Source organism: Pempheris klunzingeri, chromosome 6 (assembly GCF_042242105.1).
Source record: "Pempheris klunzingeri isolate RE-2024b chromosome 6, fPemKlu1.hap1, whole genome shotgun sequence".
In the NCBI taxonomy this organism is placed as follows: Eukaryota; Metazoa; Chordata; class Actinopteri; order Acropomatiformes; family Pempheridae; genus Pempheris; species Pempheris klunzingeri.
The window spans coordinates 20,625,463-20,697,206 of record NC_092017.1 but is presented as its reverse complement, the minus strand read 5'-3'; the positions used below and the strand labels follow the sequence as shown (position 1 = coordinate 20,697,206).

General features: G+C 40.7%; 4 protein-coding genes across 4 annotated transcripts in view; 2 read left to right on the top strand and 2 right to left on the bottom strand.

Annotated features, from left to right (window-relative positions):
* The window catches only part of plvapb (plasmalemma vesicle associated protein b), a 6,879-nt gene extending 4,096 nt beyond the window's left edge, over positions 1 to 2,783 (top strand). Inside the window, exons 6-9 of the mRNA XM_070832379.1 lie at positions 778 to 927; positions 1,179 to 1,292; positions 1,717 to 1,824; positions 2,437 to 2,783. Coding sequence (XP_070688480.1) covers positions 778 to 927; positions 1,179 to 1,292; positions 1,717 to 1,824; positions 2,437 to 2,445 — 381 coding nt within the window. The 3' untranslated portion in view covers positions 2,446 to 2,783. The remainder of the gene's footprint in view (positions 1 to 777; positions 928 to 1,178; positions 1,293 to 1,716; positions 1,825 to 2,436) is intronic.
* Positions 2,784 to 6,316: 3,533 nt separating this feature from the next.
* Positions 6,317 to 24,518, bottom strand: gtpbp3 (GTP binding protein 3, mitochondrial). The gene is made up of 11 exons (XM_070832234.1): positions 24,394 to 24,518; positions 22,123 to 22,394; positions 21,591 to 21,677; positions 20,661 to 20,743; positions 19,893 to 20,012; positions 15,074 to 15,146; positions 14,055 to 14,198; positions 11,791 to 11,956; positions 8,718 to 8,848; positions 8,116 to 8,302; positions 6,317 to 7,457 (listed from the first exon to the last, which is right to left on the bottom strand). Exons 1-11 carry the CDS (start codon positions 24,516 to 24,518, stop codon positions 7,226 to 7,228), a joined length of 1,620 nt encoding a protein of 539 aa, XP_070688335.1. The 3' UTR covers positions 6,317 to 7,225.
* A 1,421-nt stretch (positions 24,519 to 25,939) lies between these two features.
* On the top strand, positions 25,940 to 63,755 carry ano8b (anoctamin 8b). The gene is made up of 19 exons (XM_070832811.1): positions 25,940 to 26,268; positions 45,647 to 45,757; positions 46,858 to 46,990; positions 50,837 to 50,975; positions 51,073 to 51,169; positions 51,448 to 51,564; positions 51,736 to 51,863; positions 51,975 to 52,136; positions 52,236 to 52,388; positions 52,599 to 52,725; positions 52,940 to 52,995; positions 53,090 to 53,164; positions 55,900 to 56,147; positions 56,558 to 56,717; positions 56,877 to 57,281; positions 57,838 to 58,029; positions 58,348 to 58,479; positions 59,285 to 59,395; positions 59,854 to 63,755. The coding sequence occupies exons 1-19, from the start codon at positions 26,103 to 26,105 to the stop codon at positions 60,595 to 60,597; spliced, it is 3,456 nt and encodes a 1,151-aa protein (XP_070688912.1). The 5' UTR covers positions 25,940 to 26,102; the 3' UTR covers positions 60,598 to 63,755.
* Positions 63,756 to 63,934: 179 nt separating this feature from the next.
* On the bottom strand, positions 63,935 to 67,572 carry dda1 (DET1 and DDB1 associated 1). Its single transcript, XM_070832008.1, has 5 exons — positions 67,250 to 67,572; positions 66,550 to 66,630; positions 66,287 to 66,338; positions 66,095 to 66,156; positions 63,935 to 65,955 (listed from the first exon to the last, which is right to left on the bottom strand). Exons 1-5 carry the CDS (start codon positions 67,256 to 67,258, stop codon positions 65,851 to 65,853), a joined length of 309 nt encoding a protein of 102 aa, XP_070688109.1. The 5' UTR covers positions 67,259 to 67,572; the 3' UTR covers positions 63,935 to 65,850.
* Between the last annotated feature and the right edge of the window lie 4,172 nt (positions 67,573 to 71,744).

Sequence of the window (71,744 nt, the reverse complement as noted above, 5' to 3'; positions counted from 1 at the left end):
ATTGATCCCCCAAACAGGAAAATGTGATTCTGCTCTCCTCGTGTTTGTAAATTGGGTGGACAAAATATTAGAAACACCTCTCAATATAATGTAGCCCAGTTCAACCCCACTGCAAACTACAACCTCAGTAATAAACACATTAAATCCATATCTTCTTTATTACATTATTACCTAATTCTAACAGTAGAATTTATGGCTAAATTGCAGTATTGGATAGCATTACATTTTGCAGGTGTAGGCCTACCTAATAAAGTGGCCACTGTGTTTATTTATTTCTTGTTACCAAAAAGTTGCAGTAGATAATGGCTTAAAGTTTCTTTAATGAATCTTAATGTATAGAGTAATTTTGCTATGCTCAAATTTTAGTGGGAAACTTTTCTACACATTGTCTTTAAATGTTTAAAATTAACTTCTGATGGGGTCGAGCCCTCAGGGAGACATTCAGGACAGATGTAATTCCTGTGTCAGCTGAACAACACATACTCTATTGTGCTGTTGACATTAACAAATGCTCACATTGATACATAGAAATAGACACACGGTAAAGAAAAACTGGTGCGATTATGTAAAGGCACCATCTGGAAACACATTTGGTTGCAGTCGAGTTAATGACACATTCTTCACCCACGGCCCATGATCTGAGTGACTCCCTCTACCTTTTTCTGCCACCTCTACAAAAGCAAATATTACATGTAAGCGAAAAACAAAAACAACACAGCATTAGATGAGAAGTATACCACATTTATTCAGTAAATACATTTTATTTTCCTCTTCCAGGTGGCTGAGATCCAGGCCCTGTCCAGTCGTCTGGAGGTGCAAAACTCACATTTGACCTCTAATCTGCAGCAGTGTGAAAGCACTCGCAGTGAGGCAGCCGTCGCGGCCGCCAAGCAGCTACAGCTCACGCAAAAGACCCATGATGACCAGGTAGCTCATATTTGTGTACTGATGTGGGTGTGTGGGCGGGTTGGTGGGAATGGGGAACCAAGGGAGAGATCCACAGAACGAGCTGATTTACCTCAGTGTCTGGTTATAAAACTAACATTGTGGAATTTACTGTTTATGATAATCTGCTCCTGTTTTGCCTGTTTTTTGAAACAAGAATCTAAATTATAAGAGAAAAAGAAACATTTTTACAACGTTTTCCATTTGAAATAAAATGTTTATATTTTCTTCAGATGGAGAAATTACTGATCGAGCAGAACCGGCTGAGAGAACAGAAGAAGCTGCAGGAAGAAAGTTTGTCTCTGAAAGACAGAGAGCTTCAGAGCCTCCGAAGGCTCAATGACAAGGTAAAATAAATACAGTAGACCAGCTATTTACTCTGTACTGGCATTGAAAGAAAATTAGGGAAGAAACTGTGCATACACTCACAAAGCCAAAGTGTATTTGGCTTTCTGAGTGTATACACATACTGACATCCACCCCACACTTTTAAATGAGATTTACTCCTCTGATAATACGGACAGCAGTGCAGAGGTAAGGTGGCGCTTGTGGACTCAGCAGAAAAGAGGAATCTGAGGGCAGCAGCAACAGGAAGGATGGACAGGCGAGATAACAAAAGAAAACCATTTTTTAGGAGTCAGAAGTTCACAAAACGCCCCATTTCAAATTCCAGAGTTATTAGTGTACTGTGTAGGTGGAGAAAAGGCTGCACAAATGTGATATCTGTGTGCAATGTTAAATAATGCTGAAATAATCTTGTTTGTTTTCCAGTCTGGTGTTACCAAAGCTGTCGGCCCAGACTCGGTCCCACAGCAGTTCGGACAGACTCAGACTAAGTGGCGTTCCTTTGAAGCACCTGGCATCAGCAAAACTCCTACGGTAAATTCTATATTAGAATAAATACCATGATCAGATTACTATTCATACAAAATGTAATTACAGTGTTGTGTTTTTTTGTTGAGAGATCAGGTTTAGGATCAATAAGATCAATGAGCAAAAAACCCTCAATCTTTCATATTTTATATAATTCTTTGCTGCTCTTCATTATGTAACAGTGCTGAAACAAGACAGAGTCTGGAACCATTGTAGTGGCTCTGTGAGGCTGTATGGTATAATGTGCAGCTGAGGATGATGGAAATGGCAGTTTTGCTGGTATTTGGTCATTTGTTTTGACCTGATGAAGGCATTAAATAAAAAATGGAGCATGAATGAGCGGAGAATGAATGTGTGTGTGCCAACTTTCAGGGAAAGCCATCCAATATTTTGAATCTCATGGTGCTAGAGGAAAGTCAGTGGGGTTCATCCTCTGAGGAACATTAATGTCTGCACCAAAGTTATGGAAATCAATGTAAAAGATCTGGAGCCAGATCGCTAGCACGACTAAAAATGACCCAAAAAAAAAGCAGAGAAACTTAAGCTCCCTTCTGCTTGATCACCTAATTTCTGTCATTGATATTCAATCTTAATAATCATCAATGTTTTGTCTTCCAGGTGAGATGAAATGACTAAGTGAAGCCACAGTGATCAACATTTTGCCTCTAAAGAATTTCCAAAGGACATGTATATATTCCTCATACAACACAGCCTGTAAATAGTCCATATCAATGATATATTTACTATTATTGCTCTGTGCATGCTTTGTTTAGCTCTTCTTCAAATAAAGGATTCATATGTTTTACTTGATTGAGATCAAACATTTACTGTGAAAAGCTTAGGTGTCTACCCAGATAACTGTAAACATTTCCATGACACTGGTGTAAATATTTTCTATTGTGTGTCACTCACTTTGTGTCTTTGTGTCTAAAATTAAATAACCAAAAACGGACTCACCCCTTAAACGCCTTGTCGTCCGTCTCCTTTGTGTCTCTGGTATTAAAAATACGTCAAAAGCTCAGAGAGGACTTCGGCCGGCAACTGCTCACTTGACTGCTATAAACAGAATACGCTTAAAATAGGCACATTTATGTTTCCTAGTGATTCACACGTGTGAATTTCTACCACAGCCGGTATTTTGGTGGTATTTGCTGGTATTTGGTCATAAACAAAGTATTTGTTTTGACCTGATGAAGGCATTAAATAAAAAATGGAGCATGAATGAGCGGAGAATGAATGTGTGTGTGCCAACTTTCAGGGAAAGCCATCCAATATTTTGAATCCCATGGTGCTAGAGGAAAGTCAGTGGGGTGCATCCTCTGAGGAACATTAATGTCTGCACCAAAGTTATGGAAATCAATGTAAAAGATCTGGAGCCAGATCGCTAGCATGACTAAAAATGACCCCCCCAAAAAAGCAGAGAAACTTAAGCTTCCTTCTGCTTGATCACCTAATTTCTGTCATTGATATTCAATCTTAATAATCATCAATGTTTTGTCTTCCAGGTGAGATGAAATGACTAAGTGAAGCCACAGTGATCAACATTTTGCCTCTAAAGAATTTCCAAAGGACATGTATATATTCCTCATACAACACAGCCTGTAAATAGTCCATATCAATGATATATTTACTATTATTGCTCTGTGCATGCTTTGTTTAGCTCTTCTTCAAATAAAGGATTCATATGTTTTACTTGATTGAGTTCAAACATTTACTGTGAAAAGCTTAGGTGTCTACCCAGATAACTGTAAACATTTCCATGACACTGGTGTAAATATTTTCTATTGTGTGTCACTCACTTTGTGTCTTTGTGTCTAAAATTAAATAACCAAAAACGGACTCACCCCTTAAACGCCTTGTCGTCCGTCTCCTTTGTGTCTCTGGTATTAAAAATACGTCAAAAGCTCAGAGAGGACTTCGGCCGGCAACTGCTCACTTGACTGCTATAAACAGAATACGCTTAAAATAGGCACATTTATGTTTCCTAGTGATTCACACGTGTGAATTTCTACCACAGCCCGGATGTCAATACATACACCGACCAGGTCATAAACACATCATCACATTTGTAAAGTCATGAGCAGTCCTAAACACTGAATGTCAGAAATAAAAGGAGAAATTTGGCATGAATTAGAATGAAAGTAGTAGTTTTATGGCTAAAGGTTGAGATAGGTTGTCTATTAATGGCCATTTTTATGGTGCATTTTACAAGCCCAGTACTGTAGCTGTTTTATGAACTCCAGCTCTACTACTTCCTTTTCCTTTCATAAGTACACAGTGATGAGCACATACAGTACTGTTGATGGAAAAAGACTGAACTGAACTTTTTTATGGTTGTTATGGATTCAGTTTGATGCAGAAGAAAAGACAAATAAATCGAAGTACTCTTATCTAAGAAGATGCATAACTATTGAAATGCTTTTATCGTCTGTCTGGATCACCGCCTCCTTGACACTATGTGTATACTGCATAATTTATTTAAAAGAAAACAGAAGATCCTTTAAAATATATTGTCCAGTTATAACATTACATTTAAAAATACTGTCTGAGTATGCAGATCTTAGGAGTTTAGAATAGAGAAATATATCTTTTTGAACATAAAATAATGGAATTAGCTTGTAAATTACAATGAATTGGTCATATTTTCCTCATTTCTTCTTTATAAAAGGGATTTATCCAGTATATACAAATATACTCACTACCACACTCATCATAACTAACAAGTCGAAATTTCAAACCAAATGCCTTTCTTATACTAATTTCGACCATTTCGCCTCTCTTCAGTTGCTAAACATTCATTGTATTACAATGACTAGATTTCTATGCCAATATATCAGGTGGCTTTTTATCTTTATTTTCTGTGTTACTTTATTGCGACCACGAATTTGACTGATTTAATTTGAACGTTTCTTACACAAAATTTGATTAGAATGGATTATAGCGTATGCTTTTTCAGCTCAAAAAAGCCTGAGTTTGGGCTTTTTTTTTTGGCAAATTGCAGCAGATATGGAAAGATCACATTCATTTAGACAAAACAAATATTTGAGATTCCTTCCACGTTGCATAAGAAAACCCATGAAGAGAAACTCCCAGGCTCACTGCACTGATGGATGTGAGCTTTACAGGTGAGTCTGCCTCCTGTCCGCAGGAAATCCTTTGTTTAACATGGAGTGTTTTCGAGCCCACGTATAGACCCGAACGCACACACACACCCTGACTTTAAGTTAAACGTGTACGGGGTGGAACTGTCTGTACTGGACCTGGCTGCGTCAACATCACATCTCAGGACAGCCATTAATCAAACCCACAGGAAACTGCCAGACAGAAAGCTAAAAGTACCGCTCATTAGTCAGCTGTGAAAGAAATCATGGCACCACAGTTAGTTAAGTCATGCTCCAAAATTAAGAAAAGGGTGGCACGAGAGATGAGCATTAATCTGTGTATTGTATCTTTTAAATTTTGTCCATTTGATTCATTTACTTGCGTACAAATTGATCATTATTATGATCAAACCATTGCATTTCCTGGGAATCCATCCCATATTTGATGGGATATTTAATTCAAATCACAAATGTGAACCTAACAGTGGCACTACAGGAAACGTCAGAACATCTCCACAGGATAACACACACAGGCATAACTTCAAAGACAAACCAGGCTCCATAATTTACTGCCTCTAATCTGTATGACAGCGAGTCCTGCTTTTAGCTTAAACTCTTCCCGTGTTGTAATTAATCAGGGAGAACATGAAAGAGGACAAAAAGGCTGACAGAGCGGTGTGGAAAGAGGAAAGGTCAGGTAGGAGAGACAGAGTGGAGAGAGACAAAGAGGCGGAGAAACAGGCAGTCATACTGGTGTACAGCAGGACACATGTCGTCAGAGACTGGGAGAGAAGAAACCAACTGGGGAAGACGGGTGAGGAGTTCAACAAGGAAACATAAATATTTGATCGAGGCCAGATTGACAGGGGAACAAAGGGCACAGACAGCATAGCCGCGAACAAACGTCCCTTTCCCACAGAGCAGAGGGGCGAGCTGGGTTACTCTGACCTTCTTTACATACTCTGGGTCTGTTGTGTTGTGCTTTATGGTGGGAGCTGGATGACAAATGTAGTTTACAGTGGAATTAATCACAACCTATACAGTACTGTGCGTACTTGTGTGCATCAATGTGACAACAGCCACAGCAAGAAATCAGACCTCATCAATTCAATCTTCGTGAGAACAGGTAATATTTTATATTAGGGAAAAAAAACCTTCATATTACTGTAATGAATGTATTATTATTTATTTATTTTCTTTATTTATTTATTTAACAGGGACGGTACACATTAATGAACATTTCTGTAAATGTGCCAGTATTAGCGTAAGGAAGCTATAAATTATGACCACGTGAATGCAAAATGTGACACGATGAAGGTGCATGGAATCATGTGCCTTAAAACATGATTACAGTAAGAAGCTGTTGTATCTTCAAACATGTAATTATATGTACACATCTATTGCACCATGTAATTTAAAGCTGCACTAATCAATATTTTCAATACTGGCAAATCAAATGACTATGTGTAATATGAGATGGGTTGCTTCTAGTGCAGCTTTACCGCTGCAGCTTATTTTATTGTCTTTCAGTCAATGGACCACAGCTTTACCATTTTGGCTTATTTTCTATGCTGTCTGATTTCTCTCTATGCTGTCTGTGCAGCACCAACAGTGGACGGATGAAGTGTGTGACCAGCCGGGAAACATTCAGTATTTCCACATTAAGCAGCTAAAGGGCCAAATATCTCCTTCAAGAGCTGGTAGAGACGAAATTGATCAAAAATCATTACTGACACACAGTGCTAACACGATGCTGCGGACATAGACAACTAACAAATTTGTCATAACGATTATAAGTTGGCAACATGTTAATGTCGTGCTTACAGCCTGTTGCAATAAAAAATTATTCTTCATTGTCCTGCAGTGCATGTAAACACCCAAACTCCATGACCTTGCATGAGTACACAACAGGCTTAATTTAAGATCTTGGCTGTTATGTGGAGAGACCCAAGGGCCCAATATTCACCTATCAAAGGCTTTCAGAAGAGTTACAACTCAAGAATTGCCAAACACTTGTCCAGCATATGGGGCCTCTGAGGCACCTGTCATCACACTAAAACTATTTTAGTCTGTTATAGAAAGCACAAACATTCCAGTGTCTCGGGAGCAGATTGATCCTGCAGCCAAGAACATGAATTTCATTTTTTTTTACTCTTGCTGTGCCTCGAAGTTTGGCGCAGCGCCGAGGCTGTGTCCTTTTTGTCCCGTTTTCTTTACTGATACTCTGGGACTAAACAAGAACACAGCCTTCCTCTCTGAACAGGCTGATATTACATGGTTTCATGTTTTCGCTGCCACTCATCTGACTACTTTCCAATGCAGAAGTCTTTGAAGATGATATCCAGGATCTCCTCTGCTCCGACCCGTCCAGTGATCCGGCCCATGCTGGTGAGCGCCAACCGGACACCCTCAGCTGCCAGAGCGAGGTCTGTGTTGCGGTATAGCTGGTACTGAGCCAGAGCTGCAAAACACTGCTGCAGGTGGGCCCTGTGGCGGGCCTGGGTCAGGGTGGGGGCACCAGACAGAGGGTCGCCACACCTAGAGAGGAAGTGGGAGAACAAAATGAACAAGAAAAGTCAAACAGTCATTATTTTGTGCTCTATTTAGCAATTTTTTTTGGTTTAGGAAGGGTGAAAACCAGAACCCCCCTGAAAACGTTACATAAGAGTGAAAATCAGAGTTTAAAAGATCCATTTGCAGCACAAACGGTTTATTTCGTTTGTCTAATTTATCCTTTTGCTTTATTTATTTTTGTGTTATTTTAGGGTTGGATTTTAAGATTTCTGACAGGTGACTCTTGATAGTATTTGGTATAAATTAGTTAAAACTGAAAGCACTGAGCCTTAAAAATATACAGTGCAAAAACAACTGTGAGGCAGATAAAAATAAAAATGACTTGGATATGAATTTTTATGTTCTTTAAGTAGAATATCATGTTATATATATTTTTCATATGTTCTAATGCCACACATTTCATTGCAGACTTACCAAGAGCACGATAGGACATATGCAATTTTAGGTTGCATTAAGACACTTTTGGAAACCTGTCATGATAACAAGTTCATATTTATCCGTGCTGATGTAAATTTTAATTTGTGTAAATACATCACAGGCCCCCCCCACAGGCAATATTTAAATACAAATAGACATGCAGTTTTAGTTCTGGCACAACAAAACATAAATTGAAGCAACTCACAGGGTCTTGACACAGCTGTGCAGCACTGTGAGGAAGTCCTGCAGCCCTTCACGACTGTGACAAGACATCAGACAAACAGGAGGGAGTCCAGGGACCAATCTCAGCTCCCCGTCCAGCTTCTGCCTCTGCTCCTGAGGCAACAGGTCACTTTTATTCAACACCAGGAGAAACCTGTCTGCAGGAAATGCTGTGGTAAAACAAGGAAGGGAGAAAAACGTTGATCAATACCAATGACTAAACTATTACTCTCTCAGGCATGGAGAATTTCTGTTTAATTACTCCTGATGCCTTAAAACTCTCTGTCTAGCTCTCTTCCTGGGGCAAGTAACCTTAAATTTCAAATTTTAAAGTTTAATAATGCAGGATGGAGCTGTAAGTTAACAACTGCTGCTAAAATAAATTGCGTTCTCGAGCAAAAAAACAAACGATACCACCTAAAAAAAGATGACTTGTAAAACAGATTTTTGCAACTCACAGTTCAATTTTACCGATGCCTGTATGTTTAACATGCATGTCTATTTACTTTATTACATTTGAAGTGCCTTTAAGGCATCACTGACAGCTCAGGTGATGCAGGAGCAGACGAGGCCTTGACATCGTACCTGTCTCTGGCTGCTCCTGTGTGGGCAGGACACCTCTGAGGTGTCCCTGAAGGAAGGCTGCCGCTTGCTGTGCATCAGAGGGGAAATGAGTGCAGTCCACAACCACCAGAGTCAGATCTGCCTGCTCCACTCTGGGGAAAAAGTCACAGCCTCAACTTTTGATCTGGAACTATCAATATGATCACAACAGCATTTTGTCAAGGAACACTTTATTTGGTGAACAAAGTAAATATTATAGCTGCAAAAGATCATACTTGATCATGGAGCAGCAGGTTTTTCTCCAGCAAGACACCTCAGCAGAGGCCTGGCTCGTTGTTATTTTGCTTAAGGAAACATTACGGTATGCCACAAACACCGAGAATAATATCTAGCATTACTATTATTATCATTATTATTATTAACATCCACCTTCATTGTATCTTATTTAAATAATGCACTCCTACACCTTGGTCCCACTGTGAGGTAGCAGCAACAGCGGATGCTTGTACTTAACGCATCCTTCCTGTAGTGACCCAGGTCATGAGCTTCTGACCTGCTCCCTGAACAGAAAGTTCCCTATTGAACACAAACTGCCCACCCTTCCTATAGAGCCACCAGGTCGCCCAAATAACTTAAACAAACAGTGAAGGAATTATAGAATCCTTGCACTGAAAATGGTGCTTTGGCCAGAGTCAAATCTTCATCTGGGTTCTTCATCAGATTTTCCTGCACTATGAGTCACGAAACAATCAAGACAGTCATGATCTTGTAAATACAGTTTTTTGATGAAATACAATTTCAAAAGTATTCTCTCTGAGTGAAAAGGTGTAGTGAGTCCATTTAATTCTTCTACCTCTTCTACCCCTTATTGTACATGCAGATTTAAAGAAATAGTTCACATTATTTAAAGTAGGGCTGTATGAGTTACGCATCCATAGTTAGTGTATAACTTAGAGTAGATGGCGATCAGCATGGCCCCAGTTAGGAGGAGCAGGAAGGAGTCTCAACACAGATGCTAAGCTGCTGTGAACGGGGGCAGCAGAAAAATGTATTTTAGCCACCTATCAAAAAAGCCCACCAAAAAAAGAAAAGTCAATAATCACTTTAGGTGTAACGCAATATTTATAATATTTTCATAGTTTCACTGCTTCACATCGTCATCACACAGCCCTTTCTGACGGGGAACTGAGGCCATTCTCTTGTTCGCTGGAAAGCCACCACACAAAAACACCAATTTTACTTTGCAGAACACAGGAGTTTGCTGCGTTACTGCTGCTTCAATCAATGAACTAACACGTTAGTTTGGATTCAAACCAATTGCTTAAAACATCAAAGGCACACAATAACACAAACAGCCTAAGCAATAGAGGCAGCAGGAGGATACCAACTCCTGTGTTCTGCAAGGTAAAATCACTGTTTCTGCTTTGAAATGAGTACAGAGAAAAACAGAATGGCTTTAGTTCCCCATTGAAAGAGCTGTCTGATGGCAATATAAAGCAGTAAAATATGCTAAACGCAGTGTACACTTCAACTGATGTTGATTTTTTAAGGTGGGCTTTTATTTCTGAGCATCTGTGCCAGGACTCGTGGCTGCTTCTCAGGGGCATCCTGACTGCAGTCTACTGTTAGTGATACACTGACTATGGATAAGTACCTCATACAGCCCCATTTCAAATAATCCAAACACCTGTTGTGTTAGATGCTTTATCCTCCTGCCAAAAACACAAGTTGTTGGGGAAACAACATGATGATATTTATCCCCTTTGGCGTGAATGTTATAACATTATATTTTATACTGAATATTTGCTGAAATCTTCGAGTTCTGTAGATTTAAGTCTTTCAGTCAACTGTTGGGTGTGTCAGCAACACACAGAGATGTTTTTCTTTTTGGATCAGAATCAGAATCAGCTTTTTTCACCCACTATGTGAACACATGTAAAGAATATGTCTCCGGTGTTTCCAATGGTTTCATGTACTTACACAGAAAGAGACACATAGGAAGAAGAAGACAACAAAGCTGAACAAAGGAAACAAACTTCAGTGTAAACATTTAACTGCTTTGTCCAAATGTAATATAAAGGTACATGTAAATATATGGACAAGTATATATGTAAAAAGCAACTATGACAAAAGACGTGAAGCAAACAGCAGTGCAGTGATGCAGAATACAAAAATGCTGGACTAAATATGGGATGATTATGTACAGGGTCCATTATGTACATGAGTTAGATGGATATGAAAGGGTATGGGTGTATACAGTATGTACAGTGTGTTTAGATTTGTATTTAGCAGTAATAATATGTTTACTAAACTGTGTATTTTATACTTCAGAATAAATAAGTACAGTGGAAGAAGATCTGTTGTATTTCTACTATAATACAACAGGAAAACTTTACTTTCACCTTTAATAATCAATGTTGGGATGTGTTGTTAGGCCACACAACACAAATTAAAGGGATTAAACATGTCATCTTATGCCTGTGTATACAGACTGAGATATTATTATGTGCATGTGCCACCGTGTCCATTCTTGTTGTTGTCTGTTTGCATGTTTGTATATGATAAAGCGCTGATGACGAGTGCTACAAGTGCTGCTTTTTTTCCTTGGTGTAAACAGCGGAAGCAGCTGTCAGCGAATGGCCATATATGTCCACTCTCATCACCAAACATGAAGAATGTCTTAATGGTAAATACTCTACAATGAGGGAAAGGGGCTCTTCATTACGCAATCTCCTGAGAGTGTTTGTCCCATGTATTTATAACTGTCTCAGCAATAATATAAACTCTGAATGTTGCACAGACATTACAAAAATATAGCATGATGCACAGGGGAAAAGCAGTGAGTTATTTCTTCCTTTCTTTGTTTTCAAGAATATATTCCATTGGTCCCTTGGCTAATTTGTTCTGTGTTATGTTATGCACATGTGAGCAGTCGCTGAAGCAGCAATCTACATGTACTTCTACACATGTTCTCTATATGTGCTACTATCCTGCAGCTGGTGACAAATACCAGCGTTAATATCTGAAGATCTTAGGTCTGCCAAAAAAAAAAATTTAAAAGCTAAATTACGCTTTTAGACTACTAAACTACTACCTTTCCCGAGCTCGGCGGATCCCCTCTCTCTCCACCAAGTCAGGACTGTCCCTCAGGCCGGCTGTGTCGCTCAAAAGGACAGGGAAACCACCGATGTCCAGTGCCGTCTCTACTACATCCCTGGTAGTGCCAGCAATGGGAGACACAATGGCTGCTGGTCTCTGGCCTGGACATAAAAAGGTTAAACGATAATATAGGCAATAATAGAGAAAGAGTTCACATTTATAATTTGAAACTCTAAATACAAGGCAACAAGATGTTATTAATGTCACCAGGCTAATAAACCCTTCTCTGTCAGTGGCCCCTGAACTTCTATCCACCAGGGCCTGCAATGAATTTGCCTCCTTGATAACGCCTCCTCCACTGACAAAATAAAAAAAAAAAAAATTAGTCAGTGCCTTCATATCAGGTACTGGATATGCGTTGTCCCTGTGTCCACTTAAAATCAATTTAAATACCATGACAGAATTTTATCTTAACAGCCACAAAAACCTGGAGTGGATAATACAAGATCTGAAATCCTCCTCCTGCCTTGATATTCTGCTTTTTCAGGCTTTTTCCAAGAATGCTTCAAACTGCATGGCCTCAGATCATCTCCAAATTAGAAACACATATCTCACTCTTAAACAAAAACAATCTAGACATCTCACTCTGGACAGTTATTGGCCGATATAAAAGTAAAAGTAAAAATGTTGAAAAAGCTGTATTTCAGAATCTCAACCACACCATCGCTCTGAGACGGCTCCTGTTGAGGTCTTCAGTGACACCCGCTTCAACATAAAATTTCTTAGTATTACTAGATCTCAGCGCTGCGCTCGACATGGTGAACCACAACATATTACTACTGGAAAAGAGGGCTGGGACTATCTGACACAGTATTAAACTGGTTTGAATCCTGCTTGAAGGACAGGAACTTCGTTGTGTATGAACCATCAGCCATGAACCATCCATATAAACCATCCATGACCATGAGTATATGTTTAAATCTGCTGCATTTAATAAGTGCTTCTATGTTACAAATAAACACTGAAAGTTACTGAGTGGTAAAATAAATGCATTCAGTTTTTCTTCAGCATTCCTCTCTCGCCTTATTTGGAACAACAGTTTTTATATTCTTCGTAATTCTCCATTATAACGACCCGTTCCTCTTTACTGAAGTAGGCAGCACACAATCGATTGCGGCTGTTTTTTTCTTTTTTCTTTCTCCAGCCTTTCTTGATAAAAACATTCAGCGATTTTGGGTTGAACACGAGTGAAATGACACGTCAAACGCCCCTTTTTCTGAGAACGTGCACAGAGCCTGAAGCATGGTTAGCGGAGACGGTTGATAACCACCTTCTTAATACCTGTTATTTCTGGTTGAGTGTTTAGGAAAACTCTGCACCTACCAAGTGTCTGCACAGTCCAAACACAATAGAAGATATTTAGGTAAACTCTGTGGTCCGACCATCCCCGTGTAACCCACGTGAAATAACGCTGCCAGCGCGTTATAACTTATCTGTGCTGACTGGGTGTGAGCCCAGGCCACGGGGAAGAGTAATTAGAACTGGAAACGATAACAGGATCCAATCTGAAGTTTGATGAATACTTCTATTATTCTGATAGGAAGCTGTGAGGAGACCTTGCCAAGCCCCCTCTTTGGGTAGTTTATATAAAGTGATTCTAAATGATCTGAGGATGCAATACTTTAAGCAAACACAACCCTACTGCAGAAGACATTATTATAATAATAGGTAACAGATTGGATAAATTTCTTTGACCTTCTTGTGTATCACATGATCCTGTAACAGGAAAACAAAATACAAAAAAACAAAACTCGGAAACAGCAGTTTCATTCAACGCTTAGGTGCTAAGAAAAGTGGAAATTTGATCATCTACAGTTCCATGGCAACTGGGAAAACTCCATCTGCTGAGGAAGAGATATTGCTGACAGCTGCGTTGGCTACAGTTTTTGAATATTTCGGTAGATTCTAGAAAGTTTATAGATTTGTCTCCCACAAAATCCCTTTTTTTTTGTCAAGGAAACATTTCTCTGACTTTCAGTGCAAACACAGCATTTGAATCTTAATGAATGATACACGTTTCACAAAGTTTTGTAAGTCTATGCTGCTTACAGAATGACAGATGTTGCCATCTTCCCCTCCCAAAACATGGCTGACAGCAGTATGATTCAACAGTAATGTCTGTATTTAGAGGAGAGTAAATCATACTTTAATCTTAATCCCTTGATGAAGTGTGTGTGTTTGCTTTCTTGGTTCACTCACAGAGTGTATTAAGGAGACTGCTTTTTCCTGCATTGGTGGCTCCGGCGATGACCACCTGGACTCCGCTACGCAGCCGCTCGCCCCTCCTCTCATCCTTTAGGTGTCGCTCCATCTCTGCTTGCAGATTACGCACTGATCTGTCCACTGAAGGGGGGTGGGGGGAATAAGGACAGAGGAGGGCGCAGGATGTGATGAAGGTTTTGAGTTCAACTTCACTTTCATGGCCTTGTAAAAGGAATTTCTGTCCTTTGAAGGAAAACGGTCTGGACACTCTTTCGTCTGGATGAAAAATAGGTCATGGACTTGTCTCTTTCCGCATGTGACCAAAGCGGAAAAATGCTTTTGACAATACAATGCATCAATAATACGTCACTCCTCTCAAGGCGAAAAAATTAAAGTTCTTGGGATTCTTGATTGAGTCAAGCACATTAATCCATCCAATCTGAAATGACTTGACATAGAATATAAGAAAATTTCACATTTCACATCAAACATGTCATTTGCAGTGTGTCTGCAGGTGGTAATGGAAGGCATTTATAACACGTTTTCTATTTTTGGGAATGACTCCATTATTGTTTGCCACTCTGAGGCGTGAGCCCACATTCCGTGCCACCAAAACAAACAATAGTTCCCAGGCTTTATTGTGTCGAAACACGACATCTAAGGCTTCGGAGGAGCTCTGTCAGTGCCAGACAGCAGGCGACAGACTCAGGGGGATATCCCTAGCACACTCACAAAAAACATACACACATACGCAGCCTCACATACACTGTGAGTTTGGAAAACCTGGGCACAGAGAGAGCAGTTGGACTTCACGGTGCTGCTGACAGCACTATTCCTGTAAGTGACATGGCAGGTTGGCTTTGAAGGCTGGCCGAATGCCTCTACTGTCCCCTTGGCCTTCTCTCCACACTTCCTAAAGGAAATCGTCTTTTGAGCAGTTTAATGTCTAAAGCTTCTCCCAAGGGATCACTGTTCTGTTATTTTCCTCCAGCGCAGAGGACAAAGTGAATACTCACCTTGGTTTAAGACCCCGTCCTCAATGAGCTCATCCTCACTGAAGTCTATGAAGGCCTCAACATGAGCCAGACACTGTGTGACACATAATGCAGAGAAGGGAGAAGGGAAGAAGCTGAAATCAGTATGCAGAATACAGAGACATCAGACCACTTCATTTACACCTTCGATCCCCTGATAACATCAAGATGCATAGGTTTAGTGTTCTCAAAAATTAAACTAATAATTTTTCTATTTATACTGTAAATTTTCATTGCGTGACAGGTCAGCAACCAGCTGCCAGCACAGACAATAGTGACAGTAAGCAGGCAGCGAATGTACAATATATCATGTTGGTGACGCAGCTGCTTACGTCAATATAGTACTGTGATACCTGTGTACAATACAGTACATTTATCAAAAGGAAAAAAAAGTGTCTCCACAATTCTTCCATTAATAAACAAACAAGTAAAAATACCCACACTTTCAGTCAGAATGAAAACAAATTCACATTTCTAAGCAGAAAATAGTGAAAAAAAGCCAATCGAGGCCGTCAAGTCGCTCATTTTGAAAAGATTTCACAATGATCATATTTAATGATTTCAAGTTTATCAAAACCGTTGACAAGTTGGCCTATCTTCTCCACAGATAGGCCAACTAAATTACATCTCAGGGAATGATTTTGTTTCTTAACAGTGTTCACCCAGAAATTTATACAGTGATTAAAGATCCGTATCTTGACTGACATTGTGGAACATAAACACAACAGTAGTATGCAGTGCCTTGGATAAGTGTTCACCCCCTTTGAACTTTTCTACATTTTGCAGAGTTACAACCTGCAGTTCAAATTAATTTAATTGGGCTTTTTACCATTTGATTAACACAACACGCATCATGCTTTCAAGCTGCAAAATACTTTTTGCTGTGAAGCAAACAATAATCAGGACAAAAAAAGCAGACATCTGACAGTCTTTCGGGGCATGTCTCTACTAGCTTTGCACATCAGACTACATTTTTTGCCCCCTCTTCTCAGTAAAATGACTCAAGCTCACTCAGATGGGTTGGAGACCATCTGTGAGGAGCAATTTAAGTCTCACTACAGATTCTGAATTGGATTGAGGTCTGGGCTTTGACTGGGTCATTTTAAGACATTAATAATCTTTGCCTTAAAGCACTGCAGTGTAGCTCTGGCTGCATTTTTGGATCAGTGTCTTGCTGGAAGGTGAACCTCCACCCTAATCTCAAGTCTCTTGCAGACTGAAACTGGTTCTGTTCAAGAACTGTCCTGTATTTGGCTCCAACCATTTTGTCCTCAATCCTGACCAGTTTCCCAGCACAGCACCTGCTGATGAAAATCATCCCCACAGCATGATGCTTTCACCACCGTGTTTCACTGAGGGAGCGGTGTGCAGTGTTGGGTTTCTGCCACACAAAATATTTTGCACCACAGCCTAAAAACGCACGCTTGCAGAGTCTCTCAGATGGCTTGTGACAAACTCTAAATAGAATCTTCCATAAAGGTCAGATTGGTCAGATATTTTCTAGATTTTCAATTTTTCTAATAATAGCTTTAATGTTTGTTGCTGTCTGAGGCCTTCATTGAATAGGTGTGTTTAGATTGAGATTAATTTCCACATATGTGGACTAATAATGTGACCTCTAAAGGCCATTGGCTGCACCTGATCTTAGTGAGGGGTTGCACAGGGCCCTTCCCTGTGCAACCCCTCACTAAGATCAGGTGCTTATGAATACATGCACTCAGCACTTTTAAAATAATTTTATAATAATTATAAGAATAAAATAATTGCCCCACTACCACAATTATGCTATCAAGACCATTTGGTGATGGTCCTTTACTTATAGACCCAATTAAATGCATTTTAATTTGTAAGATGACAAATATGTGGAAAATTTCAAAAGGGGTTCAATACTTGCAAGGCACTGTAGCTGCACAAAAACAGGAAGCTTCACATTCCCATCCTTAAATCAATTCACAAAAGTGGGAAGCCAACGGTTAAAAAAAAACTGCATTGTTTGGGCATTGAATGAGGGTTTGATAAACTGGATTCCCAGAGATGAATAATACCAGAGACCAAAATAAAGGCATGTTTGACTTTCTTCTAGGAACTGTCCTAAGAAACGTGTAGACAAGCAGCTTAACAGACTTTCTCATGGGAGAACACCTGGGGTGGCTGGTCAGATCTGTTGCCAAAGAGCTGGAAGATCACTCGTCTATACTCTGCTGAAATAGTTCACAGTGGAGGATGGTTTGGCCCCCGTCCATTGAGTTGAAATGTTCATATGCGGTCAGTGACCTGCTGCTTTTTAGACAGTTGACAAGTGGTGCGGGACAACCATATGTAGAGGTGAAAATTACAAATCACCTTCATAATCCAGGCAGTAGTTAGTAATGTTGCTTCACAGCAACAAAGTTAAACGTTCAAATCTTTGAAAGTGGCTAGTTTGATTCCTCCCACAGTCCAAAGACATGCAGGTTAGGTTAACTGGTGACTCTAAATTGCCCGTAGGTGTGAATGTGAGTGTCAGCTGGAAGCTGTATAGACAATGGATGGACTTTCCTAATTCAAACCACTTTGTTGTTTTGTTTCCTAATCTAACAGATTGCATCCATGTTCAAATGTACTTCAGTACGGGGCATCCTGGTAGCCAAAGGTCCGTATAACATAACAGCAACCGATGATGCATGGCATGCCCTCATTTCTTGTCTCCACACTAATTGCTACCAAATTAAGGCAAAAAACCCACTTTAAAAAAAATCTTGAAATTCACGTGTTTCATTCTTCCTGTACTCCAGTTTCTCTTTCGGGCCCTTGTTCATAAATACAGTCTGCGCTACAGGATACTGTAGAGATAAGCAAAACAATACTGCTGCACAGAATAAATCAATGTCTTTATTGTGCGCCTGTCTTAAGTGACAGACATACAGCAGCTCTGCTTTCTATAATTCATCTTCAATAAATCCCAAACAATAGCGAGCCAGATGTTCTGAGATAGTGAAAACATTGAGTGGGTGTTGGAAAAACAACACACTCTGGTAGAGAGGGTGCTTTTATAAAACTTCTCAGAAAGTCTTAGAGATGAGCTCTTGAATTAGTGGCTTTCCTATGTAAAGTCCAAATTAGCAGCTCAACAATGCCTCTGAGCAGCAGTGACTTAAGTCTGGTGCTAAACTGCGCAGGATTACACTCCACACATGTTTGTATTAACAAAGCTTTTCAAGACGGAGTCACCGACCTGATCCCTTCAGCCACTCCAGTCATCACATAATACTAACAACGGCATATGAACTCATATTAGTCTGCAATGCTACAAGGTGACTTTTTCCTGTCTAATATATACGATACAAAAATATAAAGTACTTTTTCCTCTGCAGTACATTTTGGCAAATTCATCTTTATTTGACCAGTCAACTCAAACAACAGCGATCAGTTAGGAGGTTGACTAACTATACATCTCTGTATCTCAAACACCATTTTTGCTTGTTAGTGTTGACCTGAAATCAGACTTAATTTGCTGTGTTCTTCAGCGTGAATAGAGATTTGATCTTTGAGTAGATAAATGGTTCTGTGAAGATATTATAGTTGTGTAAAAACTTGCTTATATCTGCAGGGAAATATGTTAGTTACTGGAAAGGTTCTATTATATTATATTATATTATCATCTCAACTAGTTTAAATTGTTAGGTTGGTCGAATAGTGTGGCAAACTTCACATTATATTTAAAGTTTATAACATTTTACGCAAACATCCATCATTCATTCAAGATTCAAGATGTTTATTATCATATGTACAGAAAACCAGACCGTTACACTGTACAATGAAATTCTTACTTTACAGGCACCCCTTTCGCCAAACAAATACAATCTAGTAAACTATAACAATACAAACTAAGCAAGTTATAACAATCTAAAATTTATACATGCAAAAATAACAATGATTTATTAATGTATTTTTTGAACTCCAGGATGAGTTTCCCTTCCATGAAGTGAAATTAAATCCAGTTATTATTCCATTCAATCTGCATTGTTCTCTATTTTTTCAGTTATTTTCAAATCCTGGTTCCAAGATGAATATTTACATGTGCTGTACAGATTGGTATTTGGATTCTCAATATTGAACGGAAACACATGTACTACACGTACTACAGCAACATGAAAACAGGAAGCCTCGGATTCCCATTAGTTAATCCATCAACAGTGTGTAGCAAAAGCAGCTGTAGCAGACACGAAAACAGAAAGCATTGCTTGGGTGCGAAACTGCTGTGGTCTGACCTACAGCACAGTACAGACAGGCTCCTTCCAAAACACTGTTTTCTCAGAAATGTCGGACATGAACATGAACAAAGTCTCTTCGGGGAGAACTCCAAGAGTTCGGCTTGTTTCTGCTGTCAGCATGGCTCAGAATTAGACAGAACATTGTTTTTTTTTCTCTTTCTAAAAAGGTCCCCTGTCCACCTGTCACCTCAAAGGCCAGGTCTAAAGGTATACAGATACAGATACAGATACAGAGATGTACAGTCAAACAACTAATCTAACCATTTTTGGATTTGACTGATCAAATAAAGATGACTTCAACTAAATGATTACAGTGAAGAGGAAAAAGTGCTCCATATTTTTGTATTATATATATAATAGGCAGGATAAAGTAACGTTGTAGCATTACAGACGAAAAAGTAAGTGTTGTGTGACTGATTTCAGACTAGACCAGGTAACACATACACCTTTAAGCCCAGAGCTCGAGTCCAGATGGAAACTCCTGTGTGTACGATTACAGATGAAACCGCTGTCTACACCACTGGCATCTGCACCACTGGTCGACTTACCCGTTTCAGCCTGTGGCTCCAGTCTTGATAAAGGTGCCCCAGCTCTCCTGACATCTGCCGGAGAGCCTGTCTCCTCTGAGCCTCTGTCTCAGCGTGGATCAGATCCCCGAGCCCCTCCACCTTCAAGCAGGATTATAATAGTTAAGTCTGACATGTTTTTTTAGTGGAATATTTATATTTACATATCTATTTAGTGCACTAATGTTTTCATTCTGACTAACTGTATGCCTTAAAACATTTCCTCCCATTATGTGTATGGTGTGTTATCTAAAGAATGGATTATAAGCAAGACATATTATATAAGTATGTCTTAATGTGTGCATGATGTACAGTTTACTGCTACAGCTACTATTCATGTTCTTGGTGCAGCAGCTACAATATGAAATCCAAGACATACTGTTTTCAGCTATTAAAGCTATTCCAAAGTTAAAGCTATTCTTGCTCCCTTGGTGGGACTTAAAGAGGCATTTCAATCGTTTCCAGTGCACTGATTAATACATTGTGTACTATATACTAATAAAATCTACTCTGAGTCAAAGATTGAGGCTGCATGATTGGCTATTTAAAAAAAAAAAAAAAACCCATCTACAGAAGCCCAGTAGCTTTGTTCATGCATAAACGCTCAAAGGGTAAAATATATAAAAAGGAGAAATTTTCACTGTTGACATTTCATGAACCCTGTTAATTTCTAACCATTTTTGTTCCATTTGATTTTCAGATCTGCAAAGATCTGTCTCAGTGAGCTTCTACATGCTCTTCTTGACCCACCTCTGTTAAACCCAATTTCCCTGCTTGAAAGGCTCTCCGCGTGAACTCTCCAGCTTCTGCAGGCCTCATGCCAGGCACGCTTCCTGAGAGACACACAAACACACACACACACACACACACACACACACACACAGCATACAAACAAGAAGTAATGCGTGTAGCAGGAGACGGGCATGCATCATGCGCACATGTGCACAACACACACAAAAACAGGATCACACGTAGGGTCGTCGTGCAAATCAGGGTTCACTTGGAGTGAAAACAGGCACAACCGTGCAGGTTAAAGAGGTGACGTTTTCATTGTTTTCACAACCATATTTCAAAGTTCAGACAACAGTGAGCACAACATCATTTGGAGGTCATGATCAGTTAACTGGAACAAAATATTCTATTTTACATTTTACTAGCTGGTTATCAGCATGCCAACATTGTCACAACCTTCCATTTAGTTTTAAAAATTAAGAATTATTCAGCCGTATACAGCACTGTAATGTTTTCCTATCTAACAATTCCTGATTAGTGATTATCTTACATTGACTGCTAACAAGTGTTCATTAACACTTTTGATTTGTACAATACTGCCCCCTGGAAGGCTAATAGGAGAACTGCGGGACAATATTACATGTCCGTCACAGTAGGATTGCCATGCTTGCCAAGGCGCATATTATGAATGTCTTAGAAATGAGAGAGCGTACGTCAGTTTTTCCTTTTAAGCCACAGTGATGGACAGCTGCATGACTCCACCAGTTACGGTGTTTAGAATACTTATGCAGGCTTAAAGCTTGGAAAGTCAAAACTTTGAAGGCACACAGACTCTAAACACCCTGCAATGTGACACTGTATCACATGACACTGTATGCTCCTGTTTTATTATTATATTGCTTGGTTGTTTAACACTGTATCATATTCATAATGACATCTGGATCTTACCTAGAGCCTGTAAGACAGCATTAATGACTGCAGGGCCGCCGTGGACGTGGAACTCCACACTGTCCTCTCCTGTGAAACTGTGAGGAGCTGATTACATGAACACATGAGACGAGACGGTCTTTAGTCATTTAAATGTCCACACAAATGTTTTGGAAGTGGAAGATGCAGATATAACATCTGATAATCACACGACTCAATACTGTGATGAGATAAAAAAAACACATCAGCTCTAGTGTGTAAGTTAGTGATTCTAAAAGGCAGTGAGAGACCAGAGCTGAGACTTAATATCAATATTAACTAAGTTTCTTGAGAAAGGTGATGTTCAACATTCATGTTTTCCTCTGACACATAAATATCTGATAGGAAATAAATTCTATTTAGCATTGGCATCATCTTAAGTTATACTGTATAACTTGTCATTTGTTGATAAAAACATATGGCAGGAGAACAGAAGCGTCCCATGGTGGTTAAAACAAGAATACATAAAATGCAAAGAAGAAATTAAATGTGTGTGTGGACCAAAGGAACAAACCTGGGAACCAGAGGACAAGGCCACGGTCCAGCACTTCCTTGGACTGGGGGTCTGTGATGCTGCGTAACAGGGCGGTGCGTGGAGGAGGCAGGCTGCGTGTGAGCCCAGCCATACACCTGAGAGCCGTGGCTGAGGCTGAACCGCTGACTCGTACCACAGCCACCCCACACCTGCCATGGCCTGATGATAATGCAAAGATGGTCTCAGCATCAGCCAGTCCAAATGGGACTCCATCACAAGTGGACAGGAGTCTGCAGGGTGGAGCTCCTCTGCTGGAGATAAATCAATGGTAAAACACACTGTAACACCTGATCACCTATATAGTGAACTAATTAAGACTAATATGGAGGGATTTTTAAGTCTACACAGAGATGCTATACGCTGTATTATGTAGAAACAAGCCAGTATATTCTCCAGCCCCAAACATTACAAAATAAAACATTGCCAGACAAGTCAAGAGCATAACTTATAATATCAAAAAATGATTTGTTAAATAATCAAAATGGAAACTACAGAGTTGAAAAGTAAAATTAGATAATCAAATATAAATAGAACAGTAAAATAAAGTGTTAATGTATTAAATCAACTGATAGAGGAAAGATATAATATATTACTGTTACAACTAAAAGTATTATCTTATTGATGTATGTATTCAGATATGTTTTCGACTCATCTGATAAGCTTTTATATTTCTTTTGTTGGTTTGGTGGCTCAATTGCATATAGTGTAACATAACAGTAAATCTTTTTTAAAACAGTTGAAATAAGAAAAAAGAACGCTATGTTGAATTTTGGTACAAACCTTGTCTTTAGTGTGTGGACAGCAGCTCTCCTTATCCCATGATAAATGGATGGCAGCATAATTACATTAATACTAATACTAAACGTTTCATGTATCCTTGCTGTTTCTCGTGTGGCTGTCACAGCAAAACATGCTCTGTCCTTGACAAAATGTGTCGGAGTAACGCGTACCTGTAAGGTTAGCTGTTAGATGGAGACAGTTTATCACCCATAACCGTTAACATATCCTGTGAAGGATTAATGAACAAACTCTTGATGTTTGTTCTCCAACTATCGTTTAATTTACCACGATGAACCGGTTGTTCCTTTCCTTGACTGTGATTGGTCGACGTCTTTTACGACAGCGTCAGGTTCTAGAATTCCATTTGTCCGGAGCCTGTCAATCTGAGACAAGTCCCGCCTACTGTGCGCCAACAAACTTGGTCCGTGTAGCAACAGTTAGCTCCTCATTAAATTGACGGTCCTACCGCTATCTATCTATCTATTTATCTTATTATAGCTGAAACGATCATCACTTTAACACTCTTTGTAGTCAAAATGCCACAGAAATGTATTTCTAATAAAACTACATTAGCTACCTATCTGCTCCCTCTTACTCTTAATGGGTAAATATAGAATTATTTAAGGAGCAACTCTCACCAGTATGAATGCTGTCTGATTGAATTACCTCATCCTGAATATACATTCATTAAGAACACAACCAAAACGTGTGTGTATACATTACTGTAATATGAGGAGTTGCTTGTTGAATCCACTGAACAATTTTAATTGACTTCATTTTCTTTTTTATTATTTGATTAATTGACCCAGCATTATTGTAAAATATGCATTTCAGTTTTTATTATCACCGTTACTTTATTGTTATTAATTGATGTACATCATGTACCTAAGTGCTTATGTATATATGTATGTATGTATGTATGTGTGTGTATGTGTGTGTGTGTGTGTGACAGATCATGGAAAGTGACTCTCTTTGCAGAAACGTAGATGATAGTTGTGGTGATTTCTGCCAAGAAGACACTAAAAAGTAACAGGTAAATCAATCTGGATTAAAGAATGAGTATTTGGGGGCAAAAAAGGCTCCAAATGGCAAAAACAATTGTGCATCTTCGAAGAAACAACTGTCAGCAGTTTATTCTCATAAAGTGCTTACTTTTTGGTTTGATTTGGTTTTGTTAGTGAAGTTCATTTTCAGTAAACACTCAGAGGTGTTTCTGATATTCTGTCCACCCCATACAGATTGAATATTAGGAAACACCTCTCAGTTTAACAACAATTTAACAGAACCACAGACTCTAAAACTGTTGAGTAGGGATGAGTTTTTGTGTCTTATAGAAGAACAGTAGGTGGTCTGGTCTGTAGTCCTTCATGGCCTACATGCATCATGTATATCACAGAATATAAACACGCAGTAAAGGCTACATGTGCACTGGTGTGTGTGTGTGTGTGTGTGTGTGTGTATGTACCTTACTGCAGCTCCTTGCAGCTGTCAGCCCAGAGGGTGGTGAGTAAGCACAATTTCTGCTTGAAGACGAGGTTCTTCAGAGCTGTGAGCCACACGAGGGGAGGGTTGCCTGCCCGCCTGCCTGCCAGCATGGCTGTACAGTGAAACAAGGCATCCAGGAGGGCTGGCCAAGGAGATGGATTGTGTACACACCAAAAGAGGCATGGCCTGGGGCCCAGGGAGCAATCTTTAACCTGGGATTTCAATAATTTATAGGCTGCTCTGTGCGCTCATAAAGCATGGCAGCTGCCACCTCACAGCTGTTGAGCACCATCAATATACAAACATCTTTGTCTCCTATGACTAAAAAGACTGTTAATCAGACCATGGATCTGATTACAGATCTCTTTGTTAAACAAATTACCCCCACCCTCCTTACACACATTCACACATTCACACACACACACACACACACACACACACACTTCACACACAGTTTAGCAACTCCTCCACTGGTTGCAAACCTGCAATGCCAGTAGAGGATCAGCTGACTGAGTCTGCACCATTAGTGTTTGCTTTGAAGGATGTGTTTGGGTGTAGGCTTGCTTCTGCATAGGTCGACTATTGTTTGCACATTTTAAAAGACATAAGACAACTTTTAACAGACCATGAAAACACAACAATCTTTGTAAAGTAGGCTCATAGTATTGTGCTTATAGTTTGTTGCAGTAGATGATATAGTGATGAAATGCAGCAGCACATTTTACAGCTGTGTGTGCTGTAGAGTGTCCGGTGCAGAGAGAGAGGGATGTTACCTCTAGACCTGAGTGTCACTAAAAATTTAATCTATGAAGATATTTTTTGCATTGATAAATAAGTCATGGACTATTTAATCTTCCAGGACAGGGTAGTGCATCCAGACAGACACAGGAGCAATAGTCTACCTGCCGGACTGCAGACACCACCTGTCTGAGAGGCCTGCTGCTGAAAAGGATTATTTTGATGAAATCAGAGGTGGGTACATGAATCTCCAAGAGAATGCGAGAGCTGACTGCATTTTGGTGATCACACAGATAATGTCATCAATGTAAGCCATGCCCTTTGTTTGTCTGGGGTTTGCCTTGATGTAGCCAAGCAGATTCTATTTCTGGCATCAATTTGAAGCCTGGCTGCTGGCAGGGGTCACTGTAGGGCGATAAATATAAATTTCTCCTGGAAGAAGGCGAGGCCGCACGGACATGCATGTGTGAAAAATCATCATATTTGTTCTTCAGATATTTCTTTATGGTTTTAAACATTTAAAGGTGGGCTGTACATGAATAATTGTAGTAGTAGTTTCCAAACTTGACTTCATATTAACATTTCTGGAGACAATCTGGGACAGTAGGCCCACTCATAAAATCATCTGACCACTATAGTGAATTGTTTTAAGGTGTGTGTGTGTCACCCAGCTCCCCCCCCTCCCGCCTCTCGCGCCCTCCCTCTCTTTGTCCCTCCTCTGTAGTCGTCGGAGGAGCGCTCTCCGTCTATCCGCGCATCCTGCTCCAGAGTCACCACCAGGATGATCCTCCGCTGCACCGACACGGACAACCTTCACTTCACTTTCACACTCATTTAACCCTTCACTCCGACCCCCACGCTTCACCCATGCTTTGCCCTCCTCCTGAGATGCGATACCACTGCACAATTTCCCGGAGAATATCTTCATCTTCCGTCGCTCCTCGCTGATAGAGAGCATGCCCGACGCGGGGACTGGCGCTGCAGTCGCGGCGGCCGCCAGCGGCGCGACCACCGCCGGCGACGGCACCGAGAGCTCCCGGCACCGACACCGAGCGCAGCAGGGAGACGCGGAGAGGCCGGAGCCGGGCGCTGCCCCGCCTCAAGCCTCCTCCGGGGTGCTGGGTGAGTCGAGCGTGGCTCTTTCGTGCCTCTTTCGCTTTGTACGATGCGGTTTTAGGGAGCGTTTGGTGGAAGAGAGGACAGGTGATGTTGGGAAACCAGACGAGCACCGCGTCAAACACCTCGCCGCGCCGTTCTTTTGTCTCCACGAGGGCGTCCCAAAATTACCAGCTGGGTGGACCACAGGCCTATAAATAATGGCTTTGAGTTGTATTGCATGTTCGTATTGCAGTGGCAATAGGAAAAATTAGCCTATTGATATTATATTTTCTATTTAGAATAATGGCCACATTTTGCCACAGCCTTGTGTCTGGTTTTGACCTTTTTTTTGTCGGTTATTGTATATTAGCCTCCTTCTTATCAACACAAGCATATCTCCACAGTATTCCTATTAAATATATTTGTTGTAATTGCTTCTGAATTTTCCCCTCAACATCATCCTCATCGGCTGCTAGTAGGCTATGATTGGCTGCTAGTTGTTTATATGAAATGGACTCAGTTGTGTGTCTGCACATCTTTCCTCCAGGTGACCAAATGTGCATCATCCAGGGATTTCTAAACTATTTTCGGCTGACTAGACTACTACAGACTGCTGCTGTCTATTTCCACGTTATTGCCTCAGCATCAGTTTCCATGCTATTTGATAGGGCAGGTGCATGTTTTGTCATTTTAATGAGGGTTAAGCCATAAAGGCTGCCCTGTCACAATAATATTCCCACTGTTTTTCTTGCATTGTTATGTGTGCTGTGTTTATTACCAGGTGCTGTGTAAAATTTATAGTATTTACCTTTTTTATGCAGGTTAAGCAGAACCAACATGCTTTCTGTTTACACTCCATGACAGTGATAGTGGATTTGAATAGGCCATGTCATAATTTGGGAGAATTGCTTGTGAGGCTATTTTTGGAACAGACCACAATATTAGCCTGGGTAGAGAGCCTCAGCTGCCGAGCCAGGGTTGTTTTCCTGTGTGTGGGGTGCAGAGACAGCCACTGTGCTCACTGCGAGGACTGCTGCAGAGTGATGCAGTGGAGCAGTGGGCTGTCAGCGGATGAGCGCTCCTTTCCACACTCGGTAGAGGTAACCTGAGCAGGTTGCAGCTGACTGGAGGAGCCTGATGTCATCCGGTCGAGAGGGTGGCACCCAGAGGCTCTTTGAATAGGTTACAGGAGGGTCAGCAAAGTGAAGATTTGTTCATTTTTTACAGTAGTACAGCAGTACTGGCGGGAAAGAGAAGGAAGACGAAACCTGTAAAGTTTAGAGAGAGATGGCAAACATCCACACACGTAAGAGTTTACTGGTGCCAAACATTTAATAAATGGGGTCAGTGGTCTAAAATATGTAGGGTTGAGTATTGAAACTCAATTCTTTTTTTGAGTATTGAGTTTTCGGTGTTGCTGGCCGAAAAGTATCTGTAGCATCAAGTATTCAAGACTGTCAAGTAGTGAAAGCTGCATTGTACTCCTGATTAGTTTCGTAATCTTATTTCTTTAATCTTTGATAAGATACTTCCTGACATTGAATCAGAAATTTGTCATATTTATTCAGGCACTTATCTTATGGCTGCATATGTTTAGATATTTAACATTAGAAAACGTTGGCTTCTTTTGTTAGAGTAGCAAAAGGGTTTGTTGAAAAATATTCTTTGGATTTCTTAATGTATCTACAAGGTATTGCTTGTGTACCAGTGCTAGAGACTAAGGTATTGGATCAGCATTGTAGTCTTTTAGAGTTTCAGCAGATACCCAGCCTTACAGAAATGTTTGTTGACATAAATAGGCTTGAGATACTGGGTTTTAGCCCACCACAAAGTTGGGGAGTATTAAGTCTATAAGACAGGGAAGGAATTCCCCCTGAAAAATCAAGGCACACTGCTTTGTTGATGAAAACAGTTAAAAAACCTTTGTTATAGTGGCTCCACGATTACAAACAGGACCAATGCACACAGACTGCACACAAGTGAAGTGAATAGTGAAAGTGCAATATTTACAGCGATATCCAGCTTCCCTTGTTACGCCTGCAAACATTCAACGAATAAATATGATGTCACGGATAACAGTAATGAACACATGTCGACGTAAAGGTTTTCTCTATCGCATTTGTATTATTATATCGTATTTGTGGACAGAATTTGCCTCCACATGCAGCAGCATCAAGACCACCTGCTCTGTGTTAAATTGCCGTCAAATCCAAGTAGCCCCTCATGTCTGTTTTTTGTTTCTTTTGGAGAATATTATGTCTGACAGGGAATGCATAAGCTACAGCCTCAGGGGTTTTAAAATGTCTAAACTGATACTCAAGACCACTTGCATACCAGACAATAAACATCGCAGTTTGTCGTTAAAGTATCGAAGGTAGGACTTGAGAAATGTTAAATGCTGTGACTCTCCTGTCTTCTTCAAACATCTTGCCCCTTTGCTTGCGTGGGTCATGACAGAGAGGGATTGGGTTTGAGGACTTCAGTGGAATTACCATGATATCACATAACCGCTCTCACACGTGTCTGTGTCAGTCAGCTGTAGCACAGCAGCAAGTCGGGGTGATTTCTCCAGTTGAGATTTCAGTTACGGCCAGGACGGATTTTCCTCGCTGGAGGCTCGGATGCTCGATTGTCTCCGTTCCTCCACCACATTTTCCTAATCCCTCCACAGTAGACTGGAATGACTTTGATCCTCTCAGCCGTCTTCCTTTGTAGCTCCGACACTCACCAGCCCGCATTTCAAAGATTAATTAAGCGCCCATCATTAGAAAAAAGCAACGTAAAAGTCTCACCAATTAGTTTGTGCTCCCTCTGAGGCCAGTGTTGATAAGATTCTGTGTTATGGAAATCAGGTCATGAAATATGTGCTTTCCTAATCAGCCAGCACAGTGGTTTAGGATGTAGGACATTTGTTATATGATATACAGTGAGATTAATTCTCACTGTGGTAAAAGATATGATGTCTCGCCATGCTTACAACATACTGAAACTCTTGTGTGATTTCAACTTCTGTTGTACTCAAATGACCTTTTTACTTTTATTCTGTACAGTGAGTGTTTTTCGTTGTTGTGGGCCGCTAAAACTTGGTACTCAAGGAGATGCTGAGGAGATGACAACTGAATAGTTTCTCTCGTTAGGCTAGAGCCCAAAATACTTCAGTAATTAATGTATTGTGTTCTCATACATGCCAACTGCTGTGGCACTAGCCCTTAATTGCTAATTTCAAAATATCTAGGGATTAAAATTTTTGTCACATTATTATAGGAAAGTCTGCACCATGAGCTCATTTTATTTCTTTGCTCACAAGTCATCGTATAGATATTATAAAAGTCTATCTAATACGATGGAACAAAACCCATTTTTTAACCCGTGCTCTGATCAAATAGTGATGGCCTTTTCTGAGTCAATGGTGAGATGTAAACTTATTTTACTCCTTCCTTGATGCTTAGCATTAATACATTCACTTCACAGTCTGCAAAATGCATGAGAGAAATGTATCAAGCAGAGACCTGCACTTATCCGTAGACTCTCGGCCAGGGCTCGGCTCGCTCTCACTGCCTCTTAAGCAAGCAGAATACCTCAGCTTTGCTTTAGACAGTCAGGTCAGTTTAGTCAGGTTCAGTGTCACACAGGTTGCTTTAAATACAGCAGTGTAAGGCAGGGCAGCACTAAGAGGAAAAAGCATCACACTGAAGTTCCCAAAAGAAGAGCTGTTTTTCACAGCTGCAGACAGACTGAGCCATTGGTTTTCTGCCCTCCCACAGCTTCTTAAATGAAGGGGCTGATGAATTTAATGCAGTGTGATATAATGATGGCAGTGTGTTGTGCTTAATGACTTCGAACTTAATGCCTCTCTCTCCCCCCATCTCTATGCCTGTCTCACTCTTATCCATTGCTCCTCAGAGATATATATTTCCTGTTCTCTTTCTCTCCTCCCCTCCCCTTCTAGAGTGAGTGCTGAGCTTCACTTTAGCTGCATTAGCGATCAAGGAAAATCGCCTCTGTGTGGGGTGACCTTGCTGCTAGTAATGTTGGAGCTTTATTAACCTTACCTGATTGGTCAAACACACAGATTACTTAAGTGAACCAGGTCTTGATGACATTTTATGGTAGAATTAAGAAGACCATCAGGCTGACCATAAAACTTAAATGGCCAGCGCTTTACTGTGACAACACTTCATATTTATTATGAGCAGCTTGCCTTAAAATTTAGATCGTTTCAGTGAAGTACATGCGGCTCAGATTATGGTAAACAGTGCCGTTAGTGCTGCAATCATTTTACCAGATTTTCTGTTGATGAATCTGTGTCCTGTTTTTTTTTTTCCCGGTGTAGTGGCTGTCATCTTTCCCTCGCTAGAAACATGTGCTTCTTCACTTCATGTCCCTGTGAGGATTAGGGACGCACCAATCCAATACCAATCTTATTAAGCAGATCATGAATCAGATATGATATGATATGATATAAATACCTTTCTTTTCATCAATGTCAAAATTCAGTGTGTCCGCTATCGGTTACAGTCATTGAGTCACAGTGGGCTGTTCAGTGAGTCCAATAAGTTCTACTCGGAATTTAAATTTGGAAAAAGATAGCATGCTATCTCTGCAGGTACAGAACTGAAGTCTATATTAGGAGATTGATTGCTAAATGACATTGGTTGACACTGAAATGGTGTGGCCACCCTGGTCTGTATGTCTCTGTCTGATTGTTTAATGTCTGTTTGTTGCACAGGGCTGATGCTGCTGCCTTATTTGTCAGAGCTAAGCCCATTTTTAAGGAGCACTAAATATTTTAGAAAGAACATTTTTGGAGATGATGATAAGTTTCAGAGTTGTCAGCATGCGTTGATTTGGGAGGAGTGTTTTTTCATCAGATGCGTTCTTAAACAAACTGAGAGCAGCACGCTCTGTTGAATTTATATCCGTTTAGTGATGGATCACTGTGGCCGCACCCTCCAGCCAAGAGCTCACCGTGCCTTTTGTTACCTGATTGGCTTGTTTTTCGAAATGTAGAGATGATCCCATACATTTACCACCTGTATTATCGGGCAGCTTCAGCAGACAGCATCCTTTCTATATCTATCATCTATATCCATAGATGCGGGTGTGCTTTGGGAATTTGCAAACACCTCAGTTCTGATAAAACATCTGATTTGCCAGTGGTGATTTACTTGCCCTAGATTCCCAAGTTTTTAATGGCTTAATCATATCATCCATAATGCCTCTTTGCTTCTAGCCAACCAATTTCTAAATCCCCATTCATATGCTCTGGAACTTTACACTTTTCCATTTATAGCCACGAAGATTATCAAACTGTAAGCGGAAAATGATAATGCACACTCAAGAGCTTAATGCATTCCAAACACGAGAGGGAGAGCGCTGCTGGTGTTGCCGGTGTCCTGCTTTGTGTGGAAGCAGTGACATGTCGCCGAGACCTTATTGGTGAGTTTAGGCTACTTTCTCTGTAATCACGGAAGTCAATAACCATCCCCTTCATTACTTTCCTGAAGGAAAAACTAGGATTCGGTCACCATGTCCTCTATCTTCTGTGACTGCACTGACCAGGCCAAGGTTTGATTTCTGTCTCCTTTTAGGGGGGGTAGTTGCTAAGCAAAGCCAGGACAGATACAATGGCCATGGTGAGGAATGCTGTTTTTAGCCTTGGTTGTGGGGAATTGCTCCAAATTAGTCATTCTGCAGCCTCCAGAGAAGGCTAAAGGGCTATGAAAGTGTAATGTACAACACATGGGCGAGAAAAGCTCTTTCTCCTCCAGCTAATAACTTGACATATTATCCATGTCAGAGTTAGCTCAGAGCCAGTCAATGAGGAGCAAGGGAATTTTAAACCACAATCTGTCAGTGTAGGTGTTCGTCCTCTCTATCATCCTTGTTTCTTAATACCCTCCTGTGACTCATTTTGTTTAGTCACTATACTTTCATATCTGTTGGGTTGGTAGAGGGATGCAATCAATCCTCATCATCTTCTCATCTGTAGCAGGTAGAATGTCAAAGTTAAATCTTAGCAGAAAGCTGCATAATCTGTTGGTCCTCTCATTTTAAAAATGCTGCAGCGCACTCGGGCTTCCTCTGATGATTACTTCATAACTCTGGAGTCACTCTTCTGTAGCTCTTTTAGCTAATGTTCACCTTTTTCCATGCCTAGTTCTGTGTTTTATCTTGTTTGGCAATGGTGTACAGCAGGAAGGGAGCTTGTTTAGTACAAGAGGAACAGAATCAGTGCTCATCAGCCTCTACACTGTATCTCTGACTGCAGTGTTAGTAGAGTAACTTGTGCAGCTCTGTAATGGAGAAAACAGCCCTTTGTGCTCAGACATTAGCATAGTGCCCACAGCTGTAGATGGCAGATAAAAGCTTGGTAGAGGCGTGACCCCTGAAATTTCACCTCAGTAAATCTTCTGTTAAAATTGAGTATTTTCCCATATCTGGCCTTCCTTTTTAATTTGTTTTCCTCATTGATGTAGGAGAATCACTTGAGCTATTAGATCACAACATATGTAACCTATGCAATATATAAGATGTATAAAAAGTCATAATTGAATAAACTGTGCAACACAAGCATACATAATAATGGTACATATAAATATACATACATATAAAGCTGAAACATGCTGTGAACACAACGCTGACATCGCCTTTTAATTCGATATGGCGTACTTAACAGATGCTTATTTACAAATCCTGCAGTGACGGAGCAACATTATGATTCATTTGGAGACTCCCTGCCAAATGTAAGTTTGTCTCTTTTTTTACCTCTGTTTTTGGTCTCTACCAACTCCTGAGGGAAATATCTGGCTGTTTAGCTGCTAAATGTGCTTCTGTGTTCACCATCTAGTCACTAACTGAGTCTCTCTTCTGTGCTTAAAGACTTAAAGGAGTCTGTTGCTCCTCAGATTAGCCTCTTAAATTCCAACTTATTTATTTACTATATTTACATATAAGCAGCTTTAAGAGTGGAAAGAAATATTCCACACTGTCTAACAGTGTCACATACATATTCTGCTTGTTGCAGCTCTTCATTGAAAGCAATTGATATTTACACTGAATTAAGTATTTAAACATAAGACTCCATGTTTTTATGACTGCACAAATGAAATATTCTTTCTGTCTTGTGCATTATTTTATACACAGTTTCCCATAATTCAGCCTGTGTGGATCTTCGGTAGAGTTGAAATACGGTTCTGTTGTCTTGGCTGCTGAGCGTGAGTTTGCAGGGACTGGTCCTCTGATGGGTCAGTGGGGCTGAAGTGCGTTACTAGTGCGTTACTAGTTCTGAGGTAGTTGCGTTACTAGTTCTGAGGTAGTTTTCACCTTTGTCCTTTTTGTTTGATTTTGGTTTGCATCTTTTGTTCCTTGTTTGAAAACCACAGTCAGTTTATGCCCCCCCCCCCCACACCTTTTAATAAGAATTTGAATGAGGTGAAAGTCTTTCCAGAGCGACGGGGGGACACTCTGTTCTAGCTCATATTTGCACATTGTTAATGTTGACCGATGAAAGCCTACAATGGTAAAGTACAGCATTTTAGTGAGCTTCTTTCTCATGCATTTCCGTGGCCTTTACTCCTTTATTTTCTCTTTGCCATTTTGTTTAGTGTTCAGTCGACGTCATTGCATATAAAAGAATCTACTCCATGTGTCAGGTGCAGCAACATGCCTCTTTTGTTGGCTACACATTTTTTTGTCATGTGGTCAGAGAGTCATGATTCTGGTGTTATGCTTGCTGCAGCTTTTACTCTTGCGCATTTCCCTTAGCAAAGGGCTATGCGACAACTGCTATTGTGCAGTGTTGCTGATGATGCCTGAAGAAATTGGCTGTCAAGGAAAATAAACTGCATTGCCACTGCTGTAACATCCGTATTTGCACTTGAGAGTAAAATATCTCCAGTTTTTTACTTTCCTCCTTATCGGTGTTTATTGAAGCAGAAGAGGCAACAGCCTGTTGTTTGTGTGAAGCCCTTTGAGTTTGACTGTCTCCATTCGCATTCACAAAGAGAAGACTTAATTTGCTTCTTTTTAATACTGAGGAGGCTTCGCCAACTTTGAAAAGCAGTAGCTTTGAAAAGCTGTAAAGCCCCAGTTGGGTTGACTTTGCTCAATCTTGCACTAGTTTCATATTTTCCAGTCATTATATATTTTATTCAATCAACCACATTACACTCTCTATGTTGGCTCTGCAGCACAACTTATGTTTAGTTTTTGATCTTTGTTGATTTCCATTTGTTACAGGTATAATAGTATCACTGACCTTCCTAAAATCCGTCTAAAGCGACTGCAGAGCTAAGTGAAGCAGGATGAAATGCTGCAAAATTCTTCTTCTAGTTCTTTTTCTGAAAGGCACGACAAATCAAAGCCGACTAAGTCATTATAGATGTCTTTCTGTACTTGTCATTGAGCAGGAAAGGAAATGGGTGGAATGGTGTAGTAATGCACAATAACCGCTGGTTCCTCTGGGTATTGATCTGACTTGGAGCCTCCCTCCCATCTTTCCTGTCCAGGAATAGAAAATCCTACCATCATACAGATTGGTTAGTCGTCACCCATCAGACTGACTGACTCACAGCTACAGTATCTTTTCTCTAAATCCACTCTTGTATTATCCTTTCCTCATCTATTGCCACAGTGCCACCATAATTTCTGATGTGAATAAAAAATCTGCAGTTTGCTTGATGTTCAAATGAATGTCCCACTGCACTTGAATGTCTGATTATCTCATGATTATAATTATAACCACAAATGGCAAATTGATTCTCCTCAGTTACGATGAAAGCAATGTAATTTCTGTATATATTCCTGTAATTCAATCAACCTCAGTTATGACAACAACTTTCCCAAACTAAAGGTGGCTAGGTTTGAGTCTGGCACAGTGACTCAGATGTACAGTAACAGCCCTGCATTAGACATTGATGCCTTCTGTTAAAGCTCCTAAAAAATGTATGAGTCTGTTTTCTCTGAACGCTTGAATTGTTTGATCCTCCACATGACCTCTCTTTGTGCTCTAAATAAGACACATGTATTGTAGTGCAGCCCTCCTCGCCTTTCTTTAACATTAACAAATCGTGACATCTTTTCGGAAATATGTTGTGTATTTGTTTTCTTGCAGATAGTTAAATGAGGGGGACTTTCATGTCTGTTGTTCAGAATGAGGATACAGCTAGCAGCCGGTTAGTTTAAAGACTGGAAACAGGGGTACCAGCTAGCATGGCTCCTTCCAAAGGCAACAAAATGCGCCTACCAGCACCTCCAAAGCTAACCCGTTACATCTCATTTGTTTAATCTGTACAAAGAAAAGAGCAAGATTAGCTATTTCACCCCGTTACTAGTCTTTATGCTAAGCTATGCTAACTATCTTCTGGCTCCAGCTTCATATTGAGCTGACAGATATGAGAGTGGTGTCGATCTTGTCATCTAATTCTTGGCAAAACAGTGAATATGCATTTTTCCTTAAGATTATGTTTTCGGTACCATCTTAATTTTAATTTTTTAAAGATATTTGGCCATGCTATATCTGAACATCCAAAAATGCCACGATGCTGCAGTGACCCACAACCTGCTCCATACAACACAGACATGACCACTTGCATGTGTTTGCATTGTGCCTTTTTGTAATCCATGTCCCTTTTGTTTTATGTGTGTTAATCAGAAAACCCTTTCTCTACTTTGGCAGTTGTCCACTACTCAACAACGAGGTCTGTTTGCTCCACAAAGGCCACTATTCATTCTTCTATATTCATCATCACCAGTCGCTTATTCATAATTTGTAATCCGCCCCTTGACAATGCTCAATTCAGCCAGTTAGATAACCACTCTGGGGTTGTGTGACGGAGTCGTCTAGATCGACTGGACGTGGATTCAGCACTGGCTTGGGTTCATGATTGTTAGCTGGGTAGTAGACTGCATCATTTTCCCCATTTAACCCCAGCGTTATGACATATTTGACAGCTGAGGCGCTGCTTCTTTGCTTGTTCACTGAGGTAGCTCGCCCAAATTAACCAGCTAACCTAATGAACCACTGATAAGCATACTTGGCAGAAGGGAGAGAGAGTGGAAAGTTAAGGAGACAGATTTAGTGAGACTATAAGTGAAGAGCACAGACAAAAAGTGATGTAGAAGATGGGATGGGGAAAAGTGATACTTCAGCTATTCTGCTGTGTGAGCACTGTGGCTCTTTTCTTCCTACATGGTCTTACCTCGTCCTTCTCTTGGCCTGCAGCCACAGGCAGCTCCAGTGTCACATGTAATCATTGTTATTTTGGAGTCAAGGACGAGCCCTATTATCCTACCTGTGTCTGTTAATGAGGAAACCCGAGTTCTGACATCCACTATTTGTCACAAAGGTGGAAAAGACGTCTCTTATCTCCATCCTGACAAAATCTCAACTACACCATATACATGTTCTTTTATCTCCGAACATGCCTCTCTAGGGATGCTTTTATCCCCTCTACCATTGTGGCTCTTCGTATGGGAATATTGGTCACTCAGTCCACCACTTTGGTCCAGACTGAAATAATCTCGATAGTTGATGGATTGCCATTCATGGTCCCCAGAGGATGACACCTACCGACTCTGATGATCACCTGACTTGAGGCTGACATTTTTGGTGTGACAGGGATAAACTGTCTCAACAACTATTTTCGATTACCTTGAAACCCGGTACAGACATTAAGTTTTTCCTCAGGATGTATTGTATGATTTCTGTGCTCCTCTAGCACAATAATCAGATTACACTTTTAATTTCTACAGTATGCCGTTGATTAATGAGCAAATACTTGCAAAGCTGATGGCAGCTGTGGCTCAGAAGTAGACCGGGTTGTTCACCAACCAGAAGATTGGCCGTTCGATCGTCTTCTCCTCCTGTCTGCATGTCGAAGTGTCCTTTGGCAAGACACTTAACCTTCGGTTCGTCAATGATTAGTTCCCTCCTAATGGCAGGGTTGGCATCCTCCCATAAGTGTATGAATGGTGTGTGACTGGGTGAATGTGAATGTAATGTAAAAGTGCTTCAAGTCTTGAGGCCTGAAAGGCGCTATACAAATCCAGTCCATTTACATTCCCATTCGCCTCAGCTGTACTTTGTGTTTAAGCAGTTAATTTAAAAAGAGCTAAAGACGGTTTTGTATCTGGATTAATTTCAGCAAAATACTACAGATATGTAATACAATAAGAGACGCTCATTTAGATATTCATCTGGTCAAGGCTAGTAGTGTTGGTAGCCATATTGGATTAATACATGAATGTCTGAAAGTTGGAGGAACAGATTTCCTGCTTTTGTTGTCTTGCTGATATTGCTGCTGAAGTGCAGCATTTTTGCTAATTAGCAAATGTGAGGATGTTAATACACTCAACGAAGATGATAAACTTGGTAATTGTTATAGCTGCTAAACATCAGCAGTGTTAACGGTACAACATTTTCTCTGACAGCATGTTAACATGCTGAGGTTAGCATTTAGCGCAAAGTGCCTCTAACTTTAACTCCAACCTGACACGCTTATGTGGTTGGTAGTCTTGTTTCTCTTGTTTTCTGTTCTAGATTTAAAATAAAGTTCAGTCTCCTACACCGAGGCCGTCCTGTGTCTTGTTATAATCAAGATAAATGTGAAGCTACAACTATGTCAGCAGTATTTATTAATGGCTGGAGAAAGAAGTTTGTTAATTAGCAGCAGGCCTGATGGCTTTGAAACCTACAACAAACTGCTTTTGATTACAGGCTTTGTTTCAAAAATGCATAACACAGCTAATATTGAGCCTAGTTAGCTGTTGTCTTTGTCTTTGAAAGGAAACTTACAGCATTATCTTCATGTACCTTCAGTCCTCTGTGTCTTTCAATTCACTGAGTGATGAGAGATGGTTGTTGCTAATGACAGAAATGTGGCATTTGCAAGAAACGCTGTCCTTTTCATGCTTGGCCACTAAAGTATGCTCACTTTGTTAATCCAGGTTTATTTGTATCCCTATCAAACGTCCCTCTCCTCTTTCCCTCTGCCTAGTTTGAAGGCATCATCCTTTGGAGCTCGGATGACAAATACCTCTTGAGACTGCTTGAGTGAGAGGGAAGGCAAGAGAGCTGAGAGAAAGAGAGAGAGGGAGAGAGATAAAAAGAAAGTATGGAGAGAAGGTGGGACTGAGAGACTCCACCCGGGGGGGGCTAAGAGAGAGGATTTGGATGAGAGAAAGAGGTAGGGATGGTAGCAACAAAAGGATATAGAGAGGTGAGAGAAACAGAGGTCCATGGTGTGGAGGAGAGGAGCAGACTGAGGTGAAAGAAAGCAAAGAGACAGGTGGAGTGCTCTGCTGCATCGGGAAGAGCGGCCTTTCATATAAACTGAAACACATCTGTGTGTGCAGCTGCCAGTGGAAAAAAATATGCAATATGGAATTGGGAGTGTTTGTGTTTGTTGATTTGGTGCCAAAATGCACGCAGAGTGTGCACTGTACCTTACATTGGGAGGGAGGGTGCAGTGAGGTGGCTATTGCGACAATCAACACAGCGAGTCAGTGTTTGGAAGTTGGGGAAAGCAGAAGACAAGAGAAGTGGGAGATTGAGAGAGGGACAGATAAGAGGAAAGGTGGGTTGTGGTTTGCTTTTTTTCCCCTCAAAACACGTAGGCTGCAGTTGTAGAATCCACAGCTTGATTCACATAATCTTCACAGGAGGAACAGTCTGATTTGATATTTATTTCAGCTGCATGATCTGATGACTCAGAATACATGTCGTGGCTGCAGCTATGTGTATGTGCATGTGCAGTGATGTGATGTTTTAGTGTCTGCATCTCAGTTTTGTGTGTGTGTGTGTGTGTGTGAGAGTGTGTGTTTGGGGATTTGGAAGCAGGTTTGAAAGGATCTGAAAGTCTGTCAGTGGTGGTTCCTTATGGTCCAGTGTGGCTGGGTGTGGACTTGTCTGAACAGAATGGCGATGTACAGACTCGGGAAAGGAGATGATTCTAATTAAGGAAATTGTTGGGTGTTTGAACCTGATTAGGCTCTCTGTCCCACTTACTGATGTAATCGTTCTAATAGGGTCATTTGTTTCATTCACACACTCCGAACATGTGACAATGGAAATGTTTCCTGCCTGTCTTATTGTCCGCTGTCCTCCCACCATATCTGTTGGGAGTTCTGTCAGTCTCCCTGTTTTTATTACATTATGCATGTGCGTATGTCTTTCTCTCTTCCTGTCTATTAGACTGGCTAAATAAGAATTGAACTTCAAAATGACTCACTGCTGAGAAGATATAAATCTTACTGTAGTCTCCAGCCTCCCAGGAAACACACACACTGTTGCCAGGCATATTTAGCAATGGCATCTTTTTCTAGTCTGCACTGCAGGCCTCAGTAAATCAGAAAGATCAGAAACATTTTGTCTCCTATATGATGCCAACTACATTAAGGTGCCACTGTTAACAGCTGGTCCACGACTCGCAGCAAAGGAAAAGTATTTTATTGTTTAGCGTATTTTTGCCTGATTTTAAGTTGAAGTAAAAATGAATGCCGCTCTTGCTGTTCTACCCAAATACTTTGTTTCACTTTGCTGTGTATGCCATGATGAAGAAAGGCTTTCATCAGGTAAAGTGATCACCTGATTACACCTGTAATTACAGACCACTGGTGTTGACTCAGGAAACATGTTGCCACCTCATGTTTGGACACTTGATCAAGCATAAAAGGGAACTTTATATCCAGTCTAAATCCAGACATTATGATAACAATTTGTAGAATGTTTCATGGAGAACTAGATACGTATGATTAATTCCAATATCTTACTGTAATGATCCTATTACTGCTAATATAATGTGTTTAAGGTCTAGCTGCAAAAAAAATCCTCTGTTCTGTTTAAAGTTGTGTATGTAGTGTGTACTTCTATGAAACAACAACAGCAGCAGCTTGTTTGGAACGAGGCAGGTGAAATGTGCAGTATGAAGCTGCAGTGAGTGTGAGAATGACTGGCCCACATGAAAAAAAACGCTAAAGCAAAAAACTGTTCATCATCAAAGTGATTGCCAGGAAAACAAGAGTATGGCAGGTTATCACTTTAACTGACACATTTACTTTCTTTTGTTCAGGATTCTTGTATTACCATGACTTTCCTCTCATTGTATTCTCAGGAATTTGATGTGAAATTATGAACTTATGAAATAAATAAGTCTATTGTCTAAATGTAGCTACCTATAGGCCATAAAATGTGATACAGTTCTGTAAGTGCTGTATTTAGTTAAAGTGTTTTTCCTTTATTTTTCATCAACTCGCTAAGAATTTTAAGATCTTTAATATTTTTTGCCTTCTCCTCAAACAATCTCTGCATTATCTATGTGAAGAAGAAAGTAAATGCGTCACTTTGTTCCTTTATGCAAGTGTCAAATTGAATTGAAATTTTTTTGTATACAAAGGCGTCTTTTTTTTAATTTAGAGAAAGATGATATTGCTCACCTGGTCACCTTTCATTAGTTTACCATTTGATTTAAGTAGACAGAAACGGATAAAATATGCTTACTTCAATCATTTCATTAACATGTTTGTCAGTCTATGGCACAGGAACCAGAATAGGTCTGGGTGTGTTCACTCTCCTTAACTAGAAATATACAGTTAACATAGTGAGCTGATTAACATTCTCAACTATGAGCAGCTGCTTAAAAACTGAGCCAAAACTTTAAAGAACCCCTACTTGACAAAGTTGCTCCATCCAAGCATAAAGACCAGGGTGTTATCAAAGGGACTCACACAGCCAGTGAGGACAGCGAATGCATCACCAGGTCTTGCTTTAAGTGTCTGTGACCTTCATTTTAGTGCCTCACTTGAGTTTCATAACCCTATTTTCACCCTATTAATCCGGTACTTTATATCACAGACTCACACACATGCACATAGACAGATACCTGTGGACGTACACAGTCTCTCTTACACACAAACACCCCACAGAAATGCTTCAGAGAGCAACTCAGATCACAGAAAGACACCCCGCTTGTTACGCCTGCCTGGCTGCTGTCTGATAAGCATTAACCCTGGAACAGTCATCTCGCTGTGAAGGCCGTCGGTAATACAGGCTTTATCTGTATCACTGTTAGTCCTGGGCCAACCTGCTCAACAGCGACCTGTTTTTTCTTTATAGGGCTAACAGAGTCTTCAAACTCAGAAATTCACTTATTTTACCAACATAAATGACATTTAGGATATTTTACTGTGTAATTGTGAGTACCTCATATATAGAGATCACCAAACTGGGCTGTAATTAAGATAGACTGATGACTGGGTGCAATTTTTAACTTCGCACTCAACCTTAACTCCAACCATTTAAACACATTTATAGAAGTTGGTCAATGTAAAAATCATCATACATTGCATGTACAACATATCTGTGGCTTTCACTCTGTTCATGAAGAATATTGATGAGGTAAAACTGGCTAAAAAACATCAATGCAAAGGAATACCCATGTTAAATGAGCCACTGAAGCTGACTGATTCAGAATCAAGAGGGTGAGATCCCTGATATTTTGTGTATTCAGTGAACTGCATGTAGCTTATGTATTTCTCTTTTATTAGCACCACTTGGATGTGAAAAGGGGCGACTCGAAGTGATAAACCCACAGATGATTATCACCTGACTCTACTGTCCCCCTCAGCAGTTCATTGTTTTTGTTTTTCGGCCCACAGCTTTACTGTTTTGGTTCAGTCTTACAAGTCTCATAAGCATAATTTTCAGCCACAGCTGTCAGCAGTAAAGCTCCATAGACCAACCATCCAGAACAAAACCGCAGACAGACAAAGTTAGTAAATTGGTAGTGAACATAGTAGAGCGTTTATCAGGTAAAGAGCTTGATATTTCCTTAAGGAGTTAGTGGAGGCCAAAAACAGAGCTAAAAGGAGAATGAATATCTGAGTTATATTAATCGACTCCAGATGAATGTTGATGTTGTTATCTTCAGATCATCAGATATCTTCTGGATATATAATTAATCAACTCTTTTCTAACAAAATTGCCATATCAACATACAATGTGATGATATGCCAGTGTTGTTTTTATTGTTATTCTATTTTGCCCAATTTGTTTGTTGATTTTAACATAGACATTTTTTCAAATATAGATTTATAATAAAGTAACAATAAAATTAACTGTCATTATTTTCACTTGTTAAATCTGACTGTGTTAGTGAACCTCGCTGTTTCAGTTAGTGGTGACCCTGGAAAAACCCAGATTATCCTGATACTAAACAGCCTAATTGTCAGCTCAGATAACTGTGGTCTCAGGTGAGCTGCTTTCAGGAAACTACTTCACTGAAAGTGACAACAACCTTTTACCGTGGAAGCTGAGAGGTGGTTTGTTTGTGTAGTGCAAAAACACACTTTTACACTCAAACATGCAGACACAAACCTGTCAGACTGGTCTAGTGTATGCAGTGAAGCCTTGGTGAATTTATGTGTGTTCACTGGTCATGTTCAACAAACACACAAATGCATGCATGCATGTATGCAAACCATCTGAGCACATGCACAGTATTGGAGCTTATAATGTGAAACATTGTGAAAGTGCTGAAACCAATCTGCTGGCTGTTCCAGGAGTGTGTATGTGTGCTGCCCTCAGCGATGAATACAGGACTCATTAGAATTGCTGTCATGTCGCAGCACTGCCTGCAGCATTTCTTTTAAAAGCACAGTGGAGCGGGCAGTCAGGTTTCAGTATCTAGGAGTACCTTTCAATATTAAGTCAGAAAAACCTTGCTCTCTGTTGCTCCTGTTCAGACTGTTGCGATGTTTGAAAATGTTCTTCAGAGGGGAAGATCAGTGTGGAACCAGGTTAAGTTGTCTCAACTTCTTTGTAAGTACTGAAGAGGGATCCAGTCAATAGCAATGCTACCTCCAAGTCAAGTTTTGTTTCTTAACAGAAAGTGTCATCTTCAACAACAATATGTTTGTTTGATTTATACAGGATAAAGCTTTAATTTTGTGGCTAGCCCATCTGTGTCTAATGGCTCTAATTTCTTTTTGCTTCTATTGTTTTTATATAGAACGTTTTTGGTGAGAACTGTGGTGCTTTCCAGAGAGGCATAGGGAACAAAAAGAGGAGGGGAATAGAAACTGCTATATTTGAACATTAAGTAATGTTTAATGATTATAAGATTGATTGCAAAGATTACAAATTGTATAATAAAAGAGGAGAGTTATAATAAAGCAGCAATAAAAGATTAATATATAAATACAGAGTAAAAGACAGTGCTACGATATTGTCATTATCAATATTGTCTGGAGGAATGCAGCATCTGAGCAAGAAAAAGGCTGTTAGGCAAATCCATAAAAATGGGGTTTGAGGCAATATTTAAAGCTGCATTAAACACAACATTGACATTTAATCACATAATAAAGTTGTTCTGGTAAATGTGGCACACAGCAACATTAGCATCCATGTGAAGTCATGCTTCTTGCTCTCATTCTCTCTCCTTTAACTGTAGCTCTGTTTTTGGCGTCCACAAACTCCTGAGTAAAATATCTGGCTCTTTAGCTGCTTAATGCTCCGCTATTTTCACCAGCTAGTCGCTCACTTTGTCTGTCTATAGTTTGGTGCCGGACATGTTGTGTACAGTGTGTTTATTACAGCTTATTAGCTGAAAACAGCAGCTTCCTGTGGCTGGAAATGAGATTGAGTGCGACACTACAGGCCAGAAAACCAAAACATTGATCCAAAAGGCTTCACAAGGTTGAAGAGTGCTGCAGAGTTGAATGATAAGTTTATATTGGTTCTTCAATAAAAGTGACCCTTTTCAATTTCACTTATTAATTCGGTTTGATTTTTACATAACCAATGGAGCAAATTACTAAACAAAATGACCTGCAGCTGTTGAAAATGACATAGTGACTTAGTTTGCACAGCTGCTTCATATTGCATGTTGGTGCAGTGCTTATGTGCATACATACAGCACTGTAAGCATGGAAAACAAATGTGTTGTGTAGAAGGGACCATCAGGCTTGTTTCTGGGAAGCCCCACTGCGTGTCCCTCTCTGTCACCACTCTGTTCCAGGAAGCAGAGGGTGAGCAGCAGCACAATGATGGTTTTATGTGACAGGTGTTTAATGGATCCACAGAACACACAGAGATACTCTGTGATTTACAGTGTTGTGCTCTTAGTGGTGATATCAGGGGTAAATTTATAGCCTGTTATGACCTTGACTTTTGCTATTGGGCATGTGTGTGCATTCACTTTTGCAACCATGTAATCAATACATAAACTAATTATAGGTGTACATGAAATTCTTGTGTCAGATGACCCATTAGATATCTAGTATTTTCTACTGCTTTCAGAAACACAGAAATAAACAAATAGTATATTCTTGGATGAATGTTGTGATACTAAACGTGCCTGTGTGTGATCTCTGGAAAGTGCCCCACTTTCCAGCTCCTCTGACGCTCCATGCCTCAGTGATCACAGCGCTGTTGTGGGACGGGCGTTCTCTCCTGGCTGCTGTCATTATTATTCAGGACCCGGGAAATGGTTTTCACAAACTGTCCTCTGACAGAGGAGCAGGGTCTGGGGTCACGCTGGTTACCAAATCACTTAGTTCTGTTTAAACTGTTGGCAGTGCTGCCTTTCTGAAGTATATATCTGTGGGAATATGAGACTCTAGGGGGTCAGCGATGGATGAATGAGTTGTCAGGGTTAAGATAAAGTTCATTTTAGTCTGGAGACAAAAATTCCCATTGTCTTAAACATGTAATTTTACCATGAGAAGATTGGTATCCATCTGAGAAGATATATGCTGTGCATTATTTTTCTTGAGACTGCAACATTAATGTGACATTACTGTGTAGCAACAGTAGAGCTATTTTTGGTGTGCTGTTGACTTCAGGAATAGAGAGAAGGTAATTCTACACATGGAGCTGAATTCACTATACTGGTTGTACATTCAGCATAGACAAAATTTTAACCTATCATGCCATGAAGAGTGTTCTTTTATGATTCAAGGCTTGTATGTGGGTGTCTGAGACTCGGGACATATCACAACACTGGGAAATAGCTGCACTTACATGTGTTGAGTTGATTTTGAGCTGTGTGTGTGTGTGTGTGTGTATGTGACAGTTCAAGAGTGTGGACAATGTGTGGCCTCTGGTTTTGGCAGGGCAGGATTAGTTCTGTCAATCTCGTGTTGTGAAGCAAAGTGGCGTGACATTTAAATCTGTCCCGTCGAGAAGGACGATTTTGTGTGTGTCTGTCTGTGTGTGTCTGTGCTGGGGCAGCAGGGGTAAGAGTTTTGGAGGGGGATTTGCCGAAAATGTTAGAAATGTCATTGCTCCTTACACTGTCTCACTTTGAAAAGGTGACTCTCTCTCTCTTTCTCTCCCCATCCCTGTTTCTCTCCCTCCCCATCTATCTCTCCCTCTCTGTCTCTCTCCCTCTCTCCCTCTCAGATAAGTTGTTTGGAAAGCGGCTGCTGCAGGCTGGAAGACACATCATGTCTCATAAGTCTTGGATGAAAACGGTGCCCACAGAGAACTGTGATGTCCTCATGACATTTGCAGGTCAGACAGTCACACACACTCACATGTTTGTATTTCTATACTTGAGAGAACCCACACTGACATAAGGCACCTCTAAGGTTAACCTTAACTATCACAACAACATGACATAAGGTCAACCCTTACCCTCACCTAAACTTAGGTGTAAATAACAGCTGTTTTGATTATCTATGAATTCTGTACTTATTAAAAAATGTCTGGAAAAGGTAAAAAAGAATAATCCCAGAGCCCAAAGTAATGTATTCAGATGGTTAATTTGTCCAATTAAAAAAATTCAAAATCTAAAGATATTCAGTATACTATCACATTAGACAAAAAAAATGTGGCATATTTGGCATTATTGCTTGAAAAGTGACTTTATCACAATTTATCAGTTATGAATATAGTTTTGGTATAAATGGATAATCACTTCAGCTCTACTTAACACCAAGTTTTAACCCTCAAATAGACCTATAAAGAAGTGAGGACCGGCCCTAACTTTCCAGTGGCTTCACTCTTAAAGTCTAAGTATTAGTCCTCACAAATATAGAACTTCAAGAGCCCCCCCACACACACACACACATTTGCATTATGATATTTAACACAGATTTCCCATTGTTTTAATGCTCCATCATTCACTAAATGTAAAATGTGATCTTATTCCATAATTTCATTATTATTATTATTATTATTATTATTATTATTATTATTATTATTATTATGATAAAGCTGTAAATTTACCTTCTCACTTTCCAGGCAAGGAAAATAAGCAATACTCTTTTATTCCCTCAATTTCTCCCATTAAAATTCATTTCAGATGATTATGTATCTCTTAAACAGCAGAGAGATCCCAATCTACTGCTCAACAGCAGAGAATATCTGTCTATTATCTGCAACGGACTGAATCCATAGTTATAAACTGATAATACAGATGAGGATCACGACCATTGCGAGAAAGCAGAGAAGAAGAGTCATTCCCAAGTGTTTGTTAGTACGACACTTAACCTCCAGCTGTTGCTCAGGAATAAATAGTACATGACTGTGGGAGTGCTCAGCAGCTCCAGTGTACCGTGATGCGTGGGTATGGTTGAAGATGTATTTTTATGTTTCATTTCCTGCCACAGACACTACAGATGACCACACGTTGCTATGGCTACTGAACCATATCCGGCTGGGAATCCCAGAGCTCATCATCCAAATCCGACATCACAAGCACACACGAGTCTACGCATTCTTCGTCACCGCTACATATGAAAAGTAAGGGCACTCTACAGGGGTTGTCTGTTGTTTAGGGATTCATTGATTAAACTGTCTCTATCAAATGTTTTGCCTTTTAAAATGCCAGAAGACAAGGTGAAATCTTCTGATGTCTTTTACTGATAACAGTGAAAACATAAAAAAAGAGCAAATTTTCACATTGGGGAAGCTAGTAATGTAGCGTACTGTAATTTTTACTTTAAAAATGGCTTAAAACATTGATTACTTGATCAAAATTGTTGCAAGGAAATCTTCTGTTTGTGGTACAAGTACAATAACTTGAGTTTTCTGAAGTTGTGCGGTGATGTAGAATTTCACCATAATGTAGCTATTGGTTTTGAGTTATTTAGTATTTGTAAAGGAACAGTTTGACATTATGTTAAGTATGCTCAATCTCTTTCTTGTAGAGGGTTAGATGAGAAAACCGATGCCTCTCTGATGTCTGTCTGGTAATTATGAAGCTACTGTCAGTAGATGTTCAGCGTAGACTGAAAGCAGGGGGAAACACACTGACAAACTCCACCTACCAGCACCTTTAAATCTCACTAATTAACATGTTCCATCTCCTCTCTTAATTCCACACAAAAGCTACCAGTTTAGCCTTTAGTTTATGCTATGCTTCATGCCGATTGTCTCCTGGTTGCACATTCATATGCAGCGTACAGATATGACAGTGGTATATCAGTCCTCTCATCCAGCTCTTGCAAAGCAAATTTCCCAAAAAGTCGACAGATTTCTTCAAATCAGTTGAAATATTTCCAGATTTCTAAACATTCCTTTGATGGCTCAACACTATTAGCTTTTGCTGGACAATATTCCAACCTTCACTGTTTGATTTCTGCTTTGCTGTCCTGATCTGCTCTAGGTAGCTTACAGCAGTGCTGTTACTGCTGTTTTAATCACACAACATTTGTTAATTCATCACCTTGTCACTGTGGACAGAATACAAGCAAGTTATGCTGCAGTAACTTTAGACAAAAATGAATAATACAGTAAATATCACTGCTTCCTCCAGTAGTTTGAGGCTTAGTTATTCCTAAATGCTACTACTGGAGCTACTACTGGGATGTTGAAGACAAAGTATTGCTGCTGTTCGGTGCAGGTAATATTGTACCTTCCTTTATTACGATATTATATTTAGCTGCAGCTATAGTAGGCATAGTGGTTCAGCTCATATACAGTGAAGCTGCCATGACGCGTGGTGTAACAGCGCAACTGTTCTGAGTCTGTGCTGCAGATTATTTTAAGTTCTGCAAAAAGTTCAGGTCAGGCTAAACAGTATGGACTGTATTCACTTTGATTACACTGCCCAGACTCATTCTCCTGTTTTGAAAAAAATCCCCAGGGGAATTGAGGATGAGCCCAGGGTCATTTTAATCTCAGCATTGACTTTGGTGTATAAATACTGAGAAATACAATCCAGGAGATCAGGGTGGCACTCCCTGTTCCATACTGCATTTCACCTCTTGACAAAGTGCGTCCTGCTGACTGTGCATTCAACAACGGGCCTCTTGAAAAAAGAAAAAAAAAAAAACCCTGAGAGCCTCAACCAAAACCTTTTGTCCACTGAATGGAATATGAACAGACAGATGGCCCGAAGGAACAAAGACAGAGAGACTCATACACGCAAAGAGAGAGCAAGAGACAAAAAAAAAAGAGAAAGACAGAAGCATAAAGACAAAGAAAGACAAACGGGGAGGATGGAGGGAAGGTAATGTGTTAGGAGGATGGAGAGGGTGCTCTCTGAAAGTAGTGCCAGTGGGTTTTAGCAGAAATGCTCAAGGAGAATGATTGCTGTGTGACACAAAGCACACTCTCCTCTTCCTCTACACGTACACACCTTCTGCTGGATAGGTTGACCTACATTTCATGTGATAGAAAAGATAACCTAGAAAGTATTCCATCCTGTCACACTCACCTTGAATAGTCATTTGCATACTAAACTGGGGAGAATTTTCCTCTCTACGCCTCCATTAGCTTTGAGGGCTCCATGTGTGTTTGCTATCATCCTATGAACTGAAATTACATTGCAGTTGCTCCTATGTGTTTATCAGCTCGAGTCGCAGGTTCAATACTGTTTTGTCAGAAAGACTCCATTTATTGCCTTGTACAATGTTGGTAGAAAGTAAAATTTTAGCTATTAATATACTCAGCGTGACATACAGTAAATGTCCTCTTGTCTTAGCTGACATATCATCCATTACTCATTCCCCAGGTCTGACTAGGCAATTTACAGTATGCCATCCTGTTCTGCTGAGTGTCTACCTTCCGTCTGATAGTTATTTGCCATATTAGCATAAACCTTACGTGCAGTACTCTCCCTCAGCAGTATTCTGCTCCTTTACAAGGTTAGCTTTGTCCACACATTCCCTTCGACCGCGTCTCCACATTAAGACTCCTTGTATTTTGTGGGAGAGAGTGTAAAAAGCGATAAAGTTTTTGATTAAATAAGAAAAGCAGGAGTCTCATTAAGATTCCTGGCAGCTGCAGGAGCCACACACCTCTGAAATGCCTCGCAGTTATTGGTTTAGATTATTTAACAGTTGGTTTAAACAGATACAGCCTTTCTTTTCCCAGGCAAGGACCTTTATTGTGATGGTGCTGCACACTAAGCAGCAGTGTTCAGCGGTGATACAGAAGCTTACACCTCACATGTTTGCTGTAATCCATCATGGTGCTGGATGCACTTCACTTTACTGTTCCTCCAAGCACGTGCAGCTGCATGATGGATGGGTGTTACAGGCCCACCTAGGCTGTGCTCCTGTAGCTATAAACTATGTATACAAGTACATGAGAGAGGGAATGAGAGAGGGAAGGAGAGAGAGGGGGGGGAGGGAAAGAAAGAGAGAGAGAGAGAGAGATGCATTATTAGTCCGATTTTAGCACAAAGCCGCTGGGAAGGGCAGAAGGAGAGGAAAAGGGGATGGTGGGATAAAGGAGGGGAGGGGGAAGAGGAGACAAATGAGAGGACTCTGGGAGATGAAGGGATGAAAAGTGAGGAGGGAGGCAAGAAGGAAATTAGGATGGATGGAGGAGGGGGGAGGGAGGGAGGGAGGAAGGGAGGAAGAGAGGAGACACAGAGGAGGGGCTGATGGGAAATGAGACAATGAGAGAGAGTGATGAGGTTAAGGCATTAGAGGAGAGTTCAGATGACTTCAACACTATGAAGGCCGATCCATCTCTGTTAATTTTGTTGTTGGCTGTTAGTTTTCTTAATCCCACTGAAAACTGGACAAAATACAAGGTGGTAATTTACAGTAAAATGTTTTCTACACAGCTGAAATATTTTACAGAAATTTGTTTGAAATTGTTTTCATATTGACTAATCAGTTGATTATTTTTATTCAATTCATTTTTTTGCTTTACCTTTTCATTCAATGGTTAATTCTTTAAAATGTCGAAGATTGAAGATGAAGAATGCTCATCAAAATTTCCCAGAGCACAAAGTGAAGTTTCAAATGGTTAATTGATTACCAAAATTGTTGTCAATTTATAACCACATGAAACAGGAAATGTTGGTTTTTAGACATAAAAAATGATTAGACATTACCCATTGTGCACCAGGGTTCAACTGTTAATTTACAACTAAATACATGATAGTGAATAAAACATAAAAAACAAGAATAAGGAGAAAGAAAACAAAACAATCAAAATATATATAGATAAATAAATAAATAGATAAAATGGTAAAATCTATTGTTGAAGAGGAAGAGATCCAACTTTACCGACTTTGTGACAATCTTGAATAACGGGTGATGTGAAAAGTTTTAAAAGCAACACGTAAAGCTTAGTAACGCTATCAGAGGGTGGATTCTTTGTTTAACGTCTCTCTTTGTTATCCTGCAGCCTGTTGCGAGGTGCTGAGGAGATGGGACTGAGGAAAACGGTAAAGCCCGAGTTTGGTGGAGGGACACGAAGCTTCTCCTGTGAGGAGGACTACATCTACGAGAACATTGAGAGCGAGCTGTGCTTCTTTACTTCTCAGGTGCGCACACACACAAACACACGCACACACACATGCAAGCCAATATACTGTCAAGCAAGTACCTGAATTTATTCTCTTCTCCTCTTGTTGGCTGCAGGAGAGGCAGAGCATTATTAAATACTGGCTAGACAATCTACGTGCCAAACAGGGGGAGGTGCTTCATAATATCAACTTCCTGGAGGGCCAGCCAATTAGTAAGTTGCATCCTTTATCAGTATCCTGTTGCTACACACACTAGATATTTGTCTTTATTAAAAAGAAGGCAGTTCTTTGGCAGGCTTTGGAAATAATCCCTCTGTTGCTTTGGGTTTAAAATTATTAGAAGCAAATTGTTTTGGATCTGATGGTTTACTGTAGTTTAAAGCTTTATCTTTATACCTCTACCCGTCTTTTATCTATGTATCTCTTTCTTACAAATTAAATGAACTGTGATTTCAACTTTCATTATTCTGCGCTTTATTATTCACTGCAGTCCCGGAGCTGAGTGCGCGCGGTGTGATCCAGCAGGTATTTCCCCTTCATGAGCAAAGGATCCTCAGTCAGCTGATGAAGTCTTGGGTCCAGGCCGTTTGTGAGAAACAGCCTTTAGGTCAGTAGAAGTAATAACTAATGCGCACTAACTTGTAGGTAGATTTAAAAATACTTTTTATACAGTCTGAACCACTTAAATTGGTCATTGGTTCATTGTCCTCTTATTTCTATGTTATATCCTTTGTGTCAAATTATCCTCCCAATTTTAAATTTTCACTGGTGTTTACAGACGATATCTGTGACTACTTTGGGGTGAAGATTGCCATGTATTTTGCCTGGCTGGGATTTTACACCACTTCGATGTTGTATCCTGCTGTGATCGGCTTCGTGCTGTGGATGCTCACAGAGTCAGATCAGGTGAGGAGATAAGCCATCACAGCCCAACACAACTTCAATAACCAGCCTGAAAATGATTACAGCCTGATCATAGTCTTAAGCATGTGTGTGTTTGTACGTGGGTTGCTGCAGACAAGCCGTGATATCTGCTGTGTGGTGTTCGCGCTGTTCAACGTGGTGTGGGCCACTCTGTTTCTGGAGCGGTGGAAGAGGAGGGGGGCTGAGCTGGCGTACAAGTGGGGAACACTGGACACGCCTGCTGAATCCCTGGAGGAACCACGGCCTCAGTTCCGGGTTAGAGAAACTGAAACTCTGACTCCTTTCATCTTCCTGTCCTCTTCTATTCTCTTTCAGGCCCTTTCATCGTTTTTCTCTCTTTCTGTCTCTCGGCAGGGAGTCAAGCGCTGCAGTCCCATTACAGGATGTGAGGAGTTCTACTATCCTCCTTGGAGGAGGCGTGTATTCAGGTGGCTGGTCAGCCTGCCCATCTGTCTCCTCTGTCTCTGCTTTGTCTTCCTGGTCATGCTCATCTGCTTTGAGCTGCAGGTCAGTCGGCTTTCAGCATTTTGTATGCATGGGTAAACATTTATTTGTGTTTAGTTTCATCAAATGTCTTTTATGAGTTGATATTATTATGCAGGTTCTCTGATAGCTTTGTCAGGAAACTATAGATAAAACATGCTATGGGTAGAACTTGATACAAATAAAGAAAGAGGTGGCGGTGACATGTAAAAAGCAGCAATTGTGTCTCTGCAGGAGTTTGTGATGGGGATCAAGGAAATGCCTCGGCTAGCCCGCTTCATCCCCAAAATCATGCTAGCTATCACTGTGACCGCATGTGACGAGGTGTACAGGAAAATTGCCTGCTGGCTCAATGACATGGGTGAGATTCAAGCTTCTAGATTTATCCAAGTATTCATTCACAATCAGCATCTCTCATGAAGACGGTCTCAATAAAATTGCTGTTGGTGGATCTTTATTAACCTCTTTTAAACTATAATTAGTAATTACTTTGAATTTTACAGTATATGACATTGTTCATGTGTGGTTCAGTTGGTACAATAAGAGATGGTTTCTATTGGTTTTTTTTTTCACAGAAAACTATAGACTCCAGAGTGCCTATGAGAAAAATCTCATCATCAAAATGGTTCTTGTGAGTGGCTTTTCATCACATATGTTAGAATATTAGTTTATTCACAAATTTCAAAAACTCTTTAATAACACCTGGAATTTCTTTTGTCTTGCAGTTTCAGTTTGTAAATTCTTATCTCAGCCTTTTTTACATTGGATTCTACCTCAAAGACATGGAGCGGCTGAAAGAGGTAAGAAACATCCCGGTCCCAAACTTAATGTGTCCCCATCATGCTTTAGCTTCAGTAATTCATTAAGCCTCCAACATCTGTCGTTGATGCAAACTCCCATCATTAAATGCCTTGCTCTCTCTGCTTACATGCATTGATTTCCATAACCGTCCATCCGCACATCCATCCATTTGTCCATCTGTGGAAGATGCTGCTGGTGTTGTGTCTGTTAAGGAGTCTGCAGCGGCAGGTCCGGGTCAATCTGCTGCCTTCCGTCTTCTTCAAGATCCAGATGCTTGTGGTCTCTGTTCCCTGGTTCTTCAGGGCTTTGCTCAGGCCCAAAGTATGAACCCTGTACATCCGCTGTCTGGGCGAGAGCTCAAAGATCACCTTGGTGCTAACCTTGCATGCTCCGGGCCGATCATAACACAACCTAATATGATTTGTGTTAAGATTATGTTTGTCTGGTGAATACCTTGCATCTTCAATTTGGTGATTTTCTTTGTTTCGTTTGCATTTCATTACAAGGACTACATAATTTGCTACAACCTCAAGATTCAAACTCTAATTTATAATTTTAAAAAGTCAGATTTTGAGAAGTGGAGACGTGGCTTTTATCAGACAGATAAAAGTAGTATCTGTCTGATATCTGAAGTATAGATAGGTGGTTTAATGCGGTAGAGAATTGGAAATGTAGCTGTCAGAAGGTAATATTATTTAAATGATCAGTGAATTTATTTCTGATCTATCCATCTTCCTTTTATTGTGCCTCCTCGTCTGCATATACGAGCATCATTCCTAGTTGAGTGATTTTACCATTTTGTGTCTTTGACATGGGGATGTGGAGTCAATGTGGATTTTTTTAATGGCTGTTTCCCTTCGCACAGTTTGTGTGAATTGTTTTTCCGATGCAACTCTCACCACTCGTACCTCAATTTCTCACTCTGTCTGTCAGTTTCTGTTACACTCTCAGCCGGAGTGCCACCCCATTGAACTTGTAATAACATCTGTTAACATCACCTGCTTCATAGTTTTCCTGTGTCTGATTACCAACCAGTAAAGCTTCCACGACTATTTGACAGAATATTCTGTATTAACTTCTCTGTCAACAAGCATTCCATTTATAGCTGCATCACAATTAGTAAAATAGCACTGAAGAATATAAGCAAACATGATTTTGCTGAATTTATTTCTCTATGGTGAAATGAATACAAACCTATAGCTGTCCCAAAGGAAAGGAAACATGCAAAAACCGTGTTTGAAATGAACAGCAACTGGTGTTGTCAGCCAGTGTCTTGACTCCGATGTGTCTGTGCTGACTGTTCCCGTAGGTGTAGCAGTGGGAGAACAGTATCTCCTTTTCTCAATTCCCGCGGTCTCCCATCATTGACTGAAAATAACATTCTGTCCATGTCTTTGTGAGGAATTTCTTCTGGTTTTGCATTTGCATTCTGTGCTGTAGCTAGCAGCAACAGTGTGTGCATCAGTATTATTTAACCTGGAAACAATTTCCCTTAGAATTGCAGCATCACAAAGCTTGCTATTCGTCAGTGGTTTTTATCTGAGTATGTATATCCTCTATGTGTATATATGAAGAGTTGAACACACACTCACTCCTGGGCTTTAAGGACAATTCTGGTTTATCACAACTTGGGTTCTGTCTGCATAGTTTTGGTCAACATTTCTATCAGTTTTGGCATTATTTTACTTGATGGGGTAATTGCTGAGAGGCAACATCTTTACAACAGAGCTTGATGGGGCAAGAAACAGTCAGACAATTGCACAGGTTGTAAATATCAACAGTTTAACCACCTGAACTAAACCACTTCATTTGAAGGTAAAACTGCAAGTCAGCTCACAGAAAGTGGTGGGAATAATCCCTCACTGAACATGAAATATTAAGTACGCTAGGCACAACAAGTCAAAGCTGTAACAAGAACTCAGTCTGCAAACTGTGATTGATGTTTATAATGGACACTTGGGGTGTTTATACCCTTTTTGTTTAAAACCTGTTAAGTTCGTTGCGCTGTCAAACATGTCTTTCTCTTTCTTGTGATGTTGCTGTGATCCCATATCTCTGCAATTCACTTTTTAAGTGCATTACTGCAAATAGTTATAGTAATAGTAACCAACAACTACGGAAGAGACTCAAGTTGTAATGAACCTGAACTAACCTTTAAGTTTTGCATATTTGCACTTTCGGTTGTGTGTGATTTCCATGTCTTTTGCAAGGTATGAGTATTACTGAACAGCTTTGAGTGTCCATGTTTTGCGGTCATTGTCCTCAATGCATCATATGCTACTGAAATGCTGTTTCAGTGGCCTTAAGGGGCACATCACATTGCATCACATTGCAGCTGCACTGCTCTCTGTTGGATCTTTTAAACATGTTCCACTTCTGGACACACCCCAATCAATGACAGGTGTGTAGGGAATCATTCAGCAGCAGTCTTGTGCCTTATGTGATTTGTTTATGGATAAGGTCTCCATAAATAATTGTGTTTTGATTGATTTGTTGGATTTATTCCACAAAGGGGGTATGCTACTGATTTTTCAGCCTGTGATTATGTCCTCTCCTGTGTTGCTGGTCCTCTCTCTCTCTCTCTCTCCAGTCACCCATTTCTAACCCCTTGCATCCTAAGCTGTTTGCATCTTTCCAGGGAAGAGAGTCTTTTAAATGCTCTGATTAGTCAGACAGTATATTCTCAGTGTGGCTGCGGCTATTTTTTGTGACTGTTTCCCGCTGTCTCTGTCAGATGCTGGCCACTCTGCTCATCATTCGCCAGTTCCTTCAAAATGTGAAGGAGGTGCTGCAGCCTTACCTGTATGAGCGCCACAAGCTGGGCGAGCTCACACTGCGAGCTGTGTGGGACCTGCTGCTCTCAGTGCTACTGAAATATGCCCGGCTGGCAGCTGGAAAAGCCCAGGCCTCTCCTACCGACCAGGCCATGCCAGGACCTGGACTGAGGGGCACCAGACCTGGGATGGGGCAGTCAGAAAGAAGGTAAAACTCATTATTTAAACTCTTGCAGTAAACATACACTTCAGTAGGATGTACTAAAATTGTATTAACTTTGGCAAGTCAAAAAGAGATTAAATAAATCCTTTGCCAATGCAATTTGAAGCACGCTTTAAGAGAAAATGACAAGTTCTCCTAAGATCAGTGTGATGAAAAATGACATTTATGCGTTAACAGTTGTCATTCACACCAACACTTGAAGCATTAGTCACTACAAACAGACCCTCTTGGGTTCAGATTAAAAGCCACTTTATCTGCACTTCCCATTGCCTGTGCACTGCTTGCAGTTATGATTCATGCCTGTCAGACACTGGGGAAATAGACAGAACACCACTGTGAGCGGTTAACACACACATTTAGTCTGACGTCTTATCTGTCCGTTCAACTTCTCTCAGGGAAAAGAAGTGTTTGAACGGGGGATGCGGGGTACCTGATGAGGAGGAGGGAGGTGAGAGGGACGAGGCTGACAGCGGGAGGTTCAGCGAAGGAGAGACGGAGGAGGAAAGTCTGATCGACTGCGGTTTGAAACTGAGGAAAGTCAGCTTCATAGAGAAGGTATAAACTGTGAAATGGCACATATTTATGTGGTATAAATATACTTATGCTGTAGCACTTTGATCATATGTTTAAAAAAGTAATATCTGGTAATAGAGCAGTTTTTATTGGTAGTTATAGTATTGTTTGGTGTAGCTAATCTGTGCTGTTGTTGTTAAGGTGGACAGAAGGCCAGCCTGCAGTGGGCCCCCCATGGACAACAGTTTCCTGGAGGAGGGGAGCCCCACAATGGTGGAAAAAGGAATGGACCCTGCCTCTGTATTTGAAATGTGTGACGATGACGATGATAATGGAATCCATGATGTGAAGGAGCCGGGTGGGGGAGGGGCAAGTGCAGCTGAGGGAATTAATGCTGCTGCTGCTGCCGCTGCTGCTGCCGCCAGTGCTGTCCCGCTGCCTTCTGGGTCTGAGAGCAGCACATCACTGCGACACAGAAGAAGAGGCAGGAGTGTAGAGAGACCTGAGCCGAAGACAAAAAGGGAATCATGGATGGACCCTCCTGAAGAGAGAGAGAGCACCACGCTCACTCAGGCTGAGATGGAGAGCTGCATGCAGACTTATGCTGTAAGGACTGTTTACCAAACTTAGTCTGTAAAGTCTTCATGGGGTTTTAATAGAAAAAGAAATTTGTCAATCAGATTATGACTAATGGTCGTGGGAGTTTACCCACCACCTTTGTGGAGATTTGCACAAGCACAAACTCAGGCAAGAATGACACTGATTTTGGCAAGTTAGTCAGCTGACAAGTTGGATGTTTAGTTTAATCTAAAATAGACAAAATGTGAAATGTATAAGAGAAAGTAAACAACTTAGCCACATATGTTGCCAGCTGGGAAACACTCCACTGCCATTTTCCTCATACATAGGTCAGGTTTCAAACATGTGGTGGAGAAGCACTGCAACAAGATCCACCAGAAACCCTCCACCTTCCCCCCACAAGTGCCCACAAATGTGATTATGAATAACTGTGGGTTACGTTCCAAAAGACTATACGTGACTATATAACAGCTAAACAAAGCTAACAACCTCATTTAGTCCATTGCAGTCATGTCAGTTATATAGCATCCAGACTGTACTTACTTGGTAGCACTGTGGTTTAATGGTCCAGTTTCTTTCTCAGGACACCTTCCAGGACTACCAAGAGATGTTTGTCCAGTTTGGCTACGTGGTGCTCTTCTCCTCGGCCTTTCCTCTGGCTGCCATGTGTGCTCTCATCAACAACATCATTGAGATTCGTAGTGATGCCTTTAAGCTCTGCACTGGGCTGCAGAGGCCCTTTGGACTCAGAGTGGAAAGCATCGGCCAGTGGCAGGTCAGAAATACAATCTATAACAGTTAAGACGCTCATCCGGCTTTTCTGCTGTGGTTGTAAATCGCCCAGATTCTCTGTAACCAAGACAGAATTAAAGAGTTATAGTAACGCTGTCACATCTAATGCACCATTTTGAAAGTTGATGATCATGTAAATGAGTATCTGCAGAAGATGGTGCCTATGTAGAGATTGCCTTAAATTGATGAATTGGCTGGACTATCTGAACTGAGCTAAAATGATTTTTAACTATAGAACAAAGCACAAAGCACAAAGTTGGTGTTAGCAAAGCTAAACCCTCTTTTTTCCCCTCCTTCACAGACTGCAATGGAAGCCATGGGCCTGATTGCCATCATAGTGAACTGTTACCTGATTGGTCAGTGTGGTCAGCTACAGCGTCTCTTCCCGTGGCTCAGCCCTGAGATGGCCATCATCTCCATTGTCATCCTCGAGGTACCGCAGCTTGTTCCTGCTAGTCTATCTGAAGTGCTTAGAGCAGTGCTTTTTCAACCTTTTTCTCATGGCGCCAGCATTTTGTGACCGAGCACAAAATGTATAGTAATCAGAAAATGTGCCAAAGATTTAGGCTTTGAACAAGTTTACTACTGTGTGTATTTTTCTACCTGCAGAGACTTTAGAGGGTTGTATCAAAGAATATATTGCTTCACCAAATGCTGCAGATGTTCACCTTACACAGAACCATGTTGTCACAAATGACCCAGGAGATGTAAAGAATTGTTCAGAGGAACATGTGGTGTTTAGCAAATAGTATGTTATCTACATGCAGTGTATCACTCATCACGTATTGTTGTTGTTTTGTGCTTATTCTACCTTCTACACTTCTGGGGTCATCCTTAAATGCTGACCAGACACCCAAAGAAAAAGATGTCAGCTAATTATCAATCTATTTCTATGGAAGTGACTGAAAGAAGCACAGATTAACTGAAGCTCTCTTCACGTTTCTCCTCTTCCTTGTAACATATTTTGATACTGGCTCTATAATCTCTGCACTCAGTGCCTGTCTATATTTGGAAAAAGGTAAACAGCCTGCAGCTCTGTCTTGGCCTGATAAAGAAGTCAAGCCTATCAGGAGGAGAATTTCACGGCCCAAATGATATGCAAGAATTAGTTCAAGTGATATATCCTTAAAGGGTATTCTGAAGCACTGTGCCCTATATCTAATTGAATTTGTGCTCTCGTTTTATTATTTTTTGTTTTGTTCCAAATCTCCTCTTTCTACCTGCATGTCTGTCTGCAGCACTTTGCCATCCTTCTGAAATACGTCATCCACGTGGCCATCCCTGACATTCCTACATGGGTTCGAGAGGAGATGGCTAAACTGGATTATCAGCGCAGGGAAGCCTTTAAGGTAAATTATGAGACGGGATAAGAATGAGAAAGGATTATTTGTCGTGGAGAAGTTTTAAGAGTTGGACGAAGCTCACATTCAAGAATTACGCCGCCGAGTCTTTTAGCCCCCGAATAGACCTCATAATGTGCAGAGTACTGTAATATAATAAAAATCTATAGCAGTAGCCATCAGAGGAGCCAAACTTTCTGCTGCAAACACGCTGTACTGCAGCACTGCAGCTTTCTTTTTGGACATGAATTGCTTTACACTTCTGGCAATATTTTAGCAATGACACTTTTAGAAACACAATTTGTAGAACATAGAAAAGAAATTTGGCTGTAGTGGCCCCTGCAGTAATAATGCAGGATTCGTAGAAATGGATTTGTAGATGGGTAGCACTGCAGTATTGTAATGGTTAGCTGGGTTAGTGCTGATTCTTGTAAATACATTGTGGGAATGTTTCCCTTCTTCTGCAGAAGCATGAGCGGCAGGCGCAGCAGCATTACCAGCAACTGCAGAGGAGGAAGAGGGAGGAGGAGGAGAGGCAGAGGCAGGCGGAGCATATGGCCCGCAGGGAAAGGGAACGGGATGACAGCAAGGGTGACTCCTCTGGGGATCACCACCACGACAAAAGTCACAGCAGCAAGTCACGCCAAGGGGGTGGAGGAGGAGGGGGCAGCGGGTCGGACAAGCCCAAGAGGCCCAGTTCCCTGTTGGCCAACAATAACGTGATGAAGCTGAAACAGATCATCCCACTGCAGAGTAAGTTCTCCTCGGGTGCCCGCTCCCCTCAGTCACCTACTGGAAATGAGCCAAAGCTGCCCGGGTTCCTGAGCTTCAAATTCCTCAAGTCACCTGAGAATAAGAAGGAAGGTGCTGCGGCTTCAGCGGCTGCCTCCACAGCCACTAACGCCACAGCAACAGCATCATCATCCTCATCATCCTCATCATCAGGTAGCAGCTCTCAGGAGCGTTCTCAGTCACCCAGCAAAGCCTTCAACCCTGGGAAACTCTTCAACTTTGGGAAATCTGAGGGGGGGACGTATGTGAACGGGGCTCCGCTGCCCAGATCTGGGGATGGATCATCATCACAGACGTCAGAAAGACAACCATCTAGGTCTGACTTGAACGGCGTTCCCGACGAGATCCCCTCGCCTGGAGGGGAAGGGTCAGAGAACGGACATTCAACAGACTTGGACCCGGCCGGCTCTAAAGTCTAGTAGCTCCATATATGTTATTGGTTACATCTCAACCGAGGAAATTATGTGTTTACTGTGAGGAAAGGCCTGACCTACCTCCTGTGCTGTCACAGGCTATGTGTAGAGGTACTTGAAACAGAGAGAGGAAAAGATGAAACTGATGAGAGATGACTTTGGTTTTGGTTTGCTTTTTGCTGAGAGACAAAAAAAAAAAAAACAGGCTTTATAAGAAAGACGTAAGCCCTCCTCTATCATGACAAATAAACACGCACACAAACACACACACACGCCCTTGCACACACAAACATACAAATCCTTCCTTGTCTGCAATACATAAAGAAATGCATGAGCTGCGTTTCTAATATTTTTAAGCCTTTTAAAGCAGAGAGCTGTGTTTCTTGATTTCTTCTAGTCATAAATTGTAAGCATCTCGTTGGCCTCCCACTCGGACATAACAGCCTGCTGTGGAGGAAAAAGATTTAAAAAACCTATACAGTGGTATGAAAGGATCACAGATTGTACATCAAATAACTACGGAGAGTGTTTTTAGCCGTCACAACACCAGTGAAAATTAGCGATTGTCTCATTTTTAACTGTGAGGAATTCTTGGGCCCTTCACTTTTATATTGAAGTGGAAAAATGGAAAAGCAATATGAGTCAGTGTTTTAATTATTCCTATCAATCATCACACAATCCCTCCCTTAATAAGCATCCCTGATGTATCACCAGCTTTATTTTCAAAGCAGAGGTGATGTCTGAGCTTTGGAAACTTCTTCTCATCATATGGCAGTAGCAGATTTGTTCGAAAAGGAAATTAAGAGCTTAGTGAGTCAGGATTTTTCCCAAGAGAGCAAGTAAGAGAAAAATAAGGGAGAAAAAAAGGAAGTAGACGCAGGTGATTTTGAGAAAATGGAGCATGGGAGCCTGTTGCGTGCTGTTCTCCATCCAAGCCCGTAGAGCGCCTTGTAAACACAGATGGTGCTCCATTCCACACACACTAACCAGACTTGGCAAAAGAGCGTAGAGTTAACAAAGTAACATTTGCACTAAACCCTTTCGCCATGCATAGAAACGTCTCTCCCTCTGCAGGGGAGAGGACCGACACCAGCCTGCCTCATAACATTATGCAAAAGCTGGGTTGTTTTAATTTCCTCCTTTAGCACAGTAGGCCTACATGCTATCTACCCACCTGCCCCTGCTTTCAGCAGCTATGGGATTCCCTAAATACACTCTTTTTTTAATAATAGTTGCTCTGATTTCTGTTGAGCTTCATATCTTTTTTATACGCACCATTTGGTGCATTGCTTTATCGCAGTGCTGATGATGAGAATTTCCTTTTTTAACCAAAGCGGTATTTTTCGGATTATACTGTTAACCCTGGATGTATATACTGTATGTTCTGTTAATCATGTGCATCAGCTCTGTTTATGGTATACATTATGTTACTCGAGTAAGCGAGCCCTTCATCTACCATTTAACGGTATATCACTTCAGTGGGGTCTCCAGAAGATGGTGCCAGAGTTTATTTGCTTAGAAAAAAGTGTTGTGGAACCGTTCGTTCTGATTCACTATTAACTATTTACTTAAAACATCAGTGTCCAGCAGGGGCAGAGAAATTAAAGTGTTAGGCTACAGTTTGTGAGCACTTTGAAGGAGAATGTGTTATGGTGACATTAGATACGATACACACCGCGGGAAGCAGGTCGAGAAACAGGAACATTAACTATGCATCTCCACACCATCATCTGTGGCAAGGATTTTGGCAATAACACTGAGTTCAAGGAGACTTACATGTGTTACTCTAAGTCTAGACTCCACCACCCACAGCACCCATCCTGCTGCATTATCCCCGGCCAGACTCCTCTCATCCTCTCTTTATGTCCCCTCAGTTTTCACGGTCAGCTCCTTCAGCTCCCTCCTGTCTCATATTTAATGTAAGGGATCTCCCCTGACTCACAATTAAAATAATGACAATAATCTCGTCCATCTGCCACTTTGTGTTTACAGAATCTTATTAGTCCATGTGATGATGACATTGACAGGTTTTTATATTTTGTGGCTGCTTTCATGTGCAACTTTACAATTAGTATAGTCCACCTTTCAGTCACATGCCTAAAGAAAATACAAAAATGTACTTCCACAGACAGACAAAAAGATCTTACTGAGATTAAATGCAATAAGGAAATAGACAGGACATCGATTTGTGTGGTCATGGTATCATTTTACTGTCAATCTACAGTATGTTCTTTTTTATATTTGGAAGTCACTGTTTCATTGTAAATGTAAAATGAGAAGTGCAAGGCTGAGAGAAACTGAATATGTGTATCAGTCTCATTGTTAAAGGGACACGTGACAGAGATCAGGACGGTAAGCGTAGCTGAGCAAAGTCTCATAAAAAACCTTTATTCTTGCAGCATTTGGATTTCAGGGATGAGTGATTACATGATGCAATAGAGTCCTTAAATCATCATTTGAAAGTGTGTACAGAAAATATCAGTTTCAAAGTGTGAAGGCTGAGATAAGGCATTTGTTCATACTGGCACATCACAGTGGAGTTCATGTCATGCCTCCATGTATGTAGTTCCTCCTTATTCAGGGAAAACCTACAGTAAGAATTCATCTAATATAAATCGATAGCATTAACCAACTTACCTTCTTTCATCCTTGCACACTTGGCAGCAGCAACAAATTCTGCATGTGGTTATCATGGAGGTCAGTTGAAGTAAATTAACAGACCTTCAACAGTTTTGGGTACGCTTCACCGAGAGCTTGAAGAGACGGCACCATCACTGTTTTCTCGGGCCGAGCACTGGTGTCCCTTGCATAGGAACAGCAGCTCGCTATCAAAGCAACAGCAGCTCTTCAACGGATTCGGACTTATCTAGACTTTGCAAAGCACCGTCAGTCTGATGTGAAAGCAGTGGGAAAGGACTGAACTAGTAAATGCACTGTATTCTCCTGAATTTTAAGTGTGGACACGAACAGGTGAGATTCTCACCGCAGCTACATTTAAACCAGACCTTGACCTCAGAGTTTAAGATAAGACATCTTCATGGAAGCCTCACTTACTGAACATCATATGCTCTTCCAATGTACCACCGGACAAAAAAAAAAAAGATCTTTTAAAGAAAAATACTGGGAAATGGGATTATTTATTTCTTTTAATTTATTTTGTCATATTTTTGTAAGACCTGAAAAATAGTTAATAAAACTATTTGAAATGCATTTCATGTGTTGTGACCCACTTGTTCCTGCAATATTTTTCTCCTCATTCATGAATGTCGATTTCATTATCAGGGATTAGAAACTCTTACTTAAGACAAACGCAACTATTAAAACGTATCACATGACAAAAACCCAGTTTCAGTCCAGTTTTATTTCAGCAAAGCTAAAAAGAACATAACTGACCTAACACACATGAGATGGAGCAAGGCTTAGGGTGTTGTAGAACAGTCTATCTGAGCAGAAGCATAATGTGGTTTTACGCTTCGGAAACAGACGGTATTTACACTGTAGGGAGGAAGATGACTGACCACACTGTCAACCCACATTGCAGCATCGACTGAAAAAAGGACATGATGGACAGGAGGCTTGATGTGCTGGGCAGTCATAAGAACATTGAGAGAAAAAAAAAAAAAAAAAGCTTTATTCAGTGTTGTACAGTATATGACACCAATACAAACTGAATCTCAGGAACAAGGCAGGATGGCGACTGCACTTTGCTGTGCATGCTTGTTGTGCATTCTATGGCTGAAAATATAACACCTCTTTGAAATCCCCTGTGTTCACCTAAGCCTGCTCTAAGGGGGAAATAGTACATCTATCCCGGGCCCTGAGCTGGGGGAGTAAAAGGGTCCGAAACATAACAACAGGTTGTAAGGCCTATAGGCTAATACCTTCCACAGACACACCAGGTAACATCACAACCTCAAAACCCCTACATTTTATTACGGTCCCAAGAATATAATACCTAGCCGTCAACATGCAAGGCAAGGTAACATCCACTGGGCACCGGGGCTCTTCGCTCTCACAAGGGTCATTTTCTATTGTATCCATGGGCATGTATTATTTTACAAAAAGGCAGACACAAAGACACTCCATTGGATAAAGTTGTTCTGGTGCTGGGGCAATTATTTACACACATCTTCATCATCATATGTATCTTTTTCCCTTTCCCACACATTCCTTTACATATTTTTCACCACTATCTGTGCTGTTACCTTGTTGTGCAACTGAAAACTCAACGGTCCAATTTATATCTCCATATTCAAGCTCAATTTTTTTCCTCCTTTTTCTTTTACATCCTTTGATGAAAAAAAAAAAAAAAAAAGCTAAAACCCAGAGAAAACTCCCACTTTTACTAGCCTTAATTAGCCAGAGGGTGGTGCTAGATGTAAAAAATATTCCTCAGAAACACCAACACAACATTGATCCTACAAGCACAAGTCCCAGAATAGGATGAAGATGTGCATATTCATCATTAACACACATCTAAGGGGTAATTCTAGTAGAGCTGCTTCTACTTTGTGCTGTTCTTCACAGTGCATTCTTGGTTCTGTTCATTCAAACAGTGTGGAGAGATGTCGCAGTGCCCCCATGTGGTTGCGGAGTGGGCAGTGAAACTGAGAGGGTGGGCACTGTGGCTGGCAGGAAGCTCATTGCCATACATAAACAATAATAGTTATAATAAAATTAAAACGGTAACAAAATGTTATCTTTGCACAAGGACAGTCTCTCCAGGTGACAGAAGGCTACACAAGTCATGTACCAGTTATGAGACTGTTTTTAAGGGTAGTGTCTGACTTTATCTGTCAAGTCCATGACTGATCTTAAATCTACTCTGACACTTTTTCAACTGATCATTCACCTCACACAGCACAGCACAACACCCAATACACACTCACAGCTCAGCATACACACATTTACTAACTCTCACAGGGAATAGCCAACATAAATTAAAGAAACGCCAGTGTGAAGTTCCCTCCCAGCCAAGGGCTCTGTTCTGTCAGTGTCTGTGACTAACAGTGACTTTTGTTGGTTACATAATTTACACGCACACATTCTTTAAACCATAAACGGCTGCTTTGTTGAAGGGAATTTCCCCAGTTCTCTGTGGGTGACTCTTAATTTCAGGCTAGGAAAGGCATCCTGTTGGTGCAGAGTGGCCAGAAGTCTTTATTCAGGTGGGATTATCCTTTGTGTTTGTTTGTTTATACTGGCTATACCCTGTATATGCAAACACACACACATTCACTCACATACACACTCACACACTTATGAGTCTTCATTCATCTCTTGGCTATCTGTCCTGGCGATCTTCCTTGGGGGCGCTGGACTGTCGCCCTCACCTTGTTCCTGTTCCCTTTTCTTTGCCGCATTCTGTAAGACACAAACGTATCAAACAGCAGTCAGTAAAATCGCATATTTCTTTTTAATAATAATCCAGCAACCAAAGACTTTCTTTTACTGCCATTACTGCCAATACTGTGACATCAGACTTAGTAATTTAGCTCCTCACCTTTTTGTCCCACTGCTGATGGAGGTAACGCAGGAGGATGTTGGTTTTCTCTGTTACAATAACTGTAGAACAAACACAGTGAGCATATTACTAACCTTACCGACACCTTAATGCAATTTATGGTTTTCAGTTTAAAACATTTCTTCCCACATTTTTGACCTGGAGCTCTGAACTATGAGTTAAGGCACTTACTCTGTTCAGAGGGGTATTCACGTGTTGGAAGGTAAACAGAGGGTCTCCGATTCTGCAGAACAGTACAGAGAGAGAGGTTACAAAATTAAATTGTGCATTCTTCTTTTGAGTTTTTTGTGCAATATTTAGTTTGGGGAAAACATAACATGTCTTGTGTGTGTGAGAAAATATTTTAGGCAATAATCAATCTTATCCATTGCAAGATATCAATTAAGATTAATAATGACAGTCTGGGTAGACAAATGTTATCATAGGCTACTTACAGATGCTTTACAAACCGAGTCTGCATGAAACCTGCTGAAGTTGCTCTTATTATAGACAGGAAGTCCTTTCAAGAAATCAGCCTGTGGGAAGAGGGTGAAGTAATGAATATACCTCGCAGCTCTGGCTTAGTGAAAGTACTATCTTTAATTTTTCATTTAATATAATCCGACAAGCCTCAAGTCATATCCACCCTTCACAAAGGCTCTACTTTTAACAAGCACTTATTCACCTGTGGCGTTTCATTCAAATTATCACCTGGCATCAGTGTATGTGTCGAGAGTTTTCTAATACAGATGTTTGGTAGGCGGAGGGTGAGAGGGTCCCTGCAAAACACTGTGCACCCTGGATAGCAGTCAGTGAGTCAGTGCTGGGCGTTCCCTCATCTTACCAAGCCATGCACGTTAACGGGCCTGCCTCTCTCCCTGTAATGCCCCCAGTAACCCCAGCGGAAGGCAATGATATCAGATAGGGTACAGCACAGTGTACAGCAAGTGGTTTCAAATTAGCCCGTCAGAGCTGAGAAGCTCGGAGCACAAAAAGATGCCGGCTTTGACCTCGGTGAATGAATGCCAACGGGAGAAGCAGGTGTGGCTAGCAGCTATCTGTTACCCATAGTCAGCTAGCTCGGTGTTATGCCCTCTAAGAACTGTGGGGCAGCTTAAGATAACGTCACAAGTCTGGGGTATGATTGATAAGTACCTTCTCCATGATGATAGTTGAAATTCCCAACGTCGAGACGCCGACTTGCGGACTTGGTGTCTGGTGATGGCAGGCAGTGTGAGTATGTTACGGTTAGCCGCGCCTAGCTTACTGGCTAGTTAACCGAGACTGCTGTCCTATCGGGTTTTCTTGACAAAGAAAACAACGACCTTCACACACAAGCTGTGGTTTCCATTTTAGATCCCTGTGTCTATGAAATAAAACGGCACTGCACTCAGAAAACAATAAGCCAATTTGTCATTGCATGAGTTAGCAAAGCTAGTTACACAGGACTTCTTCAGCTAGTTAGCATGATGGCTGGATGGTAGCGATGCTTCATAGGCCACGCCCCGAGAGCGCCCATTGGTCTACCCTTCCAACCACGTGGTAGTAGCTTGACCTGATAGCCAATCATTAAACACAATATATCTTCGCCCCTCCCTAAAACACTGAGCAGGAAATCTTGCTCTCCCACATGATGAGCGGCTTTATAAAAACATCCCTAGCCACTGGCCCAGCAGTTTGGAAAGTTCCCCTTAATCCATCCATTTTTTAGCATAGTATACATATACTGATCTTAACCTGTATAGTGTGAAGCCCTTGGGAAAATTAAGGAGTCTTATTCTATTGTATTCTATTCTATTCTCAAGATCAGGTTAATGCTGTTCCAACTACAATATATATGAATGTAATATCAGTACCAGGGTATAAATACAAAACAAGACAAAACTTAACAATGGAGGGCATTTTAATATTCTGTCAGAACTGAAGTTGGACACAACTTGAGATGTTCATTTTCTGAATTAAATAATTACATGTCCTGTGTTTTATCCTGACTGGTAGGTCATCTGGTGAGTTGACCACAATGAGAGGAGTTTTACTTGTGAATGATTGTGAGACAGCTTGAGAGGGACCATGTCAGTATGAATGAAAAATCAGAAAGAGTCTGAGGCCTGATATCAATTGATGTTTAAAACATATGTTAGCAGAACTGATGTACTGTTGCAGTTTCATGCTTTTGGTTTTACTTTAACGTGGTTTTAAAGCTGCAAGAAAGCTTCTTGGCCCTTCTTCGGTGCTTTTGATATCCGGGTGTTTGCTCCTTCCAGTTGTTTACGCTGTAACATAATAGTGAACTACAGGATAATCAATATCAACATATCCTGGTTTATGACCGTCACAGTATATCAAAATAGACTTTAAATTAACAATATTTATTTGTAAATCACAATTGGCTCAGTGGGTTCGCAGGGTCTTGATTTCTTCACACACCTCACTGGCACCTGCCTCCCTGACTCCTCACAAATAGTTACCTAGCAACAACAGCCATGGCAACTGCACCAGCACCAGCACCAGCACCAGCTCCTTATGATGCTGGATAATGGGGATGCTGATAAGATGGAGAGAATATCCTTTGCTATTTTAGGTTTTTTTTCACATGGAGATTTGTGTAAAACAGATATGACAAAATTATGAATATTACAAATCAAAATGATTACTGGGAACAAATTACTGGGAGAAGATATAATTTTTTTTCAAAACCAGTTTTGCTAAGTGTTTCAGACTTCGGAAGGAAACTTTTCAAGCATTCAAGTAATTAAACATCATGCATACAGATTTAACCAGACATATCAGATTTAACAAACCAACCAGATTACTGTAGCTTTTACTGTAGTTTTCTGTGCAAATCTGGCCACATCTCAGCTCATTAGTAACCATCCACACACTGTATTGTGAAAGCCATAAATCATTTAATATGGTGTTGTTAACATTTGAATGGGTTTAGACATTTATGAAACACATAGAAAGATGTTTTTAGGTAAGATACAATTTACTTTAATATTTGTTGCTCACTTTATTTCTTTTAAACTTATTTACTTATTATATTTAAAATCAAATACTTTACACTTCAGTTTAAGTATCCTTTACATCACTAGTAATAAAACACATATCTTTATTTATTCATTATTTTATTTTTTAGACTGAACAGTCCAAAGTTTTTTTTTACCTTTAAGATTGTATCCGCTGGCTTTCTCCCGTCACGCAGCAGCAGGGGGCAGCTCTTCACATCCACCACCGGACCAGGAGGTTACAACGAATCACACACACAGATGATGGATTAAAAACACCCCGACATCCATCTGAGCTCCAGCGCGTCTCCCAGCGCCTTCACCCATATTCCTCCATGGACGTGGAGAGCTGGAAAACGCAGATATTTCCACTGGGAGGTTTGCTGTCAGCTGATTGTGGCCGCCATGTGAAGGCTACCTACAGGGGAACAGAATCCAGATAAATTAGATTATTGGATTGGCTGCAACAGATTATAGCTCTCCTACTTCTTCGATGCTTCATAAGAAAACCACATCAATCTGATCATATTTCACGCTGAGTTTTCGGAAATATAAAGGTAAGCATTCTCCTGCATCAACTCCTATGTCTGTGTTTAGTCACTATTTATATTTTGTTATTTTATACTGTAGATTATTGGCAACAGACAAGAGATAGGTCGCTGGGTATCATGTTGCGCTGCAGTGGACCAAGAGAAACGGGTTAGAGAGTGATATAAAATTATGAAATGAAATTTCACTCAGCAGCAGAGCAGAATAAAGTGAAAACTGTTCTGGCATTTGCCCCATTTACTATCAGACAGCAGTGAGTGGCCTATTCAACTCACTTTATTGTTATTGGTGAATAGACGGGAACCCTTAGCTTCACCCAAAACACCAGGTGAAGCACATTTATTCCACCAAAATCAGCAACAAAGCTTTTTAAATATGTAGTGAAGCGCTCATATTCTTTCCCATGAGAACTGTGATTTTTCATATTGCATAAGTAGTTTAATGATCCATTATATGAATGAACATATGAATGTTTGACATTTTTGCAGAATGGCCACTATAATTGTTATATTTGAAAAACTAAATTAGGCACAAAATGCACAAACAACCCAAAATATGTTCGTTTTTGAATAAGTTCCACTTGGCCAAGGACCGGCTCTAATCACACTCTAAAGGTATGAACATGTGAGTAAATGCTGTTTGGTAAACTTACTTCTCTCATAGAGTTTTTCATTGGTTGTGTTTAGAGCCTTCGTCCTCACACACAGCAACATGCAGACAGTGGTGGTGTATTTGCCTTAATGTGTGTAATAAACAGTACTATGATGCAGTCCTTCCATGTTGAAACTATATATGTTTCCATGCAGAAGTCACTAAGATAGACATATTTCTAAGATAGCATTATGTATTGATTAAATTGTGGCATATAACAGCAAGTAAGTGCACTACCTAAGGATCAGGATTCAGTGTTTGGTGGCACATAATTTAGGAAGCCAGGGTATATCAACAGTGAAGGTACTGTAGTTGTTTTTAATCCCCTTCTCTTGGCATCAGTCCCCACAGTAATTGTGTCTGATCTGCGTAAATCATTATGTAACAGTCGCCTGCAGCCACTGACAACAGAGGCGACGTACAGTAGTAACTACAACAGGAATCAAAGTCATTGCCATCATCGCACAATACAATGTCCAAAATGAAAGACATTAAACACAGGGAGGCAAACGCAGAACAGTGCTTTTCTTTTTGATACCATTCTATACAATCTGAGTAATCGGTTTGGGACGCAGCATTATGACTGTGAAGTGATCACCTTAGTCCCTGGACCAGCTCGATAACTGGACTGTAAAAGTGACACAGCAGCCCTTGCCTTCCCCTCATTGCCATCATAAGTTGCTTTTCAACAAGGCAGTTAACGCCTCCAGTGGTCAACAGAAGAAACAGTGGTGGTACTGGGCAGCTACTCCGTGTGTGATTGTGTGTATCTTTGTTGCTTTAGAGAGCACGGAGACACTGTCGTCCTGTCTAGAGAGTCACTAGCTGTGCCACATATGGCCTGATCTGCAACAGTGAGGCCTAATCACTACCATTACAGATGGTTTAAAGACATTCTGTGTGTTCTACAAAACTAAATGAAGTATGGTATGCAATATGAGTGAGATTTGAATCAACACGCACTTGCTGATGCAGACTATTCTTACAGCCTCCATTAAGAGAGAAATTGGACAGATTTTATTACCACGCTGAAAAGTCTGTTGCTCAGTTATTTGCCAGTTTTCATGCAAGTGCTTATTATGATGGTGCTGTCCTTTTCATGATGCCATCATGCTCTACTCATTGAATTATATATATATATAGACAACATTAGAATCCCATATCACAGGTCACACCTTGTGCCTGGATAATGGTGCCTTTTTATGCGAGAATAACATTAGGGGTGAATGTGTCTCCCTCAGTGACATCAAAATGGCCTGCTCCGCCTCCTCCAGTCGGTTCACACACAGCACCACGCAGCACTGCTGTTTGGATAAAGGATGTGCAAGTATAAGCAGAAAGGGCATGAGAACAGCCAACAAAGCAGGAATGCTGTATTACATTGTGTCCATAATCCTCAGATGAAAGCAATAGCAGAGGGGCTGCAAGTACAGAAAAAGACGCAA

Excerpts from the sequence above, each read along its gene's own strand:
- dda1 (XM_070832008.1), bottom strand. Across the intron at positions 66,339-66,549 it reads ACTCGGTTTGTAAAGCATCT|AATCGGAGACCCTCTGTTTA; the intron begins GTAAGTAGCCTA and ends ACTGTTCTGCAG. Across the intron at positions 65,956-66,094 it reads ATCAGCAGTGGGACAAAAAG|AATGCGGCAAAGAAAAGGGA; the intron begins GTGAGGAGCTAA and ends TGTGTCTTACAG.
- ano8b (XM_070832811.1), top strand. The coding sequence starts at position 26,103 with ATGCCCGACGCGGGGACTGGCGCTGCAGTCGCGGCGGCCGCCAGCGGC. Across the intron at positions 52,726-52,939 it reads CTGCTGGCTCAATGACATGG|AAAACTATAGACTCCAGAGT; the intron begins GTGAGATTCAAG and ends TTTTTTTCACAG. Across the intron at positions 53,165-55,899 it reads ACATGGAGCGGCTGAAAGAG|ATGCTGGCCACTCTGCTCAT; the intron begins GTAAGAAACATC and ends TGTCTCTGTCAG.
- gtpbp3 (XM_070832234.1), bottom strand. The coding sequence starts at position 24,518 with ATGCTGGCAGGCAGGCGGGCAGGCAACCCTCCCCTCGTGTGGCTCACA. Across the intron at positions 20,013-20,660 it reads GGAAATTGGGTTTAACAGAG|GTGGAGGGGCTCGGGGATCT; the intron begins GTGGGTCAAGAA and ends TCCTGCTTGAAG. Across the intron at positions 8,849-11,790 it reads ATCCGCCGAGCTCGGGAAAG|AGTGGAGCAGGCAGATCTGA; the intron begins GTAGTAGTTTAG and ends CTTTTTCCCCAG.